The sequence below is a fragment of the Mirounga leonina genome, unplaced genomic scaffold (genome assembly GCF_011800145.1).
Source record: "Mirounga leonina isolate KUSES-001 unplaced genomic scaffold, KU_Mleo_1.0 Mir_366, whole genome shotgun sequence".
NCBI lineage: Eukaryota > Metazoa > Chordata > Mammalia > Carnivora > Phocidae > Mirounga > Mirounga leonina.
Genome location: NW_023270709.1, coordinates 507791 through 579879, shown reverse-complemented (window position 1 = coordinate 579879; position 72089 = coordinate 507791). Strand labels below are relative to the sequence as shown.

The 72089-nt window shown below is 43.2% G+C and overlaps 1 protein-coding gene and 1 pseudogene across 1 annotated transcript; both read left to right on the top strand.

The window, feature by feature from the left end:
- Positions 1 to 1539: 1539 nt before the first annotated feature.
- Positions 1540 to 1961, top strand: LOC118027193 (annotated as a pseudogene).
- A 41662-nt stretch (positions 1962 to 43623) lies between these two features.
- Positions 43624 to 67324, top strand: LOC118027192 (butyrophilin subfamily 1 member A1-like). Its single transcript, XM_035030416.1, has 5 exons — positions 43624 to 43987; positions 61461 to 61742; positions 63305 to 63331; positions 66212 to 66238; positions 66646 to 67324. The coding sequence occupies exons 1-5, from the start codon at positions 43624 to 43626 to the stop codon at positions 67314 to 67316; spliced, it is 1371 nt and encodes a 456-aa protein (XP_034886307.1). The 3' UTR covers positions 67317 to 67324.
- Positions 67325 to 72089: the final 4765 nt, after the last annotated feature.

Below are 72089 nucleotides of genomic sequence, written 5' to 3'. Positions count from 1 at the left end.
TTAGTCAAAAAGACTTCATTTACAATTCAAATCTTGGGGAAATTTTTTAAAACACTCAGTTTTAAAGCACATGCCTAAAGAGGATTACATATCATTATAACACTTAAAATGTGATTATTTATCTCCCCAAGGTGATAATAAGCTATTACAAAGACAAACAGGTAAGGTTATAGAGTTGTTCTCAAAATTTAGCTCTTTTAATATTGAGAATTTTTAACTTTCTTAAGTAACCAAAGACCTGATAAAGACAAAACATAGAAACTTTGGTTTTCTGGGCAAGGAAAAGACCACAACTTTGTTTATAATTTCTTATCAAGTGGAAACCAACAATCCAAGAAAACTTCGTTTTTTTATCAGAGAAAAAAGCAGAATTTTAATCGTGTACCAGTGTATCTTTAAAATCTATTTATTTCAGCCTTAGTCCTGACCACACATAAAATTTTTCCTAAAGTATTCCCTTCACAAATCTTCTACAACTTTTTTTTTATTCAGATTTTGTCCTAAGCCTTTTCTCTCCAAACAACCAGTCTTATTTTTGGACAAAATTACTTGTTTCCCCCCTCAACAAAATGTATTCCCATTCCTCATATCTTTCTCATCAAAAACACATATTTTCTTGCAAACAGAGTTGCTTTCTTATCTCCAACAGTCTTAATTACATTTAGCGGAATTTTAATTCTTACAAACCTTAGTCTCCAGGGAAAACTAAGTAGTAACTGATTGTGAACTGTGTGTTACACTGGAATTCTTTAGATCTGAAATTTATGAATACATTTTATACTTTGTACAAACATGTTTTTCCATAGTACCATCTTGATAAAGCATCAAGTATGTTTACCAATAGACTATCCTCAGCTTCTCCGCCATAGGAAGCCAAAAGCAAATAAACATTATGTTTAGTAATTAATGTTTCACTATTTTATCTTATTTGGAAAGACTTAGATATCCAACGAATTCAATCTGACTTGTTATCCAAGTAAAACTTTGAAGTTTCAGGTTACCAAAGATTGTGAAAGCTGTTTTAACAGTTACCCATGAAAACTTTGAGACAGACAAAATTAATTAACCATTTGAAGCCATCATTTGTTGACAAATTGCAAGAGATTACATGAGCCTTTTTGACCTTCAGCAAACCTTGGTAGAATAAAAGTGTTATAGTTAATGTCGACAACTAATTAAGATAGACATGTCTATCTCAATTAAACCAGCAAACTCAAAGTAGCTTTAACACGAGTATGTTGCACCTATGTCCATTTAAAAGTCAGTCAGTTTGTTCCCCATTGTCAATTTTTTCAACCTGGGGCACCTGTACGGTGGGTTAAGTCCAAGGGGATGCTCCTTGCTCCTTGAGAGTGAGGGTAGGAGAAGCCGAAGGCGATGGTGGCCGGGGTACCCACGATGGTATGGGTACAAGCTGCATCCATGGTGGTGCAGAAACGGGCGGGGGGGGGGGCGGGGGGAGGTGAGATGCAGCTGGCAAGGCTGGAGGTGGATACAGGCTCAGGCAGAAGAGACCTTCCTTTCTGCCTCTGTTGCGCCATGGTGCCCGTGGAAAAGCTTGTGATTTTGGGCGGGGTGGGGGAGAAGCAAGTTCCGAAGTTTACCCTTAACTGCTCCCACCCAGTAGAAGGTGGAATCCTGGATGCTGCCGGTTTGAAGCGGTTTCTTCAAGAGAGAATCAAAGCGAATGGAAAAGCTGGGAGTCCCCCCCGGTGGAGGGGTTGTAACCATTGAAAGGTGCAAGAGCAAGATCACCGTAACTTCTGAGGTGCCTTTTTCCGTAAAGGTATTTGAAATATCTCATAAAAAAATATTTGAAGAACAATAATCTACGTGACTGTTTGCACGTAGTTGCTAAGAGCAAAGAGAGTTACTAATTGCATTACTTCCAGGTTAATCAGGACGAGGAAGGAGAGGAAGAAGGAGGATTAAAACTCATTTATCTGGAAGATTTTGTATGAGTTCTTGAATAAAGCATGGGAACTAAAATGGTGGTTTTCCTTGTATGGAAAGGAATGGATTGCGGTATGGGTTGGCCAGAAAATTGGAAATCATAGTAAACGAACTTCACTCAGGCTGTCATTCTCTTATTTATAATTAGACTTTTTTTTCCTGTTTGAAAATTTTAGTTATTGTGGTAATAATACCAAAACAGAAGTGAGCTCCTTTCAGAGAATTGCTGGTGATTTGACCTTGAGCATGTGGATAAGGGTGTGGAGCTGCGTGCACTTTAGTCATTATTTTACTTTAAAAAGTGAGAGTTTCATCTGGTGCTCTTCTTAGAGGTTCATTTATACAAACATGGGGGCTCCTAATTCACTGAAAGCAAAACCAGTGACTTCTTTGAGGTTCTCTTCTTCCAGGAAAATGTCAGTGCTGACAAAAATGCAGGGTTCTGCGGCATTTACTTCAATTTTTTATGACAATTTACTCGATGCAATTATTATGTATGCTAATCCTTTTTCTTCCTGTAGAAATAAAATGTCCTTTTGTGCTGCTGCATATTCTACTACCTTCCAGAAAAGAGTTTGGAGAGCCTAGGGCAGGACACAGGAGACAGAAGTTTACTGAATACCCTGCAAGGGAGTAACAGGCAGGGCAGCAAAGGAGAGCCTGCCTGCCAGGAGGCCGTGGTGGGGGCTACAGTTAATGGGGGAGTGAGGAGGTGTGGAAACGTATGGAATTTTCCTTTTTTGGTACCTGTGCCCATGTGTAAGTAGCCCATTGGTCAGCTAGGACTTCTGGCTGTTTTGAGGTGGTTTGCACTCAGTCTGGTGGTCACCATGGGCCCTTCTTCCTTACTCAGGGTTCCAGGGCTCAAGTCTGCTGCCTGAAAGCACCCTCTACACCAGGTTTTAAATTATGCAAAAGTGCACAAAAATGAATTTGTAAATAATCACTGTTTCTGCAACTCTTTGCAACAAACTGTTGCTTTGGCCCCCAGCATGGGGAGCTGGAGATGAGCAATAGTAGAGCTTCCAGAATTGACATGTGTGCATCTCCTAGGGATTGGAGTCTTTTGTGGGGATAGGGCGTGAAGGAGAAGTGATTGAGAGACAGTTCATGCTGAGGAGATGGGGAAAAAGTGTGGATATGCCCAGGAAATAGTAGCTTCTGTGTCATTTAGGCCATGGATGGATTTAATGTCAAGTCATTCTACAAACTGACATTAAGCTGGACCAGATGGGAAGTGGTATTTTGTTGCCTTGTGTGCAGAGGCTAGAGATCTGTGAGAGATATTAAGTTATAAAGATGTCATTGTTGCCAACCAAAAATCAAGAGTATTTGAGAGTGACTTTGAAAAGACACCCTGATGCCTTATTATGCCCCTCTAAAATCTAAACAGTTTTGCAGAAATGTCTGCATTGTATTAAAATTGCAGAGTATATTAAGGAGTGCACATGTTGTGATGAGCACTGGGTGTTATATATAACTATTGAATTGTTGAACACTACATCAAAAACTTATAATGTACTATATGCTGACTAACTGAGCATAATAAAAAAATAAATAAATAAAATAAAACGACAGAGTATAAACTCATGTTTTTATAGAGTTTGCCTATAGCTAATTTCCACACCTGAAATTCCTGGGCTCTGCTAGTTGCATAGCTGGAAATTAAATGTTTGAGTCCTACCTTTGCTTCAATTTATATTTGGTGCTCCTTGGATTTAATTTAATGTGTTGAATGTTTGCAATTTCATCTGTGGTAAAGGCTCTAGCATTTTCTATTTCTGTGCAAATTTCTTGAAGCAGAATTGTTTGCATGTTTTTCTGCCTTCACAGAAGGCGAGGTTTCTTTCTGATTTAATTGAGGCATTAGCTGGTCTTTGGCACTGTCCCTTACCATGATTAGTAAGTTTGTTAGTGAGTTTATGACCTGGATTTGCAAATTGTATTTTTTTGTTGCATTGAGGTTCACCTGTAGTGATTCTTTGTTTGTAAAATATTAACCGTGGGCTGAAATTAGGATATAAGTTTTTTTCAAACTACTCCCAGATTTTAAAACTTGTAATAAAATTGAAACTCATTGGTTTTTCTATTTCTTTTTGAACTCTCATAATTGAGTTTTGATCATATTTTATAGTAAAGTGGCTAACACATGGTTACCAAAAAAAAAAAAAAAAAAATGCCCAGACAAAAGAAAGAGGACTCCCATTCCGAAAGCTCATCAGCTCAGACAGATGAGCAGATGCATTTTTTCCCCCCACCAACACAAAGTGAAATTAAGGAGTCTATCGGGCCAGAGAAGACAGGAAACGTCCTTGAAACAAAAGGAGTTTTGGGATCTGCTTGGGAATATTCCTTAAAGGCCCTGTCCCTCGGTAGACTAACCAGACAATTGCCTCCAATTATCATAACCATTAATCCAGGAAATGAATGAGGGAAAAGGCCCCACATACAACAAGAATAACCTGGATCTATTAGGAAGAGGCACAGTGAGAGAGTCAGTGTCCCCTTCATTATGGATGGCCTGTGATTTTTCTGGCAAGCTGCATTTATTAGGAGGCCTATTTAGATAATCATCATCCAATTCATCGGGAGGGGGGTTATTAGCCTTGTTAGTGGCCAAACATATTCTGCAGAGGTCAGGATCTGGATTTAGGGCCATGAAGGCCTGGACATAGGGTACCCCCATCCATTTGCCCTGTTGCCTACAGAAGAGATCTAAATGGTAGATCGTATTGAAGCTTAGTGTCTCAATTGACCATTTTTCCTTATCTCCTAAGGAGTACTGAGGACCTGAAGTGTTACAGAGAAAATCAGTCTTGTCTTTCTTAAATCTTGCGATCTGAATTGATTCCAGTGTGTTAAAAGGCATCCCAAGGGAGAGTCCTCAGGGACTGAAGAAAAAGATCCCATGTTCCTAGAAAAGCAGAGAAGGTCCATTAACAAGAAAATCCCCCATACTCCCAGGCGATATCCCACACAGGATATGTCAGAGGTTCCCTGTGTCAAAGTGACTGGAGGCGTCCCTTGAACAAAATCGCTGTGAACACTGCCAGCCTTGTAGGAGGGATGCTGACGTCCCCCCACCTCCCCATTGCATTCTGGACTACAAATTGGTGCTGGTGAACGGACAAATACAGTGACATGCTGTGAAGAACCTGCCATTTTTAACCCATGGAAAACACCAGAAAAGTTTTACAAGGGGAAATTACCCAATGTTGTGATTTAAGTAGTGATTAGAGAACACTGATGAAAAATTGTAAAGATAGAAATCCATCATGGTCTAAGTGACATTCCAGCACATGTAGCCTTTATAGCCAACTTCCCTAGGAAGCAGCCCTCTGTTGTGTTTTAATTCAGTTTTGACTGGCTCTCAGTGGAGGGCTTGTGGCCAGAAGTGGCTAGATCAGGGATGGGAAGAGACCACATTGGACCAATGAGGAGGAAAACTCACTGGAGAGTCTTAAGGTTGGCAGCCATGCTAGTGACTTAGGTAGCTGTCCTGTGCCCAACAGAGACAGCTTCGTATAAGGATAGGAATAAAGAGAAGGCATCAAGTTTCTGGGTCTTATTACCATTTCAGCCAGGGGACTAGCTTCCAGTCAAAATGCAGGCTTTTATTCCTCCCCTTAGAGCAGCCATGGGCTAGAGGATTGCAGCCTGAGCAATCGGCATGAAAGGGTCCCGATAAGACCTTACTCCTTGAATAGCCCCTGAAATGGAAGAACAGGAAGAGAAGTTTGCACTGAGGCTTGAAGTTCAGATAAGAAGAAAGTTGGGCACCAAAATGACGTGGGGCTGGTGAGCAACTGGTCAGGATATAATTTTTGAGAGTTTTCCATTGAAAAGGTGGTTTTATTATAGTACAGGGACAGGACCCGTGGGCAGAGAGAGCTGCACAGGGATTGTGAGCTTCGACTAATCCTATACTTAATTGTTAGTGGGGGTAAGGGATAGTGTAAGTCTCAAAGGAATTTGGAAGCAAGGCTTCCAGGACCTTGAGGGGCTAGCTGCTGTTAAGGTTATTTACTACTCTCTAGTAAAACATTAGTCCTGAGACCCTTCAGATGTGTATCAGTGGACCAACGTTTGTAAGGTAATTGCTATTATATATTTTGGGTGGGGCTGTTTCTGGTTATCACAGGGAAGTAACGCTAACAAGAACAAAGCTATAGTGGTCAAACATGAAAGGAAGTCCTTGAGGGAGCTGTGGGAGTGTTACCATCTGTAAACCTGGAGACTACAGGTTGCAGCAAAGCCCAGGCTTTGTTGTTTTCTCTCATTAGGTAGGTATTTACCCAAAGGTAATGAAAATACAAATTTGATAAGGCATAAATACCCCCATGTTTATTGTAGCATTATTTATAATAGCTAAGATATGAAAACAACCTAAAAGTCCATTGACAGATGAATGGACAAGGGGGATGTGGTATATATACACAATGGAATATTATGCAGGCAGAAAAAAGGATAAGATCATGCTATTTGTGACAACATGGATGGACCTAGAAGGTATTATGCTAAGTGAAAGAAGTCAGACTGGGAAAGACAAATACCACATGATTTTACTAAGCAAACAAACAAAAGGCAGAATCAGACCTGTTCACACAGAGCACAAACCCATGGTTGCCAGAGGGGATATGGAGTGGGGAGTGGGCCAAAATGGGTGAAGAGAGTGGGAGATAGATGATAGGTACACGTGTTGGGAGCATAGAATAATGTTTAACTTGTTGAATCAGTATGTTGTCACCTGAAAATAATGTAACATTGTCTGTCAATTATACTCAGATAAAAACGATTCATAAAAAAATAAAATAAATTAAACTTTACTTTATTACAGGTTTTTAAAAAGTGGGTTTAATACTTTGCACCAATGGGCACATTACAAATTCACAATTCTTTTTACATTAGCCATTGTTTTATAGCTTGGGTGTTTGTCTGGAAATGTTTCAGAAGCACTTGAAGCAACTAAAGATAAGAGGTATTATATGGCTGTTAAAGTAGAAAGTACAATTTTTTTTTTAAAGATTTTATTTATTTGACAGAGAGAGACACAGAAAGAGAGGGAACACAAGCAGGGGGAATGGGAGAGGGAGAAGCAGGCTTCTCGAGGAGCAGGGAGCCTGAAGTGGGGCTCGATCCCAGGACCCTGGGATCATGACCTGAGCTGAAGGCAGACGCTTAAGGACTGGGCCGCCCAGGTGCCCCTAGAAAGTACAATCTTAACACCCCACTATATAATTTATATATTGAGCAAGAAAAATCATTCATGGCAGTGAACAGTGTTTGTCGAAAAATGGCTGGACCGGGAGCCTGATGAGCTGGAAGGGGACAGTGAAGTTTGCTGTTTGGTGTCCTTCCCGCAATGTCTCCAGGTGTCCTTCCAGTGTCCTTCAGGAAAATCTTCCCGTCTTGGTCATTCCTTCCCCTCCCCTCCCATCATGGGATCCAAAGGCCGGCATTCAGGCAAGATAAGCTTCCTGGCCATATCACCCTGGGCCATTTCTGAGTCCAAGGTCCCCTTCCTGCTCCTCTTTCACCCTGAGCTGTGTGGAGCTGGGGGCTGGGCTGGGCTTGAGGACTGGGGTGTGCAGGGGCATGGGGGGCAGTGTCCTTACAGCTCCAGCCCTCCCTCCTCTGATAGGTTCCTTGATGAAAGGTTACTAGATGGCAAGACTCATGTCTTCCTTCATCTCTGTTACATGCGTGAGAATGAAGTGTCATAAGTACAACTTGTGTAGCCCAGGTCCTGGCATTTAGTAGGTACTCAAAAAATTTGGTTTTCTTCCATCTGTCCTTGCATGAAATAACCCTAATGTCTCTCAGGTCTTGAGGAGTCTCCTCATTTGGCAGGGAAAGGTGGTGGCAGTGGGGGGTGGACCTGGAAGCTAATATTCTTCTTGTTCATTAATTATTTTTCAATTAAGATGGATTTTCCTGGGAGACAAGATGGCAGAGGAGTAGGAGACCCTATTCCAACCGGTCCCCAGAATTGAGCTGGATATCTACCAGACCACTCTGAGCACCCACGAAATCAGCTTGAGATGTAAGAAGATCTGGATCTCTACAAACAGAATATCGCAGACAGTTGGTTTCAAGGTACAAAGCAGGGAGCCGTGATTCCGTGGGCAGATATCGGAGGATAAATGGCAGTGGGAGGGTGCCTGGCCATGGGGATCCTACACCGCCAGTGAGCGACAGCCTGGTGTGCTGGGGACCGGGCACAGACTCGCAGACCAGTAGCGGTGGGGAAAGGACTTTAGGGCAGCCCCCAGAGTGGAAACCTGGAGCGGCAGGGTTGCGCCTGCGAACTGGGAGCAGCTGGAGGTTTTAGAAGCACAAAGGGCAGAGACGTGCCCCAACCTGGAGGCAGGACTGGGGGCGCTGCGGAGGGGCCGCTGCAGTTTATAGCAGCACGGACAGAAATGGAGATGGTGTGGCCTGGAGAGCTCACTGAAGAACAGGCTGTGGTCTCTCTGCTCTGAGGCAGGGGGTTGAAAACGGTCTCTTCTGCTCTGACTCTCAGAAGAGACACGGAAAGCCGCAAGGGAAAGTTGCCAGAGAACAAAAGCCCCCCAAACTGATTTCCACTGAGCCCATCCCCTGCCACAGGGGGGCAGGGCAACTCTGCCCAAATAGGGTTGCCTGAGTAACAGCGCGGCAGGCCCCTCCCCCAGAAGACAGGCTGGGAGAACAGGAGGCAAGCAACCCTAAGGTCCCTAGAAAACAGGTGCATCTTGCTTGGGTTCTGGTCAATAATTTGGATTCTATACATTCTCTCAACCGCCCATCAACAGAATGATTAGGAGGAGGAACCCCCCAAAATAGACTCAGAGGTTATGACTTATGCTGCAGATTTACAAATGGATGCAGATATAACCAAGATGTTGGAGATGGAATTCAGGCTAGCAATTGTGAAGAAAATAGCTAGAATGGAGAAATCAATTAATGGCAACATAGAGTCTCTAAGGGAAGAAATGAAAGCTGAATTGGCAGAACTTAAAAATGCTATCAGTGAGATCCAATCTAATCTAGATAATCTAACAGCTAGGGTAAGTGAGGCAGAAGAACGAATCAGTGACCTGGAAGACAATTTAATAGATAAAAGAGAAAAGAGGAGGCCAGGGAAAAACAACTCAGAATCCATGAAAATAGAATCAGAGAAATAAGGGACAGCATGAAGCGTTCCAATGTCAGAATTATTGGAATCCCGGAGGGAGTGGAGAGAGAGAGAGGACTAGAAGATACATTTGAGCAAATCGTAGCTGAGAACTTCCCTATTCTGGGGAATGAAACAAACATTCACGTCCAAGAGGCAGAGAGGACCCCTCCCAAGATCAAGGAAAACAGGCCAACACTCTGACATGTAATAAAAACTCGCAAATCTTAGAACCAAGGAAACCATCTTAAGGGCAGTTAGGGGGAAGAGATTCCTTACATACAGAGGGAGGAACATCAGAATAACGTCAGACCTATCCACAGAGACCTGGCAAGCCAGAAAGGCCTGGCAAGACATATTCAGGGTACTAAATGAGAAGAACATGTAGCCAAGCATACTTTATCTGGCAAGGCTTTCATTTAGAATGGATGGAGAGATGCAGAGCTTCCAAGACCGGCAAAAACTGAAAGAATATATGACCACTAAGCCGGCCCTGCAAGAAATATTAAGGGGGTTCTATAAAAGGAGAAAGACGCCAAGAGGGATATACAACAGAAATTTACAGGGACAATCTATAAAAACAATGTCTTCACAGGCAACATGATGACAATTAATTCATATGTTTCAATAATCACTCTCAATATGAATGGCCTAAATGCTCCCATAAAATGGCACAGGGTTGCAGATTGGATAAAAAGACAGGACTCATCCATATACTGCCTACAAGAGACTCATTTTGAACCTAAAGATACATCCAGACTGAAAGTGAAGGGATGGAGATCCATCTTCCATGCCAGCGGACCTCAAAAGAAAGCTGGAGTAGCAATTCTGATAACAGACAAATTAGATTTTAAACTAAAGTCTGTAATTGGAGACACAGAAGGACACTATATCATTCTCAAAGGGTCTATACAACAAGAAGATCTAACAACTGTAAATATCTATGCCCCCAACATGGGAGCCGCCATCTACATAAGCCTACTGTTAACCAAAATAAAGAGTCCTATTGATAACAACACGTTAATTGTAGACCTCAATACTCCACTCTCAGCAATAGACAGATCATCTAAGCAGAAAATCAATAAAGAAACAAGAGCTTTGAATGACACATTGGACCAGATGGACCTCATAGATATTTACAGAACATTGCACCCTAAAACAACAGAATACTCATTCTTCTTGAGCGCACATGAAACTTTCTCCAGAATAGACCACATATTGGGTCACAATCAGGTCTCAACCGATAACAAAAGATTGAGATTATTCCCTGCATATTCTCAGACCACAATGCTCTAAAACTGGAACTCAATCACAAGAAAAAATTTGGCAGAAATTCAAACACTTGGAAGCTAAAGACCACCCTGCTCAAGAATGTTTGGGTCAACCAGCAAATCAAAGAAGAACTTAAGCAATTCATGGAAATCAATGAGAACGAAAACACATCGGTCCAAAACCTATGGGATACTGCAAAGGCGGTCCTAAGGGGGAAATACATAGGCATCCAAGCCTCACTCAAAAAAATAGAAAAATCCCGAATTCACCAACTAACTCTACACCTTAAAGAACTAGAGAAAACGCAACAAATGATGCCTAAGCCATGCATTAGAAGAGAAATAATTAAAATTAGAGCAGAAATCAATGAATTAGAAACCAGAAACACAGTATGTCAGATCAACGAAACTAGAAGTTGGTTCTTTGAAAGAATTAATAAGATCTATAAACCACTGGCTAGACTTATCCAAAAGAAAAGAGAAAGCACCCAAATTAATAAAATTATGAATGAAAGGGGAGAGATCACAACTAACACCAAGGAAATAGAAACAATTATTAGAAATTATTATCAACAACTATATGCCAATAAACTGAGCAATCTGGATGAAATGGAGGCCTTCCTGGAAACCTATAAGCTGCCAAAACTGAAACAGGAAGAAATTAACAACATGAATAGGCCAATAACCAGTAGTGAGATTGAAGCAGTGATCAAAAACCTCCCCCAAAACAAGAGTCCAGGGCCTGATGGATTCCCTGGGGAATTCTACCAAACATTCAAAGAAGAAACAATACCTATTCTACTGAAGCTGTTTCAAAAAATAGAAACAGAAGGTAAACTTCCAAACCCATTCTATGAGTCCAGCATTACCTTAATCCCCAAACCAGGCAAAGACCCCATCAAAAAGGAGAATTTCAGACCAATATCCCTGATGAATATGGATTCCAAAATCCTCAACAAAATCCTAGCTAATAGGATCCAACAATACATTAAAAGGATCATCCACCATGACCAAATGGGATTTATCCCCGGGATGCAAGTGTACTTCAGCATTCGCAAATCAATCAATGTGATAGAACACATTAATAAGAGGAGAGAGAAGAACCATATGGTCCTCTCAATTGATGCAGAAAAAGCATTTGACAAAATACAACATCCTTTCCTGATTAAAACGCTCCAGAGTGTAGAGATAGAGGGAACATTCCTCAAGTTCATAAAATCCATCTATGAAAAACCCACAGCAAATATCATCCTCAATGGGGAAAAGCTGAGAGCCTTTCCCTTAAGATCAGGAACACGTCAAGGGTGCCCACTCTCACCACTATTGTTCAACATACTACTAGAAGTCCTAGCAACAGCAATCAGACAACAAAAAGAAATAAAAGGTATTCAAATTGGCAAAGAAGAAGTCAAACTCTCTCTTTTCGCAGATGACATGATACTTTATGTGGAAAACCCAAAAGACTCCACCCCCAAATTACTAGAACTCATCCAGCAATTCAGTAGTGTGGCAGGATACAAAATCAATGCACAGAAATCAGTTGCTTTCTTATACACTAACAACGCAACTGTAGAAAGAGAAATTAGAGAAACGATTCCATTTACAATAGCACCAATAACCATAAGATACCTCAGAATAAACCTAACCAAAGAGGTAAAGGATCTATACTCTAGGAACTACAGAACACTCATGAAAGAAATCGAAGACACAAAAAGATGGAAAAATATTCTATGCTCATGGATCAGAAGAATAAACATTGTTAAAATGTCTATGCTACCCAGAACAATCTATACCTTCAATGCCATCCCGATCAAATTTCCAATGACGTTTTTCAAAGTGGTGGAGCAAACAATCCTAAAATTTGCATGGAATTGGAAAAGACCCCGAATCGCCAAGGAAATGTTGAAAAAGAAAAACAAAGCTGGGGCATCACGTTGCCCGATTTCAAGCTATATTACAAAGCTGTGATCACCAAGACAGCATGGTACTGGCACAAAAACAGACATATAGACCAATGGAACAGAATAGAGAACCCAGATATGCACCCTCAACTCTACGGTCAAATAATCTTCGACAAAGCAGGAAAAAACATGCAATGGAAAAAAGACAGTCTCTTCAAAAAATGGTGCTGGGAAAATTGGACAGCCACATGCAGAAGAGTGAAACTCGACCATTCTTTAACACCATACACAAAGATAAACTCAAAATGGATGAAAGACCTAAATGTGAGACAGGAATCTATCAAAATCCTAGAGGAGAAGATAGGCAGTAACCTCTTTGACATCGGCCACAGCAACTTCTTTCAAGATACATCTCCAAAAGCTAGTGAAACAAAAGCAAAAATGAACTTTTGGGACTTCGTCAAGATAAGTCCCTTCTGCACAGCAAAGGAAACAGTCAACAAAACAAAGAGGCAACCCACAGAAGGGGAGAAGAGATTTGCAAATGACACTACAGATAAAGGGCTGGTATCCAAGATCTATAAAGAACTTCTCAAACTCAACACCCAAAAAACAAATAATCAAGTCAAAAAATGGGCAGAAGACATGAACAGACACTTCTCTGAAGAAGACATACAAATGGCTAACAGATACATGAAAACATGTTCAACATCATTAGCCATCAGGGAAATTCAAATTAAAACCACATTGAGATACCACCTTACACCAGTTAGAATGGCAAAAATGGATAGGGAAAGAAACAAATGTTGGAGAGGTTGTGGAGAAAGGGGAACCCTCTTACACTGTTGGTGGGAATGCAAGTTGGTACAACCACTTTGGAAAACAGTGTGGAGGTTCCTCAAAAAATTAAAAATAGAGCTACCCTATGACCCAGCAATTGCACTCCTGGGTATTTACCCCAAAGACACAGATATAGTGAATAGAAGGGCCATATGCACCCCAGTGTTCATAACAGCAATGTCCACAATAGCCAGACTGTGGAAAGAGATGAGATGCTCTTCAACAGATGAATGGATAAAGATGTGGCCCATATATACAATGGAATATTACTCAGCCATCAGAGAGGACGAATACCCAACTTTTGCATCAACATGGATAGGACTGGAGGAGATTATGCTAAGTGAAATAAGTCAAGCAGAGAAAGTCAATTATCATATGGTTTCACTTACTTGTGGAACATAAGGAATAGCATGGAGGTCATTAGGAGAAGGAAGGGAAGAATGAAGGGGGGGATCAGAGGGAGAGATGAACCATGAGAGACTATGGACTCTGAGAAACAAACAGGGTTTTAGAGGGGATGAGGGAGGGAGGATTGGTTAGCCCGGTGATGGGTATTAAGGAGGGCACGTACTGCATGGAGCACTGGGTGTTATACGATAACAATGGATTGTGGATCACCACATCAAAAACTAATGATGTATTGTATGGTGACTAACATAACATAATAAAATTTAAAAAATTAAAAAAAAAAGATGGATTCTCCCAATATTCCTGACTCTAAGTGGATATTGGCAGAAATGTACATTTGGGGATGACAGCATGGGGTATGTTCAGGTATATCCAATGTCCTGGGTTTGCCCAGAGTTTTAATATGTCTGACCAGACATCTGGGCAGAAACCAATCACTCCCATGCACCAATGGGTCAGTCCTTGTTTCATTAAAACAAACGTAGCAGATGATTCAGAACAATCAAAAGTGAACACAGGCTGAGAGAGGCTCTGCTGGGAGCGAGGCCAGGTCCTTAGTCCTGAGCAGGAAAGTGCTGCGGGGAGGCAGGGGTGAAATTAGGTGAACTCACCCAGCAAAGGACCGGAGGACAGGGTGCGTGTGGTGGGAGCCACAGTGTCCTCGAGGAGGACACAGTCTGACTCTCATGCTTCTCAGTGATTCCCTGGTCATAATTAGGGGGCAGCAGAAGAACAGCACGCAGGAGCTGGTGTGTCCTTCATGGGGAGGGACCTGAGTCTGGGCCCTGTGTCCCTGTGGTGGCCTGTGAACGATGCAGACATGGAGGAGTCCCCTGTGCTGAGGCGGGAAGTTCTGGTCCTGTGGGCAGAGCAGGCTGGGAAAGTTTCCAAAGGGCTGGGAGGGATTTCTTGGTGTTAAGGTTGTGGGGGCCCCCACCAGCATGATGAGCAGTAGGAAAGGCTGTGCTCCTGCTGGGGACCGTTGCCAGCCCTGAGCCTTGCTGTCTGCTCTGAGGCCCAGAGCTGTGGGCTGGCCCTGCCTCCTCTCTGGAGGTGTTCACCTGCCTCCTGCCCTGTGTCTCCCCAGCTCTGAGGAAATGGAGCTGCAGGGGCTCTTTGCTCTCCCATCTCCCCTCCCTGCTTTTCTTCTTCCAGCTGCTTGCTGGGGGGTCTGCAGGTGAGTGTGTCCCCTCCCCCTTCCTGTGTCTCCTTGGGGTGGGTGAGAGCCCCTAGGAGTTCTGCTGGTGTCTCCTCCAGGACAGATGGCTATTGGTGGAGGCCCTGGCTCTAGAAAGATCTTCGTGATCCTCCAACTGCTAGTTGTATCTAAACTTTTAAGAAGATTCCCCAAACTGTAAACAAGGACATGGGACCATGTGTCTAATGAGGAGTCTATGTCTTATAAAATAAAAAATGTGAATTTAATAATGAAAAGTGTGAAAATAAATTTGCCCCCATTTCTTGTTTCCTGGCTTTATTGGTATCTAAGCAGTTATTCTCTAACTAATTCAATGCATCCACAGCTATTTACAGGATATGGAGTATGTGTTAGTGCTGCTCTATGTACAAAGCAGACAGAATCCCTATCTTCACAGAGCTTACATTCTGGCAGGAGACAGCAAACCATAATGCCATATAATCTGTCTGTTAGAGGAGCGGAGAGCATGGGACAAGGAAGTAGAGCAGGCGGGGCAGTCAGGGGTGCAGGAGGGCTGTGGGCAGGCAGCAGTGCTCCATAAGGTGGCCAAATAGGCAGTGAGATGGGAATGAAGGAGGTGGGGTACTAGCCTGTGAGGATCCCCATGGAAAGAGCATCTCCACAGCAGTGAACAGCCAGAGCAAAGCTGACAGTGTGCTTGGATGGTCAAGGAGCAGAGGAGGCAAGTGTTTGCTGGAGCAGAGTGAGCAAGAGGGAGAGAAGCAGGAGTTGAGGGTCAGAGAGCTCTGGGAGGTCTTCCTCTTGGGATTGCGGGCCACGTGGGGAACTGCGGAGCCATTGCAAGGCTTTGAGCTGAGTAAGGACATGGTTTTGCTTACAGGTTAAAAGGGTGACACAGATAGATTTGGGAGAGAATAGTCACAAGGAGACTAGTCCCTGTCATCCCCCAGGTGAGACAGATAGTGACTCAGCCAAATTTGAGTAGCACAGGAGGTGAGAAGTTGCTCTTCAAAGGTCCAGCAGGGCCAGTCCTGCAGAAGAATTGTTTCGTGGCTTGTCCACCAGTCCTCAGAAGGCCAAGGGCTGTTGGGGGTGGTGGTGGGGTGAACCTTCTTTTGTAACTAGTACTGATTTGATGCCTGTGACCTATAGAATAGGGGCAGATTTTATTTTATTTTATTTTATTTTATTTTTAAGATTTTATTTATTTATTTGAGACAGAGAGAATGAGAGACAGAGAGCATGAGAGGGAGGAGGGTCAGAGGGAGAAGCAGACTCCCTGCCGAGCAGAGAGCCCGATGCGGAACTCGATCCCGGGACTCCAGGATCATGACCTGAGCCGAAGGCAGTCGCCCAACCAACGGAGCCACCCAGGCGCCCGAGGGGCAGATTTTAATGGAAGTAGCTGTGGGCTCTAGTTTTTTGTGCACATGGAATTCAGCAGAGCATTAAGATATAATAAACTTAGGGGCAGAAAAAATAAACTTAGGACTGGGTGTAGGGAAGTTCCTGGGTGTGGCCCAATGAACAGAGAGGTCCCACCTAGGCCACAGGTGTGCTGTTTGGTCAGTTTTCAGTCCTGTCCTAAGAGGAGGCAGGTTAGAGCTATGGATGTCAGAGTGTGGTCCCTGGAACATCAGTATCAGCATAATGCTACCTCCTTAGAAATGCACATTCTTGGACCCACCCCAGACCTACTGAACCAGATACTCTGGGGGTGGAGCCCAGTGGTCTGTGTTTCACAAGCCTTCCTGGTGATTGTGATGCCTGTGGAAGGTTAGAGAGTCCTTCGTGGAAGACCTGGAGCCAGGGCGTCTCTTTGACACCATTTCTGGGCCTCAAAGTTGTGGTAAGATGATCTTGCCCTGATTCAGAGTGGTCACAGCTGAGTCCCTCAGGTCAGAGTCTCCCAACTGACATTTACCTCTTCTTGCCTGGGCCTTCCACCTGACAGTGTGTGTTCTCCGCCCTGGCCTGCATTTCTCCAGCTTTCTCACTCTTTTGTCTGTGTCCACAGAGGAATTTGTGGCCTCACTGGTAAAGACCTTCCTCACCTGAAGGGAGGCCATCCTGCACATCCTCAATGTCCAGGCTTTTGACAACGGGCTGTATACCTGCTTCTTCAGAAAAGGAAGCTTCTGTGAATCTGCCTGGTTGGAGGTGAAGGTGAGGTGGGTGGTTGACCTATATTAGATCCTGCAGTATTAGAGTTGGGAGCTACCTCAGAGCCAAGTAAATCAGCCCCTTATTTTTCAGCTGAGGGAAAGGAGACCTTTCACTTATTCAGTTATTCAGTACGAATATATAGAACCCCTCCTAAGTACCAGGTCCTCTTTTGGACACTTGGACACATCAGTGAACTAAAGAAGGATTCCTGCACTGCAGCGTTTATATTCTAGAGGCAATAAACAGACAGATGGATGGGGGATAGAGGATGTTAGATGTTGGTGAGTAGCCATTTAGAACAGTGGATATCTGAGGGCGAGAGTTCCAAGCAGAGGAACACCCATGCGAAACACTTAAGGAAGGAGTGTGGTTGGTGAGTCTGGGCACACAGGGAGTCCACATAGTTGGTGAGAGAGGTGAGTGGGAGGGTGATGAGAAGTGACAATCCTGGAATAAAGAGGTGTTCCTGGCCCAGGTGCACAGAAAAGGGATTGATCATGAAAAGCTCATGGGAGCAACACTTGAACAGGTACTTGAGTGAAGCACATAGTGTTCCAAATAGTCCTGCTGGTTGATGGACTGGACCATCAGGGGCACAGACAGCATGGTTACTGTGGTTATGACAGTTAACCAAATAGTCCAGAGGCTGGAATGTGTGTGCCCTGTGGGGCACAGGTATGGAATTTAGGGAGGAAGTGGACAGGGATTTTGTGGGGGGTGGAGGCAGATGTCAGTGTAGAGAAGTCTTTGTATGCTGTGTAATGGAGTTTGGATGCAGACCTAGGGAAATTTTAAACAGAACCATGCGGGGGTTTTGGATTTGCTTTAACAGCATGAGGGATGTGGTTGGAAGAAGAGGAGGCTGGAGGCACGGACGTAGTTACACAGAGGAAGGTTGGCTGTCTGACTTCATGTGGGGCAGTTGGGTGGAAGAAGAGGCATCTGGCTTCGGAGAGGAAAGTAGACTCAGCTGAGTGTGTAGATTTGGGGGACAGAGTTTAGAGGTGGAAGAGGGGACTACAGAGAATCCCAGGGTTTCTCTTTGGCCATTTGTTTAATAGTAGTAGAAATACTGATAATTATGTGTTATTTGCCAATTGTTGTCAGATTGCTGCGTAACACACAGCCACAGAAATCTTAGTGGCATATAGCCATTTATTTAATTTGGTTATTTAGGGAGTTTGGTTCATGTCGGCTGTGTTTCTCTAAACTTAACTGGGCTTACTCATACATCTTTGGTCATTTTGGGGAAATATCATTAAACATAAAATCTCCCAAACCAGAAATCTTCTCCACAAAGACAGTAGGGAAAGAAATAATTTTTATTATTTATTAGCGTTAACTGCAATGTGATGTGCATCCCAGAGATTCTATCAAGAGATTCAAAGACAAATAAATCTCACTCTTTTCCATAGCCATGCAGACACAACTCATTACATACATGTTCTCAGGATAGACAGTTACTAGTTCTCAAGTAAGCAGACTTGACAGCACCATTTGTCACAAACAGTTCACCCTATGTTTACTTGGCAATCAGGGTGACCATTATGTTAGCTAACTGGCTTTATCTGGAATAAAACCAAGTTCTCCCATCTTTATGATGGGGGTGATTTTACACGTGGATCCTGGTGCCCACTGAGGTTAGGCTCCTACCCTGGCACAGGAAGGGGAAGAGAGAGGTGCTGTCCTCCTTGGTGTGAACAGTTTAAAGAGAGGGCTCCCAGGTCCTTGAGAAAAACATTCCTGGATCACAAAGCTGGCAAAAGACCTATCTAGTTTTTACATTTCAAAAAGGGCAGAAAGCACCCACCATCACAAGTTTCCTCAAGTAAATGCTGCAAGAAAAGGAGGGAGGGGGACTCTCATCCCTTACGTTCAATAGGGACAATGAGTTCTTACCTTTAATTTTTATTTGTTCTGACAGTGGACCTTGGCTGGGTTTGCTCACAGAGCTGTTGTTCATCTGGCTGTTGGCTGGTCTAGGACAGCTGCAGCTGGAAAGGCTGTGCTAGCCTGAGCATGTCCCTCCCGTGGCAGAGGGCAAGGCAATGGCACAAGCAGTTTCCAACCTCTGTTAGAGACACATTCCCTGAACTGTCAGAAGCAGAATGTATAGGCACTTAAAAATATCTGGCAGAGGATGAGCTGTATGTAAAGAACGCTGAAGGATTAGGATATTTCACATCATCAGCCTATCACAGATGGAGCCAAATATGAATCAGTTCTGGATTTGAGTTTGAAGCATCTGTGAGGAATCCTGGCAGAGCTAACCCCAGGAACATGGGTATTAGGGAGGGAGCGCGGGAAGTTGGTAGGGTTGTTGAAGGTGGAAGTGATGTACCAAGTGTCAGTGGGTGTGCAAGCAGATGCCCTGGAGAGTGTGTGAGGTGAGAGGAGCAGAGAAGGATGGATCCTGAGACCAAATTCCTCCTTCTGTCACTCTGGGCAATTGACTTCCCACGCTCATGTTTGGGGAGAAGAGTCCCACCCTCTGTGCCTGCTACAGGTCGCCATGCTCCTTCCTCCTGTGCCCTGAGGCAGGGCCACAGCTTTGCTCCCTGTAGAGGCCACTCCTCAAAGAGGCCCAGAATGCAATGCTGCTCCTGGAGTTGTGCACAGGAAGACTCTGCTGGGATCCCTGGATTCTCCAGCTTCTCTCTTCCAGGTGTGGGCTCTGCCCCTCAACTGTACATCCAAAGGCCCGAGGAGGATAGGGTCTGAGTGGTATGCATGGCCTTGGGGTGTTTCCCAAAGGCTCAGGTATAGTGGAGAGCTCTTTGAGGGGAGAAGTTCCTGGCATTCTGTGAGGACCATGCCCAAGACAGTGGGGGGGGGGCGCTGTTCAGTGTGGAGGCTGCTCTGGTGGTGAGGGACAGCTCTTCAGGGAATGTGATCTGCTCCATCCTCAACCCCATCCTGGGCCAGGGAAAGGCAATGGCTTTTTTCATCTCAAGTCAGTGCTCTTTCTGGGAGGAAGGGGCAGGTGTTCCTGCGTATGCTTGGCTGGTCTGTTCTAGTCTGTGCCCCTAACAGGGTCTCTGGCCGGGCACAGAGACCTTCTTTCCTAGGGCCTCTCCTTGGAAGCCAGCTTTCATGGTATCCTGACTTTGCTGATGCTCTTAGTCCTTGGGGCTGCCTACTACACTAAGAGAGAACATACTGCAAAGTGGCAGGAGATGCAGGAACAGGAGAAATTGCAGAGGGACAAGGAAAAGGACTAGCACACAAAAGAGAAGGTGCTGAATGCCAGAGGTAAGGCAGGACAGGGGCAAGGCCTATGAATGTGGAAGCTGGTGTGGAGGAAAAGTGGACAGGAGGGTCCTTGGCCTGGGAAGGTGGCCAAGTAGTTCCAGAGAGGACAGTTGGAGCTGTAGAGGCTTGAGGGATCTGGAGTTAGATCTTCTTCTAGGATAAAGAGAGGTCCTTTTGTGGGTTTATCAAGTGCAGTTTTTCTTTCTTAGTGATGGGAGTTCATGCTTATTTTTCACTCTCTTTCAGATGAATTCCAAGCAGATCTTGATAAGTTCTGTTCTGTCTCCAGAACTTTCTGCGTCCCCTTTGTTGGGGACGTTCCAGTTCTCAGCTCACCTGTTTCCTGTGTTGCCTTTCAGACTGGAGGAAATCTGCTTACCTGGCTGGTGAGTGACTTTCCTGATGTCCTGAGGGGCTCCTGTCCTAAATAAGCCAAGGTGTCCCCTCTCATTGTTTCAGGAAGAGACATGTGGACCCTTCCCTGGGGCAGAAGTGGAAGCTGGTGGGAGGCTGAACCCTGCTCCATGGCCTTTCCCCATCTGGGCTGTTGTTCCCACCCAGTGCTTGGGAACCTGGGGGTGATGGTGGTCCCTGGAGTCTGTTGTGTATCATGGCTTTATTCTAATGCTGACCCACCCACTATATTGCTTGCTTTTTAGCCTTTAATGTAACTAGTTCTGTTAGTGCCTGGAATCCAAAAGCCAGCTGCTCTGAGATTTTGTTAAAGAAGCTATAGAAATAAATGGGGTTCATTAAGCAAAGGAGTGATCCTGATCACATAACACCATTCAGGGAGAGTGTGTTCTCTCCAGTTCCAGGAAGTTGTGATCACAAAGTGATGGGTAGAGGACTGGACAGACCATGTGTGGGAATGTGGTGGGATGAACTGTCAGTGCCCCAAAATAGCGATGTGTTATCTGAGAAGGATTGGTCACCTTTACCCCAGAGCTCACTTCACATCCTGTCCTGAAATCATCCTCCATTTTGGGTTATTTCTCAAATGTCTCTGTCATTGAAATCACTGAATGTAGTAATGATTTTTTTTTTACAATTATGGAATAATGTATATTTTATTCCCTAAAATATTTTCATACATTGTATAATTTTCAATTAATAGGTGCAAAATCCAGTGCAAGTAGAATAAGAATTTTTGAGGTTTTGAGGCAAGACAGCTAAATGACTTGACAAAGGACACAAAACAGCTGTGGGCAGGAGTGGAACTCAGCCTGCAATGCCAACTTCCTGACGTGTGGTCCAGGGAATTTCCCACAACACCCTGCTGTCAGCAGGTGGCCCGAGGTCATCTCCTCTCCAGCCTCTCCCCACTCTGCAGCTAGTGTCACCTGTAGCCCAGAGGACATGCAAGGGTCAGTAGATCAATGCTGAGCAGGCTTGTTCCAACTGAGGTCTCACCAGGGTGTGTTGCCTTTCAGCACAGAGGATGGCACAGCTGTATGGAGGTAAGTGACTCAGTTTCCTTACCTCCCCTGGCTCAACTGCCCCCTTCTATGTCATGGACCCTACACCAGGATGAGGTTGTTGTCCATGCTCTCCTTGTCACTTCTGTCTTCTCCCTCCGGAAGACTGCAGGGTCTGTCTTTGGGAACACAGATCTGCCTCCATTCTGACCATCCTCTACTTCAGGTGGCTGTTAGGGTTAGCAACACCCTGTGAGCACACATATTCAACTGATTATTTTAGTTTGTTCAATGTCAATAGAGAGGTCATTTATAAGGAGAGTCCGGAAAAGGGTAGTGATTGTATAGATTAGAAATTTCTGTGTCTAGAAGATTTCAGAAATCATGTTTGACTGCTTAGTACTTAGATCTTCCTAAGTGGATTCTTGGTTATGAATCCATTTTACCCAGAACTTCCTACTTTTCACGGATCCAAGTTTGGTTTTCCTGTTTCTTGCTGGTCCTCTGGTATGTTGTTCTTCATTTCACTTCCTCGTGCTCTGACTCCCTGTCCAAGCTGAGTTTCTCCCTTTAAATGCTTTAGAGCAGGTGTTCTGAATCTGAAAGCCAGGATAGTTATGGATTCTTGGGGGTGGGGTCTGTGAGCCACCCTCATTATATACAAAATCTTGTATATATATTTGTGTAACAGGAGGAATAACATATATATTATATTACATGGTAATATATAGTATATGTTTAATATATAACATTATGATATATGATATGTATATATTTCAAAAAACAGCAACTAATAATTGTTCCCAAGCATTATCATTCCTTTTAGGAGAATTATGTATTTGTCTGATGGGCTCCACCCTGTTTGGGTTTATTCAGGGCAATGTGTGAAGTTTGCAAAAGGACAAATCTAGAGGAGTGAAAATTGTTTACCACAGAAAGGTGGGGAGCAAATCAGGGAAGGAAAAGCTGGTTGGAGAAGAGAGGAGGAGATGAGAAGGAAAGCAGAGAGCCTGTGATTCCTCTTGGAGAGATTTTGGGGGGCTCAGAGCGGTGGAAGAGAGACCAGAAATCACAGTCACAGTGGTTACAGTGGGAAGTACACAGGGGGTATGCAAAGTATTTGGATGTACGAAAAGTAATAAACTCCTGACGCCTGAGACATTTCTAAAAAGACTTATATTTATTTTAAGCTGTTTTGAAGTAATCATCTAATTGAGTTTGCCTCTGATAATGAAACCGTCTCAACCTTCCAGTAGAATTGGGACAAGAGTGTGATCCAGGGGATCCTAATGCAATGAAAGTTTATCCAGAGCATCCTTTAGCAATGGGGTGGGTTAAGATCTGAGCCCTTTGAACCTGTGTAACATGTGCTCTTTTGTGTTTGGCTGTTTGTGTTCATAATCAGGGATAATGATTGTGACAGCAGAGAAGGGGGAGCCATGGGTGAAGGAGGCCGGGGGGCCAGATGTATGAGGAAACCCCTTTAGAGAGCCTCACCGATTCTTGGGATTTATTTATTAAAAATGGGGATCAATATTCTTCTTTTAGCATCTCCCCTTTCTCTTTTGAACAGAAGTGCATGTGTTTTAAAGTATACCTTGTAATAGACTCTTAACTATAGAGAAGAAAGGGAGGATTACTGGAGGGGCATGGGTGGGGGATGGGCTAGATGGGTGACAGAGATTAAGGAGGGCACTTGTGATGAACACTGGATGTTGTATGTAAGTGATGAGTCACTAAATCCTACATATGAAACTAATATTATACTGTATGGTAACTAACTGGAATTTAAATGAAAACTTGGAAAGAAAAAGAAGCCTATGGGGGGAAAATAATGTGAACCTTGTATACCTGTTTATTTTGTCAGGACAGACACCCTTACAGTAGAATCAATATTTTCACATTGATGGGCTCATAGTGTGAGGTGATCTCATCTTATTCATGCGACCTGCTGTGGAAATGAAGTGAGGAATATAGTTGAACCACTGAAGTGCATAGCATAGCTCTGGATGCATTGTAGAGTCTCAGAATGGAATGCCAACTCCCTTTCTCCTCCTCCTCCTGTTTCCTCTTCTTTGCTGATCTGTCGGTATTTATATAGAAATGTGTCAACTAATGTCTTGGTGAAGAACAGGTAAAGTGAATTTTCCTTTTCTCAAAGGGTCACAGGGTTCAGCCTATTTTATGTGATCTGTTTCCATCAAGCAAATCAACACAGACAGAAAAGCCCATTTATTTGAATACATCTGTATAAGTGGGAATGGTGGTCACAAAATTACATCCCAAATGGTCAAGAAAATGTCATTTCCTTATTTTTGTGAATGTTCTAGTTTTGTTCCGGAGTCTCTGCCCTATTGGAGATAACAGCTCTCCCACTGCAGACATTTCACAGTCTTGTGACATATGTAAGCTTTACTTTGATCATTTAGCTTCCTTTCTTCTTCCCAAAAGGAAGTATGAAGGTTGAAGGAGTTTATGTGTCCTTGGGCCCCTGGGGGAGGGGGTCCCTGTGCTCTCCTCTTGCTCACTTCAGGGCCTCAGCCTACAGAGGGTAGCCTGATCTGGTCCTTAGGATACTTGCGTTTGGGGTTCCATCTAGATGTTTGGGGGCATTGTTGTCTCCCCCTATCCTGACCCCATCTCAAGTTGCTTAATCTTAATCACATCTGTAATGTTCTCTCTGCCATAACAATTTCATACTTTCTGGGGCATAGGACATGGTCATATTTGGGACCTACCACATAATGTGTCTCCTGGTGCTTTTGATCTCTGTGGGTTATTTATAAGGAGAAATAGATGAGTAGACCCAATATTTTTGGGTTTCCCCTTACATATAGTGATGATATTCCTCCCAATACCCCATGAAAAAGGGAAGCAAATTCATTAGTGTCTGTCCTCTCACTGGATGTATGTCTTTCCTGCTTTGAACTTTTCTCTCCCTTCCTTGAAACCTCTCCATTGCCTCTTGACTGGGCAAGATTTCTCTGGTGCCTTATCCTGAGCTCTCCTCACCCATAGCTGATAGTCATCATCCAAGTGCAGCTCTGACAAGTTGTATTGTCTCTGCCATGGCTTTGAGTCAACCTACAAGTTCAGTTCAACCATTTTTTTTTAATATAAATAAATGGAGGCCTCAGGAATTTAAAAAAAAAGATTTATTTATTTTAGAGAGAGAGAATGAGTGGGAGGAGGGGCAGAGAGAGACAGAGAGAGAGAATCCTTAAGCAGACTCCCCACAAAGTGCAGAGCCGACACAGGGCTCCATCCCATGACCCTGAGATCATGACCTGAGCTGAAATCAGAGTCAGATGCTTAACTGACTGAGCCACCCAAGTGCCCCAGAGGCCTCAGAAATTTTGATCTCCCCAATTCTTTCTCAAGAAAACCTAGCTTTCAGGATGAATGTGTGGCTAGGGATTAAGAAAGCATAACTTGATAGTGAAATCTGGGAGTAGAGTCTTATTTTCAGATTGTTATCCAGCCTCTCAGTGGTGTTAAGCTTTATGGCTTGGCTTTCATGGGAAGGCTGCAGCATGATGGCTCTGTGTGTGTGTGTGTGTGTGTGTGATTGTGTTTGTGTGTGTGTGTATATAAATTCATCAGGTGAATGTTTCCAATGTATATTTCCCTATAACTCTTTTATCAGTGTATTTCAGAAGACTAGATATTAACACTGATGTGTACAGTCTCCTCAAATCTCTAGTTTTTGTTCACATTTGGGAAATGTGGTTCCCTTGTAGTTCGGCAGAAGGAGAAGTTCCAGGCCTGTGAGTTATTTTGAGTTCTTTCTGGGTGCTTCTACTGCTGCCCTATGGCTGCTGACATCTCCTTCAGCTTGCTGTGATGATACAGATGCTGGCCCCATCAATGGTGGTGGGCTCGGATGGGGCAGTGAAAGTCACCGAGCTGGGATTGATGGGTCTGACTGATATTGGATGCTAAAGAGATATCCTTCAGTCCTTGGAGTCCAGTCTGATCCTCAAGTGTCCTGTGACATATCTAACTCCCAAATCACTCTTATAGTTCCTTCTCTTGTTTGGACGGCTATGGGCTTGAGCCACAAGACTCTTATCTCAAAAGGCTTAGCCCTCCCTGCATGCAGCTAGGTGTCTTGGGTGATGGTGGTGGTTGTGTGCTTTGTTATAGGGCAGGGGAAGGCCTTGCTTGATTGGCAACTCTCTCTGCAGTGTCTGTCACTCTGGATCCAGAGTCTTCACATCCCGACCTTGCTGTCTCTGATGAAAAGACTAGTATGATCTGGATGGACATGTTTGAAGATATAGGAGAAACTTACAGCATCCTGGGCTGTGAGCTCAAAACATCACTGTGATGTTACTGGTAGGTGGAGATCAGGAATGGAGACAGAAATAAGTGGGCTTTGGGGGTCTGTAAGGGAGATGCAAAGAGGAAGGACTGGTACAAGAGTCCCCAGAAAAGGGGTTCTGGGCTGTGGACAATTTGCCAATATATACAGGGCCTGTCCCATCCCTGTGACTCAATTAATCCTTGGGCAACTTCCCCACAAGGGTAGGGATTTTCCTGGACCTCAACGAAGGTGATATCTCCTTCTATAACATAACTGATGGCTCCTTCCCTTTAGCTTCCTCCCCGATGTCTGTTTCTATACATCATGTTTAGGTCAGGAGATGAGTCCCTGACCATCTGCTCTGTGGTGAATGGGTCTGGGGAGGACCTGTGCTTCCTCCTTCTTTGGAAGAGACTGTGAGCCTCTCAGGGCAGGGGTTCAGCCCAGCCTCTGGTGTTGATGGTGCTCCCCAGGAGCCAAATATCCATTACTCCCTTGTAGCCCTAAAGCTATATCCCCATAAGGGCCCCAACACAGTCCCAGACTCCTCATGGTGGCTCTTCTTGAAACTGCAGACTCCTTGAAGCACAAGCGTTGAGATTGGTCCTGGGTGAGCTGGTATCTTGCCCTCTTGCTCTGGATGCAAACTGCTGGTGTGGTTATGAGAATAGTTAGTTCATGCCTTATGCTCAGGTAGCAGAAGATAAAAGTTGACTCTTGGTTGAGCTGGTTTGGGGTAGGCTGAATTTTACTATAGGGAGTCATGTTTCTTTTGGGAATAAAAATTATTTTTTAAAATTTTTATCATTATTTATATTTCATTTATATTATCAATGTCCCTATGTAATTCAGTGAAAATTGAATTTATAAAGTGTCCTAGAGTTTCTTATTTATTTATTTATTTATAAATTTTTAAAATTATTTTCTAAATTCCAGTATAGTTTACATACAGGGTTAGATTAGTTTCAGGTATAAAATATAGTGATTCAACAATTCTATACATGTCTCAGTTCTCATCATGATAAGTGTACTCCATAATTCCCTTCACCTATTTCACCTATCCCTCACCCACCAACCACGAGTTTGTTCTCTATAGTTGAGTCTTTTTTGTTTGTCTCTTTTTTTCTTTGTTTGTTTTCTTAGTGTGTGTGTGTTTGTTTTTTCATGGAGTCTTTATACTGTTTGGATATAAAGGAGATGAGGGCTGAATGACTCTGCAAATTAAATGCAGCTTGAGGTGTGCAGAGGACCCAGAGGCTATGGGTGGGTCACCACCTCTATTTTGGGAAATGTGCACTCTGACCAGAGACATTGGTCATCCAAAAATTTCTGGAGAAATGATGGCTGATGGGTCTTTAAGAGGTGAGCAGTCTAATATTCTACTTTATATACTTACTATGCTGGGATGGGTGAAACACACTTATCTTTCTGAATCTTAGTAAATATTTGTTACTTGTGAAACTTGTGCTAGTTACTTCAGGGAATGAAGGAAGTGGGTCTGAGTTCCCTGGTGTGCCAACACCAGCTGGAGAGAACAGAACTGCTACAAGAATTAAGATGTGAATGAAGAAGAGAAGTTTTAGAACCCCAGTGAATTGCAGAAATCTTTGACCATGAGCACTGTTCCAGGATCTATGTACTGCCTCTCAGTACTTCCAGCTCCAATGGTAAAGGTGGATAGAAAACTACAGCAAGCAAAAGGAAGCCAGACTACTGAGGACTCAGACCTTCAGGAATGAAGGTGTGTTCACTTCCAAGGTAGAGAACCCTGACCTGCTGTGGTTCTGGGAGAAATGAGAAGACACAGAATTAGAAGTGGAAGGTGGAAGTCACAGATACCAGTTCCTGCGTGTAACCAATAACAGAAAAAGGACTGTAAGAGCTTTGCATATTTTCTCCTTCTTATCATGTAGGTGCATTATTTGTTTTTATTATCTACTTTCTTCCTGTCTCTTCTTCTTATGCATGTGATTTTATTCAGGTTGCTGGTGGTGATATTTAAAATAATTGTCTCTAAGTAACAGAATAGTCAAAGGGAATCTGACTGAACTTGAGGAATAAATAGTATAACAGTGTTGGATTCAATGACTGGGACTGCCTGTGTGTTTCATTTTGGGGAAAGAGTGAGAACTTCTTCACTTGTAAGTGTAGCTTTGTAGATGGGTGAAAATGTGGATTTGTTGTGTTGTTATATGAAACTTCCAATGTGGGTAAAATGGTGTATATGGAAGCTGAGTAACTAAAGGTGTGAACTGTGTCCATTATCAGTTTATTGCCTTCTAGATTCAAATCTATCCTGTATTTGCCCTACTTGTTGATACTGGTACTGGATCCCATTAAAATTTCTTTTTTGCCATGTGGGACACTGCTGGCCTTTGTCAGTACAGTGCACCAGAGGGGACACAGCAAGACATAGCAGAGGAAAAAGCTTTCTTCTTCTTCTGGTGCTTTTTTCCTTGATCCTATGATGCTACTGCCAGTGGCCTGGAGAAGGCCTAGCTTCTCTCACCTTTGGGTGAATGAGTATGGCATTGCGGAGGGTGTTTTCTAGAGGGCTGCTTCCCAGGGATCTTGCCAGTTCTCTAGTGGGAATTTTCCTGCCCAGCAGGCTTGGACTGTGGAATGTTGGTAAACTTCTTTCCCTTCCTGCAGACCCCGGTCCCACCTTCTCCAATAAGCAGGACGTCAATCTTGTCCTCTCCCAAATGTTTTCCTTCTTTGAGTGCTTTACCTCAGTCCTAGAGGTAGAGTCTGCTTCCTGTATCTCCTACTTCTGGTTTCCTTAGAGCTTTCTTTTACTTCTTTCCTAGTTAAACACCGTTTTCTTGTCAATAATTCTTTAGAACAAATTTTCCCTGTTAAAATGACTGATGTGATTTCTGCCTCCTGACTGGACAGTGTCTGATATGAACATCTAAACTGACTGTATCTTGGAATACGACACTGTGTTGCACACAGTATGTGGGAAAGAGTAGTGGAGGAATTTTCAAATTTCTTAAAATGGTTCACACCAACAATAAAGTCATAAATATACTCTTTGGGATCTTTGTATATATTTTAAGTACACTATATGCCAATATATTATCTGACATGCTCATCATCCTCTTCCATATAGCTCGTGGCATTATGACATTGGATTACTCTTGGATGGGTTATGGGCATATTTCCTTTGAAATAGATAGGAAAGGAAGGTATGGATGTGATATGAATTATCGACACAAATGAGAGGAATCTTTTGAATCAAGTGGACCAACTGCCCATGTAATTACAGAAAAAATGATTAAAATCATCACTCTTGGGAGGAGTGAGGTCAGCATCATGGCAGCATGAATCCTTCAATCTTCAGATGGAAGAGAGAATACATGACCTGAGATATGGAATCCAGAAAGAATTCAGGTGGAAGTGGAGAGAATTGAGACTTTTGGGACTGGAGGAGATTATGCTAAGTGAAATAAGTCAAGCAGAGAAAGTCAATTATCATATGGTTTCACTTATTTGTGGAACATAAGGAATAGCATGGAAGACATTAGGAGAAGGAAGGGAAAAATGAAGTGGGGGGGAAATCAGAAGGAGAGATGAACCATGAGAGACTATGGACTCTGAGAAACAAACAGCATTTTAGAGGGGAGGGGAGAGGGGGGATGGGTTAGCCCGGTGATGGGTATTAAGGAGGGCACGTACTGCATGGAACACTGGGTGTTATACGAAAACAATGGATTGTGGATCACCACATCAAAAACTAATGATGTATTGTATGGTGACTAACATAACATAATAAAATTAAAAAAAAAACAAAACCTCATGGTAACTACAAACCTAAAACCTGTAATGGATAGACAAAATTAAAGAAAGAGAAAGCCAAACATAACACTATAGAAACTCATCTATCATGAAGAAAGAGAAGAGGATACGGAGAAAGAACAGAGAAGAACTACAAAAACAACCTCAAAACAAATAACAAAATGGCAGTAAATACATACCTATCATCAATTACTTTAAATGTAAATGGCCTAAATATTGCAATCAAATGACATAATGTAGAGAATGGATAAATAAGCAGGATCAATCTATATGGGGTCTATAAGAGACTCATCTCAGTTGTAGAGACACATACAGACTAAAAGTTAAGGGATGGAAAACATATGCCATGCAATTGGAAGCAATCAAACAAACAACAAACAAACAAACAAACAAAACAACCTGGAGTAGGAATACTTAAATCAGACAAAATAGAGTTTAAAATGAAGACAGTAACAAGAGACAAAGAAAGACATTACATAATACAAAGGGGTCAATCCAACAAGAGGACATAACAATTCTAAATATCTACTCACCCAACAATGAAGCACCTAAATACATAAAGCAAATATTAACAGACATAAGGAGGCAAAGTGATGTAACACAACAATAGTAGGGGACTTTAATCCCCCACATACATCAATGGATAGATCATCAAGGCAGAAAATCAATAAGGAAATAGTGTCTTTGAATGACAAATTAGACCAGGTGGACATAACAGATGTATAGAGAATTGTCCAGTCCACAACAACAGGATACACAGTATTTTGAAGCACATATGCAACACTGTCTAGAACATATCACTTGTTAGGGCACAAAATAAGCCTTAATTAATTTAAAAAGATTGAAAGTGGGGCACCTGAGTGCCTCAGTCTGTTGTTTCCAACTCATGATTTCGGCCCAAGTCATGATCTCAGGGTCGTTATATTGAATCCCGTTTCAGCTCTGCACTGGGCAAGGAGTCTGCTTGGGATTCTCTGTCTCCCTCTCTATCTGTTTTGCCCCCCACCCCTCCCTGCTCATGCACTTCTCTCTAAAAATAACAAAATAAAATAAAATAAAATAAAATAAAATAAAATAAAATAAAATAAAATGATTGAAAGTATTCCATGCAAGTTTTTTTTTTGACTCTAAATGTATGAAACTAGAATTTAGTCACAAGAAAAAAACTGGAAAACAAAGAAACTTGTGGAGGCAAAACAACATGATACACAACAACTAGTGGGTCAAGAAAGAAATCAAAGAAGAAAAAATACATGGAAACAAATGAAAATAAAAACACAATAATAAAAATCTTTGAAACAGGGAAAGCTGTTCAGTGAGAAAATTGACGGATACAAGTCTACCTCAAGAAACAAGAAGAAGGGCGCCTGAGTGGCTCAGTCAGTTAAACGGCTGCCTTTGGCCCGGGTCATGATCCCAGGGTCCTGGGATGGAGGCCCGCATGGGGCTTCCTGCTCGATGGGGAGCCTGCTTCTCCCTTTCCTGCTCCCCCTGCTTGTGCTCGCGCTCACTCTCTCTCTCTCTGTCAAATAAATAAATAAAATCTCAAAAAAAAAAAAAAGAAACAAGAAAAAGCTCTAATAATCCAACCATTCACATAAAGGAACTAGATAAAGAAGTACACATGAAGCTCAAGGTGACTAGAAGGAAGGAATTAATAAAGATCAAAGCAGAAATAAATGGCATAGACTAAAAATCCATGAAACCAAGAGCTGGTTCTCTGAGGAGATACACAAAAATGGAAAAATCTGTTAGCCAGACTCCTCAAGAAAAAAAGAGAAAGGACCCAAATAAGTAATGTCAGAAATGAGAGAGGAGAAGAAACACCTGACAGCACAGAATGCAGAGGACTATGAGAGAACTATGACAAGCTGTATGCCAACAAGTTGGACAACCTAGAAGAGATGGATAAATTCCTAGAAACATGCAATCTTCCAAAACAGAACCAGGAAGAAATAGAAAATTTGAACAGACCTATTACAATTGAAATTGAAATAGTAATAAAAAAATACTACCAAAAAAACAAGAGTCCAGGACAGGTAGCTTAATGGGTGAATTTTACCAAACATTTACAGAAGAGTTATCAACTATTCTCCTCAAATTATTCCAAATAACAGAAGAGGAAGGAAGCTCCAAATAAATTCTATGAGGGCAAAATTAATCTGATATTGAAACCAGGGAAAACCATCATAAAAAAGAACACTACAGGCCAATATCCCACATGAACATAGATGCAAAATCCTCAACAAAATATTAGCAAACCACATTTAACAATACATTAAAAGAACCATTCACCATTATGAAGTGGAATTTATTTTGGGGATGCAAGGATAGTTCAATATTTGCAAGTCAATCAATGTGATAAATTTCATCCACAAAATGAAGGAAAACATTGTATGATCATGTCAATAGATGTAGAAAAAAACTCATTTGACAAAATTCAACATCCATTTATTATCTTATTTTTAAAATGATTTTATTTATTTATTTGACAGAGAGAGAGAGAAAGTACAAATAGGGAGAGTGGGAGAGGGAAAAGCAGACTCCCCACTGAGCAGGGAGCCCGATTTGGGGCTCCAATCCAGGTGTCTGGGATCACGACCTGAGCCGAAGGCAGATGCTTAACTGACTGAGCCACCCAGGTGCCCCTCGAAATCCATTTTGATAAAAACCCTCAACGAAGTGGGTTTAGAGGGATTGTACCTCAACATAACAATGACCATCTATAAGGAACCCACAAATAACATCTTAATGGAGAAAAATTGAGAGGTTTTCCTCTCAGATCAGGAATAAGAAAAGAATGATCACTCTCTCCACTTTTATTCAACAGAATACTGAAAGTCCTGGTTACCGCAATCAGACAAGAAAAAGAAATTAGAGTCATCCATATAGTTAAAAAATAAGTTAAACTGTCACTATTTGCAGATAACATGATAGTATATGTAGAAAACTCTAACAACTCCACCAAAAAACTACTAGAAATAAGAAATGAATTCAGTAAAGTTGCAGGATACAAAATTAATACCCACAATTCAGTAGTGTTCCTGTTACACTAATAACAAGTAGTAGAAAGAGAAATTAAGAAAACAATTCCATTTACAATTGCACCAAAAAGACTAAAATACCTAGGAATAAACTTAACCAAAGAGGTGAAAGACCTGTACTCTGAAAGCTACAATATACTGATGAAAGAAATCTAAGATGACAGAAACTGATGGAAAGATATGCCATGCAAGGGGATTGGAAGCATTAATATTGTTAAAATGTCTATGCCTACTGCCCAAAGCAGTCTACAGATTCAAGGCAATCCCTATAAAAATACCCATAGCATTTTTCTAAAACTAGAACAAACAATACTAAAATTTTTTTTTAGTATTTCTTTCTTTTTTTTTATTCTTATGTTAATCCCCATACATTACATCATTAGTTTTAGATGAAGTGTTCCATGATTCATTGTTTGTGCATAACACCCAGTGCTCCATGCAGAATGTGCCCTCCTCAATACCCACCACCAGGCTAACCCATCCTCCCACCCCCCTCCCCTCTAGAACCCTCAGTTTATTTTTCAGAGTCCATCGTCTCTCATGGTTCGTCTACCCCTCCGATTTCCCCCCTTCATTCTTCCCCTCCTGCTACCTTCTTCTTTTTTTTTTCTTAACATATATTGCATTATTTGTTTCAGAGGTAGAGATCTGAGATTCAACAGTCTTGCACAATTCACAGTGCTTACCAGAGCACATACCCTCCCCAGTGTCTATCACCCAGTCACCCCATCCCTCCCACCCCACCCCCCACTCCAGCAACCCTCAGTTTGTTTCCTGCAATTAAGAATTCCTCATATCAGTGAGATCATATGATACATGTCTTTCTCTGTTTGACTTATTTCGCTCAACATAATACCCTCCAGGTCCATCCATGTTGTTGCAAATGGCAAGATCTCATTCCTTTTGATGGCTGCATAATATTCCATTGTATATATATACCACATCTTCTTTATCCATTCATCTGTCGATGGACATCTTGGCTCTTTCCATAGTTTGGCTATTGTGGACATTGCTGCTATAAACATCGGGGTGCACGTACCCTTTCGGATCCCTACTTTTGTATCTTTGGGGTAAATACCCAGTAGTGCAATTGCTGGATCATAGGGTAGCTCTATTTTCAACTTTTTGAGGAAACTCCATACTGTTTTCCAGAACAATACTAAAATTTTTATGGCACCACAAAAGAACCTGAATAGCCAAAGAATTCTTGAAAAAGAAGAACAAAGCTGGAGGTATCACAATTTTAGATCTCAAGATATACTACAACATTGTAGTAATGAAAACAGTACAATACTTTCAAAAACATGGACACATAGGTTAATGGAAGAGAATAGAAAGCACAGAAATAAACTCACAAATCTGTGGTAAGTGAATCTAAGACAAAGGAGGCAAGAACATACAATGGGGAAAAGACAGTCTCTTCCAAAAAAGATGCTGGGAAAAGTGGGCAGCTGCATATAAATGAATGTGCATGTGGATCACTTTGTAGCACTGTACACAAGAATAAAGTCAAAGTGGATTAAAGACCTAAATATGAGACCTGAAAGCATAAAACTCTTAGAAGAAAATATAGCAGGGTACCTGGGTGGCTCAGTCAGTTAAGTCTGCCTTTGGCTCAGGTCATGATCTCAGGGTCCTGGGATCGAGTCCTGCATAGGACTCTCTGCTTTGTGGGAAGTCTGCTTCTCCCTCTCCCTCAGCCCCTCCTCCTTCACTTGTGCTCTGTCTCTGCTTTCTCTGTCTCTCAAGTAAATAAATTAAAAAAAAAAAAACCATAGAGAATAATTTCTCTAACATCAGCCATAGGAACATATTTCTAGATATGTCTCCTCAGACAAGGGATAGGGTAAGAAATACAAACTTTTGGGAATACATGAAAATAAAATGCTTTTGAAGAGTGAAGGAAACCATCAACAAAACAAAAGGTAACCTAGTGATTGGGAGAAGATAAATCCCATAAGGTGTTAATATCCATGATATAAAAAGAACCTATACAAGTCAAACCCCCAAAACCCTCAGTCAATCCGATTAACCAATGAGCAGAGGACCTAAACAGATATTTACCAAAGAAGACATATAGATCACCAGTAGTCACATGAAAAGATGCTCAACATCACTCATCATCAGGGAAATACAAATCAAAACCACAATGAGATATCACCTCACACCTGTTAGAATGGCAAAAACCAACACGATAAGAAATAAGAAGTGTTGGTGAGGATAAGGAGAAAAAGGAACCATTGTACACTGGTGATGGGATTGTAAATTGGTACAGTGTGGAAAACACTATGGAGGTTTCTCAAAAAATTAACAATAGAAAGAGCATGTGATCCAATAATATTGATGTGGGGCCAGTGAGCAAACAGGCAAGAAATAATTCTCGAAATGTTTGTGGTGCAAAAAGATGCTTTTATTTTAGCACAGGAAAGGGACCCGTGGGCAGAAAGAGCTGAGTGGGTATTGTGAGGTGCAACTGATTATATATTACTTATTTAGTGGTGGTTATGAATAGTGTTAAGTCTCTAAGGAATTTGGAAGCAAGTCTTCCAGGACATTGAGGGGCTAGCTGCTGTTAAGATAAGGTTATTTACTACTGTCTAGTAAAACATTAGTCCTGAGACCCTTCAGATGTATATCAGTGGGCCATATGTTTGAAGGATGATTGCTAGTATATATCTTGGGGGAGTGTTTTCGGTTATCACAGGGAAGCAACACTAACAAGAACAAAGCTATAGTGGTAAAACATGAAAGGAAGACCTTGAGGGAGCTATAGGAGTGTTAACCATCTGTAAGCCTGAAGACTACAAGCTTCAGCAAAGTCCAGCCTTTGTTCTGTTTTCTCTCATCAGGTATTCACCCAAAGGAAATGATAACACTAATTTGAAAAGACATGCACCCCTATGTGTACTGCAGCATTATTTACAATAGCCAAGATGTGGAAGCAACCTAAGAGTCCACTGATAGATGAATGGATAAGGAGGAGGAGGTATATACCCAATGGAATATTATGTATGCAACCAGGAAAAAGGATGGGATCCTGCTGTTTGTGACAACATGGATGGACCTAGAAGGTATTATGCTAAGTGAAAGAAGTCAGACTGGGGAAGACAAATATCATATGATTTTACTCATCTGTGGAATCTAAAACACCAAACAAATGAATAAACAACAAACAAAAAGCAGAATCAGATCTATAAACACAGAAAACAAACCCGTGGTTGCCAGAAGGGAGGTGGGGTGGGGGGTGGGGCAAAATGGATGAAGAGTGTGGGAGACAGGCTCCCAGTTAGATGGTAGGTGCATGTGTGGTGGGCATAGCATAATGTTTAACTTGTGGAAGCACTATGTTGTACACCTGAAACAAATGTATCATTGTCAAGTATACTCAAATAAAAAAAAATTCATAAAAAATTTAAAATAAATTAAGCTTTATTTAATGTTTTTAATAAGTGGGTTTAATCCTTTCCACCAACTGGCACATTATAAAATCACAATTCATTTTATCTTAGCCCTAGTTTTATGGCTTTCATATTTCTCTGGAACTGCTTCAAAAGCACTGGAAGCAACTAAATATGAGAGAGGGGGACAAACCATAAGAGACTCTTAACTAAGGGAAACAAACTGAGGGTTGCTGGAGGGGAGAGGAGTGGGGGGAAGAGGTAATAGAGTGATGGGCATTAAGGGTAGCACTTGAAGTAATGAGCACTGGGTGTTATATACAATTGATGAATCACTAAACTACCTCTGAAATTAATAATACACCATATGTCAATAATTGAATTAAAATAAAGAGGTATTATATGGCTGTTAAAGTAGAAAGTATAATATTAACTCGATTAGCATCAGAATAATTTATATTTCAAGCAAGAAAAGTCATTCATGGTCAGTGAATAGTGTTTGTAGATATAGCATCCGGAACGTGAGCCTGATGAGCTGGGGGATGCAGTGAAGTTTGCTGTTTGGTGTCCTTCCTGCAGTGTCTTCAGATGTCCTTCCAGTGTCCTTCAGGAAAATCTTCCCTGTGCTTTGTCATTCCTTCCTCTCCCCTCTCAACATGGGATCCAAGGCCCGGTGTTCAGGGGAAACAAGCTTTCGGGCCATATCATCTGCATCATTGCTGGGTCCAAGGTCCCCTTCCTGGTCCTCTTTCACCCTGAGTTGTGCGGAGTTGGGGGCTGGGCTCGGCTTGAGGACTGGGTGTGCGGGATGTGGGGGGCTGTGTCCCTGCAGCTCCAGGTGTCCCTCTTCTAGGAAGTTCCTGGATGAAAGGTTACTAGACGGCAGGGCTCACATCTTCATTTCTGTTTGCATGTGTGAGAATGATGCTTCATGAATACAACTTGTGTAGCTTAGTTCCTGGTACTTAGGAGATACTCAATAAAATTTGACTTTCTTCCCTGTCTTTTTTTTTTCATAGGAGAATTTTTTTAAAAAAGATTTTATTTATTTAATTGACAGAGAGAGAAAGAGCTCAAGTAGGCAGAGAGGCAGGCAGAGGGAGAGGGAGAAGCAGGCTTCCTGCTGAGCAGGGAGCCTGATGTGGGACTGGATCCCAGGACCCTGGGATCATGACCTGAGCCGAAGGCAGACACTTAACCGACTCAGCCACCCAGATGCCCATGCCCTGTGTCTTTTAAAATATACCCCTAATGTCTCTCAGGCCTTGAGTTTCCGTGTGGGGCAGGGTGTGGTGGGGCAGTGGGGGATGGATCTGGATTCCCCCAATATTCCTGAGTCTAAGTGGATATTGGCAGAATGGATGTTTGGGGATGACAACATGGGATGTGTTCAGATATATCCAGAAGTCCTGGTTCTGCCCAGAGTTTTAATATCTCAGTCCAGATGTCCTAGCAGAAACCAATCACTCCCATGCATCAATGGATCTGTCAGTCCTTGCTTCATGAAAATAAATATAGTGGATCATTCAGAACAATTGAGAGTGAACACAGGCTGGGAGAGGTTTTGCTGAGAGTGTGGTTGTGAAACTGAGAGATTTGGTTTCCTCACCTGTAGAATGAAGACAGTAATGACAGGAAGCTGGCAGAAGTGTGCCATGAAGCGCTGGCCCAGACTAGTGTCTTAACACCAGTCACACAGGAACACCTGAGCACTGGGCAGGCTTGAGGGAGCAAACATAGGTAAGGTGGTTAAATCTGAATTTCTATTCTGGTGATGCTTCAGTGTTGCATATATGTTTGGGGTAGGAAGAAAAAAAGAGCAGAGAAGATGGTGGAGGTGTTGTATCCACCCAGGGGCTGACTTGTTTAGGTCAGAGTTAACAGTCTTCCTGTTTCTCAGTGGACTGAAGTGTTTTCTGAATTTGGACAGGGCTGAGTAGCCAATGTGCTGCTGAAGTGAGTCCTCTGCACATGAGCTCAAGCAAAGTTTCCTGAGTGTTTACAGTGTGCTGGACACGTGAACAGGGCACACAGTGCCTCCCTTTGTGGATGCCACAGACATTCCATAGAAGATCGCGTGTCAGGGCTGTGCAGGAGAACAGGGTGCCACTAAAAACCCAGTAAGCACGTGTATGGGGCACATATGGGGATGAGCAGGTTGGTGAAGGCCCCTCTGAGGAAGATAACGTTAGGCAAGATTAGAATGGTAACCAGTTTGAGGGATGAGAGAGAGAGAGAGAGAGAGAGAGAGAGAGAGAGAGAAGCATTCAGTGGCTTGTGAGATGGCCCAAAGCTGGGAAGCTCTGTGTACTGGAGAAACTCTCCCAGGCCAGTGAGCGACCAACTGGGTAAGTGTTGGATGATGTTAGAGACAAAGACAGGGCCTGAGACTATAGACAAGAGGTTTAATGGGGGGGGGGGGTGTGCCTGGGTGGCTCAGTCATTAAGCGTCTGCCTTCAGCTCAGGTCATGATCCCAGGGTCCTGGGATCGAGCCCCACATCGGGCTCTCTGCTCAGCGGCAAGCCTGCTTCTCCCTCTCCCACTCCCCCTGCTTGTGTTCCCTCTCTCACTGTGTCTCTCTCTGTCAAATAAATAAATAAAATCTTTAAAAAAAAAAGAGGTTTAACAGGGGTATCCCTTGAAGGGATGAGGAGAGCTGACATAAGATGACTTGAGATGACCTTGGAGGGAAAATGAACTTGAGGGTGCCTGGGTGGCTCAGTTGGTTAAGCGACTGCCTTCGGCTCAGGTCATGATCCTGGAGTCCCGGGATCGAGTCCCGCATCAGGCTCCCTGCTCGGCAGGGAGTCTGCTTCTCCCTCTGACCCTCCTCCCTCTCATGCTCTCTGTCTCTCATTCTCTCTCTCTCAAATAAATAAATAAAATCTTAAAAAAAAAAAAAAGAAAATGAACTTGAGGAGGTGAGGCTGGAGGTGGCAGGGGACACTCATGGGAAAGTAGGGACACCCTGCTTGGATCAGGGAGGAAATAAGGATGTATTGTAGGTAGAAGCTGACAGTGAATATGGATTTGAGAAACTCTTGAACTTTCTACTACGTTGGAAGTAGACTAAGAATGTGGAGTGTGAGGAATGTGCTTCAAGTTTCTGGCAGACGTAACTGGGTGAATGCAGGTGTCCTTTACTGAGATGGGGAACTGCAGGAAAGGAAGGGCTGGGGAAGAAGCCCTAGTGCTCCATGGTTTTCCTTCAGAGACCATAGAGTCCACATTTCCTGGTGCACACTGTGGCCTGGCAGGGAGGGGCTGAATGGTGTACCCAGGCCATGTGTGATAGTAAAGTACTAAGAAGCCACACAGCACTGTGCATTTGCTTCTGCAGGGACAGGTTCCTGGAGCTGGTCCTGAAAGATCCTGATGCCCAGTATTAAACTGTCCGTTGCCAGGTTGTGGGATGATGTGGTTGGTCTCCTGCTGAAGAAAAGCAAATCAGCTATGCTGGTGGCTCCACAAAGGCTCTTGCACCTGTGATAGACCCACAGACATGGTATCATCTTAGTAGCGAACAGTCAGGCAACCTGAAGAGTAGTAGTTGTTCAATAAATTGTTGCTGAGTCTGTGTCTTGTGTGTCCTCCTGCAGAGTGGGTCAGTGTACCTGTCCCTGCCCTGTTTCATGGCTCTGATCATGCTGTTTCCTTCCTGATAACTAGGGTGCACCGTCCAGAGAGCAGAGCAGAGTCTGCTGCGAGTTCTTGTTGTAAGCTTTCACTTTCAAATGGTGGGAGGAGTCAGCACAAGGTGGATTCTTCTGTCTGGGAGTGCTGAGTGCCCCAGGTCCCTGTTTCGGGACAGGCCCCTGCAACCTGTCTCAGGCTCTGCTTCTCTGCTCTCCTGGGAACCACTTGCCTCTCAGACAAGAGGAGCCTGTAGCACCAGGGTTGGATCTGGAAGCAGGGTGTGGGACTTGAGCAGCGAACTGCAGATGCAATTTCTGAAAACAGATTTGGGGGCGGCTGAGATCTTGCACTGCTAAGTTAGAGACACTTATGAAGTGCCACGTTTTCAAGCAGGTGAGTGGGTTCTGAAGACACTTGTTGGACAAGAGAAGGAAAGCTGGGAGCAGCTGGCTGGGAGGAGGAGGCTGAGATCGTGGTGGGACTGGGGGTGGTGGTGCTGGATAATAATGAGGCTCTGAGAAGACCCAGGACAACTACAGTGAGGGCTGCACTTTATTCACTTATTTAATGACATTTCTGTAGCATTCCTAGGACCAGGCACTGTTCTCATGACATGTACTGACTCTCCATACATAAATTCATAAGATTCTCCTTTACCTTGGGGTATAACTTATACTTACTATCCCCATTTTGCGGATGAGGGACTGAGGCAGAGCAGGTCAAGAAACTTGCCTAAGAAAGTCACACAGAAAGTGGCTGAGAGTGGAGGAGACATCAGCAGTCAACCTCAGTTTCTTTCCTTCCCAGGACCATTGGCTGCCCCCCATGTATAAGTAGTTTGAAGCCCTTTTTCTGACCAGGACTCATTTTATCCTCTGCCACTCTGTCTCTCTGGGATCCTTTATCCTGAGGCAGCAATTCCTCAAGGATAGAGAGGATGAGGATTATTAACCCATCATGGATAATTGACTGGGCATTGGCTGTGTGGAAGGCCAGGTCCTTTGTCCCAAGCAGCAAAGGGCTGGGGGGAGGGGCATGAAATTCAGGTGAACTCAATAAGCAAAAGACCCGAGGACAGGGTGCATGTGGTGGAGCCATGGTCCTTGAGGTGGACCAAGTCTGACTCTCATGCTTCTCAGTGACTCCCTGGTCATAATTCGGGGGCAGCAGAGGAACAGCATGCAGGAGCTGGTGTGTCCTTCACCTTGTGACCCCTGGAGGGGTCTGAGTGTCCGGTGACTCATGCAGACATGGAAGAGGCCCCGGTGCTGAAGCAGGAAGGTTCTGGTCCTGTGGGCAGAGCAGGCTGGGAAAGTTTCCAAAGGGCTGGGAAGGATTTCTTGGTATCAGGGTTGTTGAGGCCCCTACCCCACCAGCATAATGGGCAGTAGGAAAGGCTCTGCTCCTGCTGGGGACCGTTGCCAGCCCTGAGCCTTGCTGTCTGCTCCTGAAGTGTCCTGTCGTGACATGTCCATCAGTTCTCAGAAGACCAAGGCCTGTGAGGGGTGTGCCACTGAAGTGAACCTTCCTTTGTAACAAGTAGTGATTTGGGTCCTGTGATTGATGGAGTGGGGGCAGGTTTTAACAGAAATAGCTGTGGGCTCTAGGTTTAGTGCACATGTAATTCAGCAGAGTACTAAGATAGGGGGACAAATATTTAACTTAGGAGCAGCTCTGGGTAAGTTCCTGAGTGTGGCTGAAGAAGCAGAGAGTCCCCACCTAGGCCACAGGTTCTTTTTGGTCAGTTTTCAGTCCTGTCCTAAGAGGAGGCAGGTTAGAGCTGTGGATGTCAGACAGACTCTGAGGCCCAGAGCTGTGGGCTGGTCCTGCCTCCTTTCCGTTGATGTTCACCTGCCTCCTGCCCTGTGTCTCCCCAGCTCTGAGGAAATGAAGGATTGCTGCAGGGGCTCTTTGCTCTTTCATCTCCCCTCCCTGCTTCTCCTCTTCCAGCTGCCTGCTGGGGGGTCTGCAGGTGAGTGTGTCCCCTCCCCCTTCCCGGGGTGGGTGAGAGCCCCTGGGAGCTCTGCTGGTGTCTCCATCAGGACGGATGGCTTTTTTTTTTTAAAAGATTTTATTCATTTATTTATTAGAGAGCGAGCAAGAAACAGCATGAGAGGGGAGAGGGTCAGAGGGAGAAGCAGGGTCCCCGCCGAGCCGGGAGCTCGATGTGGGACTCGATCCCAGGACTCTGGGATCATGACTGAGCCTAAGGCAGTTGCTTAACCAACTGAGCCACCCAGGCGCCCAGGACGGATGGCTTTTGGTGGAGGCCCTGGCTCTAGAGAGATTCTGGTGATCTTCCAACTGCTAATTATAATTAAACTTTTAAGAAGAGTTCCTAAGCCATAAAATAAAGACACGGGATCATGACAGTTGTCTAACAATGAGTTTATGTCTTATAAAGTAAAAACTATGGAAAGTGTGAAAACGAATTTCCCCTCATTTCTTGTTTCCTGGCTCTATTGGTATCTAACCACTTATTCTGTGATTAATTCATTACACGCACAGACACTGACAAGGTGTCCAATGTGTGTTAGGTGCTACTCTATGTACAAAATGAGAGAGTATCTGTCTTCACACAGCTCATTCTGGCAGGAGACAGGGAGCAGTAAATACCACAACCCCATATGATCTACGTCTGTTATAGGAGTGGAGAGCATGGGACAAGGAAGTAGAGCAGGGTGTGGAAGTGAGGGGTGCAGGAGGGCTGTGGGCAGGCTCCACAAGGTGCTCCATAAGGTGGTCAGTGTAGGCAGTGAGATGGGAATGAAATTTGGTGGAGGTTGTGTGTCATCCTGTGAGGATCCTCCTGGATTGAGGCTTTCTATCATGCGGAGCAGCCAGAGCAAAGCCGGCAGTGTGCCTGGGTGTTCAAGGAGCCAAGGAGGTAAGTGTTGGCTGGAGCAGAGTGAGTGAGAGGGAGAGAAGCAAGCCTTAGGGGTCAGAGAGCAGTGTGTGTGTGGGGTGTCATCCCTACAGGGCCCGTAGGCCACGTGGGAGAACCGTGGAGCCATTGTAGGGCTTTGAGCAGAGGAAGGACATGGTTTTGCTTACAGGTTGAGAGAGAATAGTTGGGGAGAGAATAGTCACAGGGAGCCTAGTCACTGTCATCCCGCAGGTGAGACACATAGTGACTCAGCTGAAGTTGAGTAGCACAGGAGGTGAGATGTCACTCTTCTGAGGTCCAGCTGGGGTCTTTCTGCAGAAGTGTCCTGTCGTGACATGTCCATCAGTTCTCAGAAGACCAAGGCCTGTGAAGGGTGTGCCACTGAAGTGAACCTTCCTTTGTAACAAGTAGTGATTTGGGTCCTGTGATTGATGGAGTGGGGGCAGGTTTTAACAGAAATAGCTGTGGGCTCTAGGTTTAGTGCACATGTAATTCAGCAGAGTACTAAGATAGGGGGACAAATATTTAACTTAGGAGCAGCTCTGGGTAAGTTCCTGAGTGTGGCTGAGGAAGCAGAAAGTCCCCACCTAGGCCACAGGTTCTTTTTGGTCAGTTTTCAGTCCTGTCCTAAGAGGAGGCAGGTTAGAGCTGTGGATGTCAGACTGTGGTCCCTGGAATATTTGTAACAGAATCCCTACCACCCCTAGAAATACACATTCTTAGACCCACCCCAAAACTGCTGAACCAGATGCTCTGGGGCTGGAGCCCAGCAGCCTGTGTTTCTCAAGGCTTCCTGGTGATTGTGATGCCTGTGGAAGGTTAGAGAGTCCTTCATGGAAGACCTGGAGCCAGGAGCACAGGCTGCTGAGGGAGTCTCTTTGACACTATTTCTGGGTCTCTAAGTTGTTAAAGCACAAACTTGCCCTGATTCAGAGTGGTCACAGCCGAGTCCCTCAGATCAGGGCCTCCCACCTGACAGTGTGTTCCCTGCCCCTGTCCTTCATCTCTCCAGCTTTCTCACTCCTATGTCTGTGTCCACAGAGGAGTTCGTGGTGATTGGCTCCTCGGACCCCACTGTGGCAGTGCTGGGTGGGAGCATCACGCTGCCATGTCGTGTGTTCCCGGCCATGAATGTGGAGAATATGGAGCTGCGGTGGTTCCGCTCAAATTTCACAGAAGCTGTGTTCATCTATCAAAACCAGCAGGAGCAGAGAGAGGAGCAGTTGCCCCAGTACACAGGGCGGACCTCACTGGTGAAGGAATTCCTCACGTGGGGGGAGGCCATCCTGCACATCCACAATGTCCAGGCTTTTGACGATGGCCTATATACCTGCTTCTTCAGAAAGGGAAGCTTCTATGAATCTGCCAATTTGGAACTGAAGGTGGCAGGTAGGTGGGTTGTTGATCTATATTTAGGGTGCTGTAGTATTGGAGTTGGGAACAAACTCAGGGCCAAGTAAATCAGCCCCTCATTTTACAGATTAGGGAAAAGAGGGTCTTCGCTTATTCATTAATTCAGAGTGAATATATAGAATCGCTACTAAGTGCCAGATCCCCTTCTGGGCACCTGGAGACATCACTGAACCAAAACACGAGCCCTGCCCTGCAGAGTTTTTTTTTTTCCTTTTGGTGGTTAATCTTTTTAAAAATTTATTATGTTATGTTAATCACCATACATTACATCATTAGTTTTAGATGTAGTGTTCCATGATTCATTGTTTGCGTATAACACCCAGTGCTCCATGCAGTACGTGCCCTCTTTAATACCCAACACCAGGCGAACCCACTCCCCACCAGCCTCCCCTCTAGAGCCCTCAGTTTGTTTCTCAGAGTCCATTGTCTCTCATGGTTCCTCTCCCCCTCTGATTTCCCCCCTTCATTTTTCCCTTCCTACTATCTTCTTCTTCTTCTTCTTTTTTTTTAATCATATAATGTATTTGTTTCAGAGGTACAGATCTGTGATTCAACAGACTTACACAATTCACACTGCTCACCATAGCACATACCCTCCCCAATGTCTATCACCCAGCCACCTCATCCCCCCCCCCACTCCAGTAACCCTCAGTTTGTTTCCTGAGATTAAGAATTCCTCATATCAGTGAGGTCATATGATACATGTCTTTCTCTGATTGACTTATTTCGCTCAGCATAATACCCTCCAGTCCATCCATGTCATTGCAAATGGCAAGATTTCATTCCTTTTGATGGCTGCATAATATTCCATTGTATATATATACATATATATACCACATCTTCTTTATCCATTCATCTGTCGATGGACATCTCGGCTCTTTCCACAGTTTGGCTATTGTGGACATTGCTGCTCTAAACATCGGGGTGCATGTCCCCCTCAGATCCCTCCATTTGTATCTTTGGGGTAAATACCCAGTAAGGCAATTGCTGGGTCATATGGTAGCTCTATTTTCAACTTTTTGAGGAACTTCCATACTGTTTTCCAGAGTGGCTGCACCAGCTTGCATTCCCACCAACAGTGGAGGAGGGTTCCCCTTTCTCTGCATCCCCCCCAACATCTGTCATTTCCTGACTTGTTAGTTTTCACCATTCTGACTGGTGTGAGGTGGTATCTCATTGAGGTTTTGATTTGGATTTCCCTGATGCCGAGCAATGTTGAGCACTTTTTCATGTGTCTGTTGGCCATTTGGATGTCTTCTTTGCAGAAATGTCTGTTCATGTCTTCTGCCCATTTCTTGATTGGATCATTTGTTCTTTGGGTGTTGAGTTTGATAAGTTCTTTATAGATTTTGGATACTAGCCCTTTATCTGATATGTCATTTGCAAATATCTTCTCCCATTCTGTCAGTTGTCTTTTGGTTTTGTTGACTGTTTCTTTTGCTGTGCAAAACATTTTTATCTGGATGAAGTCCCAATAGTTCATTTTTGCCCTTGCTTCCCTTACCTTTGATGATGTTTCTAGGAAGAAGTTGCTGCGGCTGAGGTTGAAGAGGTTGCTGCCTGTGTTCTCCTTTAGGATTTTGATGGACTCCTGTCTCACATTGAGGTCTTTCATCCGTTTTGAATCTATTTTTGTGTGTGGTGTAAGGAATGGTCCAGTTTCATTCTTCTGCATGTGGCTGTCCAATTTTCCCCACACAATTTGTTGAAGAGACTTTTTTCCATTGGATATTCTTTTCTGCTTTGTTGAAGATTAGTTGACTGTAGAGTTGAGGGTCCATTTCTGGGCTCTCTATTCTGTTCCATTGACCTATGTGTCTGTTTTTGTGCCAGTACCATACTGTCTTGAGGATTACAGCTTTGTAATAGAGTTTGAAGTCTGAAATTGTGATGCCACCAGCTTTGATTTCCTTTTTCAACATTCTTCTGGCTATGCAGGGTCTTTTCTGGTTCCGTACAAATTTTAGGATGATTTGTTCCATTTCTTTGAAAAAAGTGGATGGTATTTTGATAGGTATCACATTAAATGTGTAGATTGTTCTAGGCAGCACTGAAATCTTCACAATATTTGTTCTTCCAGTTCATGAGCATGGAACGTTTTTCCATTTCTTTGTGTCTTCCTCAATTTCTTTCATGAGTATTTTATAGTTTCTGAGTACAGTTTCTTTGCCTCTTTGGTTAGATTTATTCCTAGGTATCTTATGGTTTTGGGTACAATTGTAAATGGGATTGACTCCTTAATTTCTCTTTCTTCTGTCTTGTTGTTGGTGTATAGGAATGCCACTGATTTCTGTGCATTGATTTTATCCTGCCACGTTACTGAATCCCTGTATGAGTTCTAGCAGTTTTGGGATGGAGTCTTTTGGGTTTTCCACATAAAGTATCATATCATCTGCAAAGAGTGAGAGTTTGACTTTTTCTTTGCTGATTTGGATGCCCTTATCTCTTTTCGTTGTCTGTGGCTAGGACTTCTAATACTATGTTGAATAGCAGTGGTGATAGTGGACATCCCTGCGTGACCTTGAAGCCCAGGGATAAATCCCACTTGGTTGTGGTGAATAATACTTTTAATGTACAGTTGGATCCTATTGGCTAGTATTTTGGTGAGAATTTTTGCATCCATGTTCATCAAGGATATTGGTCTGTCATTCTCCTTTTTGATGGGGTCTTTGTCTGGTTTGGGATCAAGGTACTGGTGTTCTCATAAAACGAGTTTGGAAGTTTTCCTTCCATTTCTATTTTTTGGAACAGTTTCAGAAGAATAGGTATTAATTCTTCTTGAAATGTTTGGTAGAATTCCCCTGGGAAGCCATCTGGCCCTGGGCTTTTGTTTGTTGGGAGATTTTTGGTGACTGCTTCAATTTCCTTAGTGGTTATAGGTCTGTTCAAGTTTTTTATTTCTCCCTGATTCAGTTTTGGTAGTCAATACACCTCTAGGAATGCATCCATTTCTTCCAGATTATCTAATTTGCTGGCATACAGTTGCTCATAATATGTTCTTATAATTGTATTTCTTTGGTGTTGGTTGTGATCTCTCCTCTTTCATTCATGATTTTATTTATTTGAGTCATTTCTCTTTTCTTTTTGATAAGTCTGGCCAGGGGTTTATCAATCTTGTTAATTCTTTCAAAGAACCAACTCCTAGTTTTGTTGATGTGATATTCTTTTGGTTTCTATTTCACTGATTTCTGCTCTGATCTTTACTATTTCTCTTCACCTGCTGGGTTTAGGCTTTATTTGCTGTTTTTTCTGCAGCTCCTTTAGGTGTAGGGTTAGGTTGTGTATTTGAGACCTTTCTTGTTTCTTGAGAAAGGCTTGTATTGCTATATACTTTGCTCTTAGGACTGCCTTTGCTGTATTCCAAAGATTTTGAACAGTTGTGTTTTCATTTTCATTGGTTTCCATGAATCTTTTAAATTCTTCTTTAATTTCCTGGTTGACCCATTCATTCTTTAGTAGGATGCTCTTTAGCCTCCATGTATTTGAGTTCTTTCTGACTTTCCTCTTGTGATTGAGTTCTAGTTTCAAAGCATTGTGGTCTGAAAATAGGCAGGGAATGATCCCAATCTTTTGGTACCAGTTGAGACCTGATTTGTGACCTAGGATGTGATCTCTCCTGGAGAATGTTCCATGGGCACTAGAGAAGAATGTGTATTCCGTTGCTTTGGGATGGAATGTTCTGAATATGTCTGTGAAGTCCATTTGGTCCAGTGTGTCATTTAAAGTCTTTATTTCCTTGTTGATCTTTTGCTTAGATGATCTGTCCATTTCAGTGAGGGGGTGTTAAAGTCCCCCACTATTATTGTATTGTTGTTGATGTGTTTCTTTGCTTTTGTTATTAATTGCCTTATATAATTGGCTGCTCCCATGTTAGGGGCATAGATATTTACAATTGTTAGATCTTTTTGTTGGATAGACCCTTTAAGTAGGCTATAGTGTCCTTCCTCATCTCTTATTATAGTCTTGGTTTAAAATCTAATTTGTTTGATATAAGGGTTGCCACCCCAGCTTTCTTTTGATGTCCATTAGCAAGATAAATTGTTTTCTACCCCCTCACTTTAAATCTGAAGGTGTCTTTGGGTCTAAAATGAGTCTCTTACAGAACGTATGTTGATGGTTCTTGCTTTTTGATCCAATCTGATAGCTTGTATCTTTTGATTGGGGCATTTAGCCCATTTACATTCAGGGTAACTATTGAAAGATATGAATTTGGTGCCATTGTATTGCCTGTAAGGTGACTGTTACTGTATATTGTCTGTGTTCCTTTCCGGGCTATGTTACTTTTAGGCTCTCTCTTTGCTTAGAGGACCCCTTTCAAGATTTCTTGTAGGGCTGGTTTCGTGTTTGCAAATTCCTTTAGTTTTTGTTTGCCTGGAAACTTTTTATTTCTCCTTCTATTTTCAATGACAGCCTAGCTGGATATAGTATTCTTGGCTGCATATTTTTCTCATTTAGTGCTCTGAATATATCATGCCAGTCCTTTCTGGCCTGCCAGGTCTCTGTGGATAGGTCTGTTGTCAGTCTAATGTTTCTACCATCGTAGGTTACGTATCTCTTCTCCCAAGCTGCTTTCAGGATTTTCTCTTTGTCTCTGAGACTGGTAAGTTTTATAGATATCAGCGTGTTGACCTATTTTTATTGATTTTGAGGGGGTTCTCTGTGCCTCCTGGATTTTGATGCCTGTTTCCTTCCCCAAATTAGGGAAGTTCTCTGCTATAATTTGCTCCATTGTATCTTCTGCCCCTCTCTCTCTTCTTCTTCTGGGATCCCAATTATTCTAATATTGTTTCGTCTTACAGTATCACTTATCTCTCGAATTCTGCCCTCGTGATCCAGTAGTTGTTTATCTCTCTTTTTCTCAGCTTCTTTATTTCCCATCATTTGGTCTTCTATATCACTGATTCTCTCTTCTGCCTCATTTATCCTAGCACTTAGAGCCCCCATTTTTGATTGCACCTCATTAATAGCCTTTTTGATTTCAACTTGGTTAGATTTTAGTTCTTTTATTTCTCCAGAAAGGGTTTCTCTAATAACTTCCACGCTTTTTTCAAGCCCAGCTAGTATATTTAATATCGTCATTCTGAACTCTAGTTCTGTATCAATACAGACATTAGTATCTGTAACCTGGCAGTCGGTACGGCCTCTTGGCCTTTTTTTTGAGGTGATGTTTCCGTCTTGTCATTTTGTCCAGAGGAGAACAGATGAATGTGAGAACACAATGCTAACAGGGTAACAATGTCCCCAGAAAAATGTACACTAAACAAATCAGAAGAGACCTGAAACTGGGGGAAAAGAAAGGGAAAGAAAGAAAAAAGAAAAACAAACAAACAAAAAAACAGAATGTGATCAAATATGATCAGGCTGGTGCATAGATCAGTGCCACACACTAGATTTTGGGTGTATTTTGGTCTGTTAGAAGAAAGTGCCTCCCAAAATTTTAAAGAACGAAAAACTTACATATTTACAAAAATAAGGGTAAATATGATGAAGGGATGGGATATGACTGTAAAGATGAAAATTATAAAAGATTTTATAAAAGGAATTGATAAGATAAGTAGTTTGTTGAAAAAAGAAAGAAGAGGATTTAAAAAAAAAAGGGGAGAGAATGTGATCAGGCAGGAGACTAGAACAAAGCCATACACTAGAGATTTAAGGTATATTTCGATCTGTTAGAAGAAACTGTATCCCAAAATTTTAAAGAGGGAACAACTTATATATATACCAAATTAAGGTTAGCTACTATGAAAGGATAGAACATGACTCTAAAAATGAAATATAAAAAATAATTTTTATTTTATTTTTATTTTTAAAAATTTTATTATGTTATGTTAGTCACCACACAATACATCATTGGTTTTTGATGTGGTGATCCACGATCCACTGTTTTCGTATAACACCCAGTGCTCCGGGTAGTACATGCCCTCCTTAATACCCATCACGGGGCTAACCAATCCCCCCTCGCCCCTCCCGTCTAAAACCCTGTTTGTTTCTCAGAGTCCATAGTCTCTCATGGTTCATCTCTTCCTCCAATTCCCCCTCCCCATTTTTCCCTTCCTTCTCTGAATGTCCTCCATGTTATTCCTTATGTTCCACAAATAAGTGAAACCATATGATAATTGACTTTCTCTGCTTGACTTATTTCACTTAGCATAATCTCCTCCAGTCCCATCCATGTTGATGTAAAAGTTGGGTATTCATCTTTTCTGATGGCTGAGGAATATTCCATTGTATATATGGACCACATCTTCTTTATCCATTCATCTGTTGAAGGGCATCTCTGCTCTTTCCACAGTTTGGCTATTGCGGACATCGCTGCTATGAACATCAGGGTGCATATGGCCCTTCTTTTCACTACATCTGTGTCTTTGGGGTAAATACCCAGGAGTGCAATTGCTGGGTCATAGGGTACCTCTATTTTTAAAATTTTTAAGGCACCTCCACACTGTTTTCCAAAGTAGCTGTACCAACTTGCATTCCCACCAACAGTGTAAGAGGGTTCCCCTTTCTCCACAACCTCTCCAACATTTGTTGTTTCTTTCCCTGTCCATTTTTGCCATTCTAACTGGTGTAAGGTGGTATCTCAATGTGGTTTTGATTTGGATTTCCCTGATGGCTAATGACGATGAACATTTTTTCATGTGTCTGTTAGCCATTTGTATATCTTCTTCAGAGAAGTGTCTTTTAATATCTTCTGCCCATTTTTTGACTTGATTATTTGTTTTTTGGGTGTTGAGTTTGAGAAGTTCTTTATAGATCTTGGATACCAGCCCTTTATCTGTAGTGTCATTTGCAAATCTCTTCTCCCATCCTGTGGGTTGCCTCTTTGTTTTGTTGACTGTTTCCTTTGCTGTGCAGAAGCTTTTTATCTTGATGAAGTCCCAAAAGTTCATTTTTGCTTTTGTTTCACTAGCTTTTGGAGATGTATCTTGAAAGAAGTTGCTGTGGCCGATGTCAAAGAGGTTACTGCCTATGTTCTTCTCTAGGATTTTGATGGATTCCTATCTCACATTGAGGTCTTTCATCCACTTTGAGTTGATCTTTGTGAATGGTGTTAGAGAATGGTCGAGGTTCATTCTTCTGTATGTGGCTGTCCAATTTTCCCAGCACCATTTATTGAAGAGACTGTCTTTTTCCCATTGCATGTTTTTTCCTGCTTTGTCAAAGATTATTTGATCATAGAGTTGAGGGTCCATACCTGGGGTCTCTATTCTGTTCCATTGGTCTCTATGTCTGTTTTTGTCCCAGTACCATGCTGTCTTGGTGATCATGGCTTTGTCTTATAGCTTGAAATTGGGCAACGTGATGCTCCCAGGTTTGTTTTTCTTTTTCAACATTTCCTTGGCAATTCAGGGTCTTTTCCAATTCCATACAAATTTTAGGATTGTTTGTTCCAGCACTTTGAAAAATGTCATTGGAATTTTGATCGGGATGGCATTGAAGGTATAGATTGCTCTGGGTAGCATAGACATTTTAACAATGTTTATTCTTCTGATCCATGAGCATAAAATATTTTTCCATATTTTTCTGTCTTCTTCAATTTCTTTCATGAGTGTTCTGTAGTTCCTAGAGTATAGATCCTTTACCTCTTTGGTTAGGTTTATTCCGAGGTATCTTATGGTTTTTTTTTTTTTTTTAAAGATTTTATTTATTTATTCATGAGAGACAGAGAGAGAGAGAGAGGCAGAGGGAGAAGCAGGCTCCCAAGGAGCAGGGAGCCCGATGCAGGACTCGATCCCAGGACGCTGGGATCATGACCTGAGCCGAAGGCAGACGCTTAACCATCTGAGCCACCCAGGCGCCCTATCTTATGGTTTTTGGTGCTATTGTAAATGGAATCGTTTCTTTAATTTCTCTTTCTACAGTTGCGTTGCTAGTGTATAAGAAAGCAACTGATTTCTGTGCCTTGATTTTGTATCCTGCCACATTACTGAATTGCTGGATGAGTTAGTAATTTGGGGGTGGAGTCTTTTGGGTTTTCCACATAAAGTATCATGTCATCTGCAAAAAGAGAGAGTTTAACTTCTTTTTTATTTATTTATTTATTTATTTATTTATTTATTTATTTATTTGAGAGAGAGAGAGACAGCGTGAGAGGGAAGAGGGTCAGAGGGAGAAGCAGACCCCCTGCTGAGCAGGGAGCCCGATGCGGGACTCGATCCAGGGACTCCAGGATCATGACCTGAGCCGAAGGCAGTCGCTTAACCAACTGAGCCACCCAGGCGCCCCGAGTTTGACTTCTTCTTTGCCAATTTGAATACCTTTTATTTCTTTTTGTTGTCTGATTGCTGTTGCTAGGACTTCTAGTACTATTTGAACAACAGTGATGAGACTGGGCACCCTTGACGTGTTCCTGATCTTAAGGGAAAGGCTCTCAGCTTTTCCCCATTGAGGATGATATTTGCCGTGGGTTTTTCATAGATGGATTTTATGAACTTGAAGAATGTTCCCTCTATCCCTATACTCTGGAGAGTTTTAATCAGGAAAGGATGTTGTATTTTGTCAAATGCTTTTTCTGCATCAATTGAGAGGACCATATGGTTCCTCTCTCTCCTCTTATTAATGTGTTCTATCACATTGATTGATTTGTGAATGCTGAAGTACACTTGCATCCCGGGGATAAATCCCACTTGGTTGTGGTGGATGATCCTTTTAATGTATTGTTGGATCCTATTAGCTAGGATTTTGTTGAGGATTTTGGAATCCATATTCATCAGGGATATCGGTCTGAAATTTTCCTTTTTGATAGGGTCTTTGCCTCCTTTGGGGATTAAGGTAATGCTGGCCTCATAGAATGAGTTTGGAAGTTTTCCTTCTGTTTCTATTTTTTGAAACAGCTTCAGTAGAATAGGTATTGTTTCTTCTTTGAATGTTTGGTAGAATTCCCCAGGGAATTCATCAGGCCCTGGACTCTTGTTTTTTGGGAGGTTTTTGATCACTGTTTCAATCTCACTACTGGTTATTGGCCTATTCATGTTGTTAATTTCTTCCTGTTTCAGTCTTGACAGCTTGTAGGTTTCCAGGAAGGCATCCATATCATCCAGATTGCTCAGTTTATTGGCGTATAGTTGTTGATAATAATTTCTAATCATTGTTTTTACTTCCTTGGTGTTAGTCGTGATCTCTCCCCTTTCATTCATAATTTTATTAATTTGGGTGCTTTCTCTTTTCTTTTGGATAAGTCTGGCCAGGGGTTTATCGATCTTATTAATTCTTTCAAAGAACCAACTTCTAGTTTCGTTGATCTGATCTACTGTGTTTCTGGTTTCTAATTCATTGATTTCTGCTCTAATTTTAATTATTTCTCTTCTAGTGCGTGGCTTAGGCGTCGTTTGTTGCTTTTTCTCTAGTTCTTTAAGGTGTAGAGTTAGTTGGTGAATTCGGGATTTTTCTATTTTTTTGAGTGAGGCTTGGATGGCTATGTATTTCCCCCTTAGGACCGCCTTTGCAGTATCCCATAGGTTTTGGACCGATGTGTTTTCGTTCTCATTGATTTGCATGAATTGTTTAAGTTCTTCTTTGATTTGTTGGTTGACCCAAACATTCTTGAGCAGAGTGGTCTTTAGCTTCCAAGTGTTTGAATTTCTGCCAAATTTTTTCTTGTGATTGAGTTCCAGTTTTAGAGCATTGTGGTCTGAGAATATGCAGGGAATAATCTCAATCTTTTGGTATTGGTTGAGACCTGATTGTGACCCAGTATGTGGTCTATTCTGGAGAAAGTTCCATGTGCGCTCGAGAAGAATGAGTATTCTGTTGTTTTAGGGTAGAATGTTCTGTAAATATCTATGAGGTCCACCTGGTCCAATGTATCATTCAAAGCTCTTGTTTCCTTGTTGATTTTCTGCTTAGATGATCTGTCCATTGCTGAGAGTGGAGTATTGAGGTCTCCTACAATTAACGTGTTGTTATCAATATGACTCTTTATTTTGGTTAACAGAACTCTTATAATAACTCTTATAATAATAATAATAACTCTTTATTTGGTTATGCCCCCATGTTGGGGGCATAGATATTTACAATTGTTAGATCTTCTTGTTGGATAGACCCTTTGAGAATGATATAGTGTCCATCTGTGTCTCCAATTACAGACTTTAGTTTAAAATCTAATTTGTCTAATATCAGAATTCTACCCCAGCTTTCTTTTGAGGTCCGTTGACATGGAAGATGGATCTCTACCCCTTCTCTGTTAGTCTGGATGTATCTTTAGGTTCAAAATGAGTCTCTTGTAGGCAGCATATGGATGGGTCCTGTCTTTTTATCCAATCTGCAACCCTGTGCCATTTTATGGGAGCATTTAGGCCATTCATGTTGAGAGTGATTATTGAAACATATGAATTAATTGTCATCATGTTGCCTGTGAAGACGTTGTTTTTATAGATTGTCCCTGTAAATTTCTGTTGTATATCCCTCTTGGCGTCTTTCTCCTTTTATAGAACCCCCTTAATATTTCTTGCAGGGCTGTCTTAGTGGTCACATATTCTTTTAGTTCCTGCTGGTCTTGGAAGCTCTGCATCTCTCCATCCATTCTAAATGAAAGTCTTGCCAGATAAAGTATGCTTGGCTGCATGTTCTTCTCATTTAGTACCCTGAATGTGTCTTGCCAGACCTTTCTGTCTTGCCAGGTCTCTGAGGATAGGTCTGACGTTATTCTGATGTTCTTCCCTCTACGTAAGGAATCTCTTCCCCCTAACTGCCCTTAAGATGGTTTCCTTGGGGGGGGGGGACTGGGTGGCTCAGTTGGTTGGGCGACTGCCTTCGGCTCGGGTCATGATCTTGGAGTCCCGGGATTGAGTCCCGCATCGGGCTCCCTGCTCAGCGGGGAGTCTGCTTCTCCCTGTGACCCTCCCCACTCTCATGCTCTCTCTATCTCATTCTTTCTCTCAAATAAATAAATAAAATCTTAAAAAAAAAAGATGGTTTCCTTGGTTCTAAGATTTGCAAGTTTTAGTATTACATGCTGGGGTGTTGGCCTGTTTTCCTTGATCTTGGGAGGGGTCCTCTCTGCCTCTAGGACACGAATGTTTGTTTCATTCCCCAGATTAAAGAAGTTCTCAGCTATGATTTGCTCAAATGTATCTTCTAGTCCTCTCTCTCTCTCCACTCCCTCTGGGATTCCAATTATTCTGACATTGGAATGCTTCATGATGTCACTTATTTCTCTGATTCTATTTTCATGGATTCTGAGTTGTTTTTCCTTGGCCTCCTCTTTCCCCTTTTTATCTATTATCATGTCTTCCAGGTCGCTTATTCTCTCTTCTGCCTCAGTTACCCTAGCTGTTAGAGTATCTAGATTGGATTGGATCTCATTGATAGCATTTTTAAGTTCTGCCAATTCACGTTTTATTTCTGCCCTTAGAGACTCTATGTTGCCATTAATTGACTTCTCCATTCTAGCCATTGTCTTCATAATTGTTAGCCTGAATTCCATCCGACATCTTGGTTATATCTGCATCCATTTGTAAATCTGTAGCATAAGTCATAATCTCTGAGTCTTTTCTATTTTGGGGGCTCCTCCTCGAAGTCATTCTGTTGATCGGTGTTTGAGGGAATGTATAGAGTCCAAATTATTGACCAGAACCCAAGCAAGATGCACCTGTTTTCTTGGGACCTTAGGGTTGCTGGCCTCTTGTTTTCCTAGCCTGTCTTCTGCAGGAGGGGCCTGCCCCACTGTTACTCAGGCAACCCTGTTTGGGTGGAGTTGCCCTGCGCCCCTGTGGTGGGGATGGGCTCACCCGGAATCAGTTTTTGGGGTTTTTGTTCTCTGGCGGCTTTCCCTGGTGGCTTTCCACGTCTCTTCCACAAGTCAGAGCAGAAGATACTGTTTCCAACCCTCTGTCTCAGACCAGAGAGATTGCAGTCTATTCTTCAGTGAGCTCTCCAGGCCACACTGTCTCCGTTTCTGTCCGTGCTGCTATAAACTGCAGCATCCTGGGTTGTGCGCCCCTCTGCAGTGCTCCCAGTCCTGCCTCCACGTCAGGGCCCATCTCTGCCCTTTGTGCTTCTAAAACTGCCAGCCACTCCCAGTTTGCGTGCAGGACCCTGCCGCTCTGGGTTTCTGCCCCGGGGGCTGCAGTTCGCAGGCGCGACCCCACCACTCCGGGTTTCTGTCCGGGGGCTGCAGTTTGCCCGGCACGACCTCACCGCTCAGGGTTTCCGCTCCGGGAGCTGTCTAGAGTCCTTTCCCCACCGCTACTGGTCTGAAAGTCTGTGCCCGTCCCCAGCGCGCAAGGCTGTCAGTCACTGGCAGTGTAGGATCCCCATGACCAGGCACCCTCCTGCTGCCATTTATCCTCCAATATCTGCCCGCGGAATCACGGCTCCCCTCTTTGTACCTCAAAACCAACTGCCTGCGATATTCTGTTTGTAGAGATCCAGATCTTCTTACATCTCAGGCTGGTTTCGTGGGTGCTCAGAGTGGTCTGGTAGATATCCAGCTCAATTCCGGGGACCGGTTGAAATAGAGTCCCCTACTCCTCCACCATCTTTCCCCCTTCTCCAAAAAATAGTTTTTAAAAAACCGTTTGATAAGATGTTGGTTGAAAAGGGAAAAAGAAAAATTAAAAAAAAAAGTAAAAGAAAGTTAAAAAAAATTAACTTTGAAAGACTAAAGAATCTTGGGGAAAAAGCCATGAATTCTATGTGGATTATTCCCCTAGCGCTGGAGTTCTGCCATTCTCATTGATCAGTAAACTTGGTCTTGGCCGGCTGTTCTTGCTGATCTTCTGGGGGAGGGGCCTGTTGCCGTGGTTCCCAAATGTCTTTGCAGGAGGTGGAATTGCCCTGCCCTTGCCAGGCGGGGCTAAGTAATCTGCTTGGGTTTGCTCTTGGGAGCTTTTGTTCCCTACAAGCTTTCCGTACAGCTTTGGAGGCCGAGAGTGAAAATGGTGGCCTCCCAATCTCTGCCCCGGAGGAGCCGAAAACTTGGAGCCCACTCCTCAGTGAGCCCCCAGAGAAAAGCAATCACTCCCGTCTCTCCGGTCTCCGGCCACACTCCATGCTCATCCAGCCTGTGACCGAGTATTTCTATCTCTGGCACCCGACCCCATGTGGAGTTTCCAAACCCAGCAGATCCCTGCGGTGCGCTCCTGTGCCGCTCCTCCTGGGGGAGGAAGGGGAGTCTCCCCGGATCTGCCACTTGTTGGGTCCCTGCTGGAGGAGCAGTGGCCCGACTGTGGCGCGAATCATGGTTTATGGCAACCCCAAGCTGAGAGCCCGCGCCTTGGCTCCGTCTCTGCAGCCAGCTTCTCTGCTCCGATATCTGGGAGCTCTGCCGCACTCAGGCACCCCCAGTCTTTGTGTGACCCCCAAGGGCCCTGAGACCACACTGTCCCACAAGGGTTCCACCCCCTGCTTAGCCACTGGAGCGACATCCCTCAGCAGAGCCGACTTTTAAAAGTTCCGATTTTGTGCTCCGCTCTTTATCACTTGTCGGTAACGGCTGATGGAGGCCCCCTCCCCCACCATCTATCTTCCCGAATATCATCTTGGATTCACTTCTCCTCACATCCTACCTTCCAGAAAGTGGTCGCTTTTCTGTTCAGAGAGTTGCTGCTATTCTTTTCTTTGATCTCCTGTTGAGTTCATAGGTGTTCAGAATGGTTTGATCCCTATCCAGCTGAATTCCTGGGACCAGACAAAATTTAGGTCTCCTGCTCCTCCGACATCTTGCTCCTCCCAGACCAGAGTTTATTTTCTAAAAGCAATAAAGATGTAAACAGATGGGTTATAGAGGATGTTAGATGGTGGTGAGTAGGCATTGAGAGAAGTGGCTATCTGGGGGTGAGAGTTCTAAGCAGAATACACATGTGAAGTAACTGAGGGAGGAGTGTGGCAGGTGTGTTTGGGCACACAGGGAGGCCACATGATTGGTGAGAGAGGTGAATGGTAGGGTGGTGAGAGGTGAGAATCCTGGAATACACAGGTTTTCCTGGACCAGGTCCACAGAGAAGAGATTGATCAGGAAAAGTTCATGAGTAGCACACACTTGAGCAGGTACTTGGGATCACCAGACTTCCAAAGGGCCTTTCTGGTTTGTGGTCTGGACCATGAGGGGCACAGAGAACATGGTGATTGTGATTATGAACAGTTAACCAAATAGTCCTGGGGCTAGAATGTGTGTACCCAGGGGGGTATAAGAGTGGAAATTGGGGAGAAATGGACAGCTGCTTTGTGGTGTAGAGGCAGATGGGAGAGTATAGAAGGCTTTTTGTGCTGTGTGACGGAGTTTGGATGTAGAGGTGAGGAAATTTTAAACAGAATGGTGTCGGGTGGGGGGTTTGCTTTGACAGTGTGAGGGAGGATGGCTGGAAGGAGAGGAGACTGAAGGCATGAATGTAGTTACACAGAGGAAGTTTGGCTGTCTGACTTCATGTGGGGGCTGTGAGATGGGAGACATTTGGCTTCAGAGAGGTTTGGAAACTAGACACAAATGAGTCAGTAGATTTGGGGACAGTGTGAAGGGGGAAGTGGGGACTACAGAGAGTCCTAGGGTTTCTCTTTTGCCATTTGTTTAATTGTAGTAGAAATATTGATAATTATATGTTATTTCCCAGTTGTCATGATGCTGTGTAACACACCATAAGAAATCTCAGTGGCATATAGCCGTTTATTTAATTTGGGCATTAAAGGAATTTAGCTAATCTAGGCTATATTTGGCTACTCTTCTTTTTTTCTTCATTTTTCCAGTTTTATTTTTTTACTTCAATTAGCTAACATATAGCACATCATTAATTGCAGATGTAGAGTTCAATAATTCATCAATTGCAAATAACACCCAGTGATCATGTAGTTGGCTACTCTTTTTTTTTTAAATTAAATTAAAATTTTTTGTTAGTCACCATACATCATTAGTTTTTGATGTAGTGATCCACAATTCATTGTTTTTGTATAACACCCAGTGCTCCATGCAGTACGTGCCCTCCTTAATACCCATCACTGGGCTAACCCATCCCCTCACTCCCCTCCCCTCTAAAACTCTCAGTTTGTTTCTCAGAGTCCATAGTCTCTCATGGTTCATCTCTCCTTCTGGTTCCCCCCCACCTTCATTTTTCCCTTCCTTCTCCTAATGTCCTCCATGCTATTTCTTATGTTATGTTGTTAGTCATGATATACAGTACATCATTAGTTTTGATGTAGTATTTGATGATTCATTATTTGCATATAAAAAAACACCCAGTGCTCATCACAACACATGCTCTCCTTAATACCCATCACTGGGCTACCCCATCTTCCCACCCCCTCCCCTCTGAAACCCTCAGATTGTTTCCTGGAGTCCATAGTCTCTCATGGTTTGTCTCCACCTCTGATTCCCCCCCTTCAGTTTTCTCTTCCTTCCCCTAATGTCTCCGTGCTATTCCTTATGTTCCAAATATGTGTGAAACTATATGATAATTGACTTTATCTGCTTGACTTATTTCACTTAGCAAAATCCCCTCCAGTTCCATCCATGTCAATGTAAATGGTGAGTATTCATCCTTTCTGATGGCTGAGTAATATTCCATTGTATATATGAACCACATCTTTATACATTCATCTGTTGAAGGGCATCTTGGCTCCTTCCACAGTTTGGCTATTGTGGACATTGCTGCTATGAACATTGGGATGCACGTGCCCCTTCTTTTCACAACATCTGTATCTTTGGGGTAAATACCCAGTAGTGCAATTGCTGGGGCATAGGGTGGCTCTATTTTTAATGTCTTGAGGAACCTCTATACTGTTTTCCAAAGTGGCTGTACCACCTTGCAATCCCACCAACAGTGTAAGAGGGTTACCCTTTCTGCACATCCTTGCCAACATTTGTTGTTTCTTGCCTTGCTAATTTTTGTTATTCTAACTGGTGTAAGGTGGTATCTCAATGGGTTTTGATTTGAATTTCCCTGATGGCTAAAGATGTTGAACATTTTTTTCATGTGTCTGTTAGCCATTGGTAGCAGTATTTGGCTACTCTTAACTGGGTTTGCTCATGCATCTTTGGTCATGTTGGGAAAATACAATTAAAAATAAATAGCTGAGAAATCGTCTTCACAAAAATAGCAGGAAAGAAAACTCTTTTATTATAGAATTAGATTTACCATAATGTGATGTGTATCATAGACAATCTTTGAAGAGATGCAAAGACAAAGAAGATCACCCTTTTTCATAGCCATGCAGACACAAATGAACACACGTGTTCTCAGGGTACCGTTACTAGCTCTCAAGTAAGTGGACATGACAGCACCAACTGTCACAAACAGATCACCCTAGATTTATTTGGTAATTGGGTGACAATACATGTTAGCTAATTGGCTTCATCCTGAAAAAAATGCATTTTCAGTCTTCATGACAGGAGGTGGTCTTACACGTGGATCCTGGTGCCCACTCAGGTTAGGCTCCTACCCTGGCACAGGAAGGGGGAGAGAGGTGTGCTGTCTTCCTTGGTGTGAGCAGTTCAAAGAGAGGGTTCCCAGGTCCTTGGGAAAGACACTCCTGGATCACAAAGCTGGCTAAGGGCCTATCTGTGTTTTTCAATGGACTTATATACATTTCAAAGAGGGAAGAAAGCACCCACAACCACAAGTTTCCTCAAGTAAATGCTATAAGAAAAGGATGGGAAGGGGCTCTCTTTCCTTATTTTCAACAGGGACAATAAGCCCCTTACTTTTAATATATTTTGTGCTAACAGTAGACCTTGGCTTGGTTTGCTCACAGAGCTGTTGTTCATCTGGCTGTTGGCTGGTCTAGGACAGCTGCAGCTGGAAAGGCTGCGCTAGCCTGAGCATGCCCCTCCCGTGGCAGAGGGTGAGGCAATGGTACAAGCAGTTTCCAACCTCCACTAGAGTCACATTTCCTGAACTAACAGTGGCTGAGTCAAGTCACGGGATGGAGCCCAGAAGCAGAGTGTGAAGTCACTAAGAATATGTGGCAGAGGGCGAGCTGGATGTAAAGAAGGCCGAAGGATTTGGGAATATTTTCATCATCAGCCTATCACAGATGGGGCCAAACATGAATTAGTTCAGGATTTGAGTTTGAAACATCTGTGAGCAATCCTGGCAGGGCTAACCCGGGGATGTGGATATTAGGGAAGGAGCTCAGGAGGTAGGTAGGGTTGTTGAAGGTGGAAGTGATGTACCAAGTGGCAGTGTGTGTGCAAGCAGATGCCCTGGAGAGCGTGTGAGGTGAGAAGAGCAGAGAAGGATGGATCCTGAGACCAAATTCCTCTTTCTGTCACTCTGGGGGATGGATTTCCCACCCTCATGGTTGGGGAGAAGGGTCCTGCCCTCTGTATGTGCTCAGGTCCCCATGCTCCTTCCTTCTATTTTCTGTGGCAGGACCCCTGTTTTGCTCCCTGCTGTGTTCACTCCTCAATGAGGCCTCCAGAAAGCAATGTTGCCCTTGGAGTTGTGCATGGGAAGGCTCTGCTTGCATCCCTGGGCTCTGGGTGGCCTCCCTGTGCTCTCTAGCTTCTCTCTTGCAGGTGTGGGCTCTGCCCCTCAAGTGCACATCACAGGGCCAGAGGAGGACGGGGTCCGAGTGGTGTGTAAGGCATCGGGGTGGTTCCCAAAGCCCCAGGTGCAGTGGAGAGCCCTCAGTGAAGAGAAGTTCCTGATGTTCTCTGAGACCCATGTCCAAAATGCTGAAGGGCTGTTCAGTGTGGAGGCTGCTCTGGTGGTGAAACACAGGTCTTCAAGGAATGTGACCTGCTCCCTCCTCAACCCAATCCTGAGCCAGGAGAAGGCGATGGCCATTTTCATCCCAGGTCAGTGCTGTTTCCCTCTCCCAGTAGGACCATAGGGAGGGGGTGGGAGTCCCTGGGTGTGCTGGGTGGGCTGTCCTGGGCTGTGACCCTGACTGTGTGTTTGACCGGACACAGAGGACTTCTTTCCCCGGACTTCTCCCTGGATGTCAGCTTTCGTGGCGATCCTGACCTTGCTGATGCTCTTACTCCTTGGGACTGCCTACTACACCAAGAGAGAACATACTGCAAAGTGCCAGGAGATGCAGGAATGGGAGAAACTCCACAGGGAAAAGGAGGAGGACCAGTGGGCAAAGGAGGAGGCACTGAAGGCCAGAGGTAAGGCAGGACAGTGGCCAAGGCCTGTGAGTGTGGCAGCTGGTGCAGAGGAAAAGTGGACAGAGGACCCTTGCCCTGGACTGGGTGGCTGACGAGGTCCAGAGAGGACAGCTGGAGCTGTGGAGGCTCAATGGATCTAGGGTATAACTTCTAGGGTACTGAGATGAGCATTTGTGGGTTTGTCAGGTGCAATCTTTGCTGTTCTTAGACATGGGAGTTCATGTTTACTTCTCACTCTCTTTCAGATGAACTCCAAGCGGATCTTGGTAAGTTCTGCTTTTCCTCTAGAACTTTCTGTGTCTTCTTTGTAGGAGAGGTTCTGGTTCTTAGCTCACCTGTTTCCTGTGTTGCCTTTCAGACTGGAGGAAATCTGTTTACCTGGCTGGTGAGTGACTGTCCAGATGTCCTTGGGTCTCTTGTTCCACCTAAGTCAAGGTGTCCCCTCTCCTTGTTTCAGGCAGGGACTGAGGACCCTTCCCTGGGGCAGAAGTGGAAGCTGGTGGGAAGCAGAACCCTGTTCCTTGAGCTTTCCTCAATCTGGGCCACTGTTTCCCACCCAGTGCTTGAGAACCTGAGGGTGATGGTGGTCCCTGGAGTCTGTCGTGCGTCTTGGGTTTATTCCAGTGCTGACCTACCTGCCATATTGCTAACTTTTTAGCCTTCAGTGCAACTAGTTCTGTCAGCACTTGGAATCCAAAAGCCAGCTGCTCTGAGATTTTAGTAAAGGAACTATATAAATTAATGTGGTCATTAAGGTTAGGAGTGTGACCTCAGCTATATAATACCAACTAGGGAGAGTGTGTTCTCTCCAGTTTCTGGAAGTTGTGATCACAAACTGATGGGTAGAGGTCTGGACAGACTATGTGTGAGAATGTGGTGGAATGAGCTGTCAATGCCGCCAAATAGCGATTGTGTTATCTCAGAAAGATTGGCCACTTTTACCCTAGAGTTCATCTCAAATCCCTGCCTGAAATCATCTCTCCTTTTGGGTTATTTCTCAAATATCTCTATGCTCAAAATCACTGGATGTAGTAATGATTTTTTTACAATTATGGAATTTTACATATTTAATCCCTATAAAATTTTCATACAATGTATATCAGCACATGGCAGAAGGTCTTCTCTCCAGCCTCTCCCCACTCTGCAGCTAGTGCCACCTATATTCCAGAGGGCAGGCAAAGGTCAGTAGATCAATGCTGAGCAGGCTTGTTCTGACTCAGGTCTCACCAGGGTGTGTTCCTTTTCAGCCTGGAGCAAGGCACAGCTGTATGCAGGTACGTTACTCAGTTTCCTGTTACCTTACCTCCCCTGGCTCAATTCAGCCCCCTTCTATGTCATGGACCCCACACCAGGATGGGGCTGGTGTTCATGCTCCCCTTGCCACTTTTGTCTTCTTCCTCTGAAGACTGCAAGGACTGTCCTTATGAACACAGATCAGCCTCCATTCTGACCCATCCTCTACTGCAGGTCATTGTTAGGGTTAGTAACACTGAACTCTGAACATACTTTGTTCAACTCATAATTTTAATTGGTGCTTTGACAACAGAGAAGTCATTTATAAGAAGAGTTTGGAACAGTGTAGTGACTGTATAATTCAGAAACTGTTGTTTGTAGAGGTTTCAGAAATCAAGCTTTCCTGCTTAGGACTCAGGTTTTCCTAAGTGGATCTCTGGTTCTGAATCCATTTTACCCTGAAATTCCTACTTTTTTGGCTGTGGTTTTGGTTTTCCTGTTTCTTGCAGACCTCTGGTGTGTTGGTCTTCATTTTGCTTCCTCATGCTCTGACTCCCTGTCCAAACTGAGTTTCTTCCTTTAAACATGCTTAGTTGCTGAGGAATTATATACTTTAGAGCAGGTGTTCTGAATCTGAGATCCAGAGCCACCAGGATATTTATGGATTCCTGGGGGTGGGGTCTGTGAGCCACCTGCAATTATATACAATATCTTTTGTATATTTTTGTGTAACAAGAGCAATAACATATATATTATAATCATATATTATTTAATATTTATTGTATATTAAACATTTAACATGATTTATGATATGTATGTATTTTTAAAAACAGCTACTAATAATTTTTCACAAGTATTATCCTTCCTTTTAGGAGAACATTGCACTTACCTGATGGGCTTGAACTTGTTCGGGTTTATTAGAGGCAATGCGTGAAGATTGCAAAAGGAGAAACCTAGAGGAATTAAAATTCTTTACCAGAAAAAGTGAGGTTCAAATCAGGAAAGAAAAAATGTGTTAGGAGAAGAGCAGGGGATGAGAAGGAAAGTAGAGAGCCTGAGATTCCTTTGGAGAGATTTTGGGCAGATAAGTGGTAGAAGAGAGACCACAAATCATAGCCATGGTGGTTTGAGTGGGACATACACAGAGGGTGTGCAAGTTATTTGCATGTATGAAAAGTAATAAACTCCTGACACCTGTTTGAGAGATTTCTGAAAGGAAATCTTTATATTTGTTTTAAGCAGTTTGGAAGTAATCATGTAACCAAGTTTACCTCTGATAATGAGATCATCTTGATCTTCTAGCAGCATTGGGATGGAAGTGTGGTGTGGGGGATCCTAAAGCAATGAAAAGTTATCCAGGGGATCCTTAGCACTGGGAGGAGTTAAGAGTCTGTACCCTTTGAACCTGTGTAATATGTGATTTTTCTTTTTGGCTGTTTCTTTTTATGATCAGGGATATAGACTGTGAGAGCAGAGAAGGGGAAGCCAGAGGTGAAGAAGGCCAAGGGTCCAGATGTGTGAGGCTCCTTAGAGAGCCTCAGTGATTATTGGGATTTATGTGAAAAATGGTGATGAAATAATCATCTTTAGCATCTCCCCCTTCTTTGCTGAATTGATGTGCATGATTTATTTTATTTATTATTTATTCATTATTTTAAAAAATATTTTTATTATGTTAGTCACCATACAGTGCATCATTAGTTTTGATGTAATGTTCAATGATTCATTATTTGCATATAAAACCCAGTGCTCATTACAACACGTGCTCTCCTTAATACCCATCACCACGCTACCCCATCCCCCCACCCCCTCCCCTCTGAAACCCTCAGATTTTTTCCTGGAGTCCATAGTCTCTCATGGTTCGTCTCCACTTCTGATTTCCCCCCCTTCAGTTTTCCCTTCCTTTCCCTGATGTCTTCTGTGCTATTCCTTATGTTCCAAATATGTGTGAAACTATATGATAATTGACTTTCTCTGCTTGACGTATTTCACTTAGCATAATCCCCTCCAGTTCCATTCATGTCGATATAAATGGTGGGTATTCATCCTTTCTGGTGGCTGAGTAATATTCCATTGTATATATGGACCACATCTTCTTTATCCATTCATCTGTTGAGCGTATCTTGGCTCCTTCCACAGTTTGGCTATTTTTTTTAATTAAAAAAAAAGATTTTAGGGGCACCTGGGTGGCTCAGTTGGTTAAGCAGCTGCCTTTGGGTCAGGTCATGATCCCAGGCTCCTGGGATCAAGCCCCACATCGGAGCCTGCTTCTCCTTCTTCTCCCTGTTCTTGCTCTCTCTCCCTATCTCTGTCTCTCTCTCAAATAAATAAAATCTTAAGAAAATATTTTATTTATTTATTTAAGAGCCATTGGAGTGGGTGGAGGGGCAGCAGGAGATAGAGAATCTGAAGCAGATTCCATGCTGAGTGTGGAGCCTGAAGGGGGGCTGGATCCAACCACCCTGAGATCATGACCTGAGCCAAAATCAAGAGCCAGATGCTTCACTGACTGAGCCATCCAGATGCCACTAGAGTGCATGTGTTTTAAAGTATGCCTTGTGTACTAGAATTTTGATCTCCCCCCATTCTTTTCAAGAAAACCTAGCTTTCATGATGGATATGTGGCTAGGGATTGAGAAAACATAATTTGAAATTGAAATCTGGGCATAGATTCTTCTTTTCAAGTTGTTATCCAGCCACTCAGTGGTGTGAAGCTTTATGGCTTGGCTTTCATGGGAAGGCTGTAGCATGATTGCTGTGTGTGTGTCTGTGTGTATGTAAGAAATAAATGCATCAGGGCATGTTTCCAAAAGATATTTCCCTGTAACTCTTGCATCACTGTATTTCAGAAGAATAGATATAGACACCAATGTGTTCAGATTTCTCAAAGCCTTAACATGAAACATGTGGTTCTTTTGTAGATTGGCGGAAGGAGAAGTTCCAGCCCTGTGAGTTACTTTGAGTTCTTTCTGGGTCCCCCCATGGCTGCTGACATCTCCTCAGCCTGCTGTGGTGACACAGATGCTGGTCCCACCAATGGTGGTGGGTTCAGATGGGGCGGTGAAAGTCATATAGCTTGGATTGGTGGGGGTGGATGATAGCAGATGTTAAAGAGATACCCTTCAGTGTTGGAGTTCAGTCTGCTCCTCAAATGCCTGTGACATATTAAATCCCCAGATCAGTCTTTTGGTTACTTCTCCTGATTGGAAAGGTCTACACTTGAGTCACAAGACTCTCATCTCAGGAGGCTTAGCCCTGCCCACATGCATCTAGATGTCTGGGAGAGGGGGTCGTTGATGTGTGCCTTGTTATGTATCAAGGGGAGACCTCAAATGATTGGCAACTCTCTCTGCAGTGTCTGTTACTCTGGATCCAGAGTCTGCACATCCAAACCTTGCTGTTTCTGATGAAAAGTCTACTGTGACCTGGAAGAATACAACTAAGGACCCTGGAAAACACTGTAGCATCTTAGGTCGGGAGGGCATCACATCAGGACGCTGTTATTGGGTGGTGGAGATCAGGAATGGAGACAGAAGTGAGTGGTCTCTGGGTGTCTGTAGAGGAGATGTGGAGAGGACATACTGGTACCAAGAGAGCCCAGAAAGGGGGTTCTGGGCTGTGGGACAATATTTGCAATATTATTGTGTATATTCCAACTTTGTGATTCCGCTATCCTGTAGGCAAGTTCCCCACAGGGTTGGGGTTTTCTTGGACCTCAAGGAAGGGGATGTCTCCTTCTACAACATGACTGATGGCTCCCACATGTTCTCCTTCCCTCTAGCTTCCTCCTCTGGGGCTCTGTTTCCATATTTCATGTTGAGGTCAGGAGATGTGTCCTTGACCATCTGCTCTGTAGTGGGTGGCCCTGCAGAGACCCCAGTGCCCCTTAACAATCTTCCTTCTTCTTTGGAGGAGCCTGTGAGCCTCTCAGGGGTGGGGTTCAACTCAGTCTCTGGTGTTGATGGTGCTCTCCCTGGGGCTGAATGTCCATTACTCCCCTGCAGCCCTGAGGCTATGTCCCCATAGAGCCCCAACACTGTCCCAGACTCCTCATGGTGGCTCTTCCTGGAGCTGCAGACTCCCTAGGGCAAAAGCCTCTGGGCTTAGCCCTGGATGACCTGGTGTCTTGCCTTCCTGCTCTGGATGCAGACTTCCTGGGGTGTGGTTATGAGAATAGTCAGTTCACGCCTTATGCTCAGGTGAGAAGTTAAAAGTTGACTGTTGTCTGTGCTGGTTTGGAGTAGGCTGAATTTTACTATTGGAAGTCATGTTTCTTTTGGTAATGAAAATTATTTCATGGAGTCTTTATATTGTTTGGATATGAAAGGAGATGAGGGCTGAATGACTCTGCAGGATTACATGGTGTTTGTTTTATCTAGCTTGAGTTGTGCAGATGAACCCAGAGGCTACAGGTGGGTCATCAGCTCTATTTTGGGAAATCTACACTCTGACCAGAGACAGTGGCCATCCAAAAATTTCTGGAGAAATGAATGGTGGATGGACTTTAAGAAGAGATGAGTCTAATATTCTATTGTATACAGTTCCTATTCTGCAATGGATGAAACACACTTATCATATCGTAGTAAATTTCTGTTATTTGAAAAACTAATGCTGTGTTAAATCAGGGAATTAAGGATGAGGATCTGGGTTCCCCTTTTGTGTCAACACCAGCTGGAAAGAACAGAATTGCTACCAGAACAAAGATGTGAATGGTGAAGAGAGTTTTCAGATGCCCAGTGAATTGAAGAAAGCATTGATCATGAGCACAGTTCCAGGATCTATGTACTGCCTCTCAGTACTTCCAAGTCCAATGAATAAGGTATCAATCACAGAAAATAAAAAGACACCAGACTATTTAGGACTCAGACCTTCAGGCATGAAGGTGTATTCACTCCACAGGTAGAGAATTCTGACCTGCTGTGCTTCTGGGAGAGATGAGAAGACACAGAATTGGAAATGGAAGAAGGAAGTCACAGATATCAGTTCCTGCCTGTGACCAGGCAGAGAAAAAGGACAATAGTAGCTTTGCATATTTTGTCATATAGATGTGTTTATTTGTATTTATGATCTATTTTCTTCCTCTCTCTTCTAACCCTTATGATTTTATTCAAGTTGTTGATGGTTATATTTAAAATAGAGCCTCTATAGGAAACCAGCAAAATTCTAGAGGAGAACACAGGCAGAATAGTCTTTGACCTTGGCCACAGCAACCTGGTACTAGACATGTCTCAGAAGCAAGGGGAACAAAAGCAAAAATGAACTATTGGGACTTCACCCAGATAAAAAGTTTTTGGCACAGCAAAGGAAACAATCAACAAGACTAAAAAGCAGGGTACAGAATGGGAGAAGCTATTTGGAAATGATATACTTGCTAAAGGGTCTTATCCAAAATCTATAAAGAACACATTAAACTCAACAACCACAAACCAAATAATCCAGTTAAGAAATGGGTAGAAGTTAGACACTTTTTTCAAAAAGACATCCAGATGGCTAACAGAAACATGAAAAGGTGCTCAACATCATTCACATCAGGGAAATACAAATCAAAACCACAATGAGATACCACCTCACATAGTTCAGAATGGCTAAAATTAATGACACCAGAGACAATAGGTGTTGGTGAGGATGTGCAGGAAGGTGAATCCTCTTGCATTGTTTGGTGGGAATGCAAACTGGTGCAGCCACTCTGGAGAAAAGTATGGTAGTTCCAAAAAAGCTAAAAATGGATCTACCGCATGATCCAGCAATTACACTACTAGGTATTTACCCAAAGCATACAGAAATACACATTTGAAGGAGTACACGCACACCGATGTTTATAGCAGCATTATCAACAGTGGCCAAACTATGAGAAGAGCCCAAATGCCCTTGGAATGTTGAATGAATTAAAAAAAAAAGTGGTATACACACACACACACACACACACACAATGGAATACTATTCAGCCATCCAAAAGAATGAAACCCTGCTTTTTGCAATGACATGGATGGAGGTAGAGTGTATTATGCTAATTAAAAGAAGGCAGTCAGAGAAAGACAAATTCCATATGATTTCACTCATATGTGGAATGTAAGAAACAAAACGGGTGAACATTCGGAAGGGGTAAAAGAGAGAGGGAAACAAATGATGACAGACTTTTTTTGTTAAAGATTTCATCTATTTGACAGAGAGAGAGACACACACAGAGAGAGAGACAGAGAACACGAGCGGAGTGGAGAGGGGCAGTGGGAGAGGGAGAAACAGACTCCCTGATGAGCAGGGAGAAGGAGGACATGGGGCTGGATCCCAGGACCCCGGGTTCATGACCTGAGCTGAAGGCTGAAACTTAACTGACTGAGCCACCCAGGGACCCCCCTCCCCCAACGAGAGACTCTTAACTATGGAAAAGAAGCTGAGGGTTGATGGAGGGAGGTGGGTGGGGAATGGGATAGATTGGTGATGGTTATTAAGGAGGGCACTTGTTGTAATGAGCACTGGGCATTATACGTAAATGATAAACCACTGAACACTACTCCTGAAACCAATTTTGAACTGTTTGTCAACTAAATAGAATTTAGGTTGGAGAAGAAATTCTTGAATAAGGTAAATAAATGTATCTTGTAATTTTGTTAACATGGATTTCAATGTTCCTGAAGCAATACTTGTTTTTACTTTAAAAACTTTAGGATTGCTTGAATGTATTGTGGGAGGGAATGGAGAAAATCTCTGGGCATTGCTAGGTCCTGTTCTTCTTTATTAAACTAATTATTGAATAAAGTGAACAGCTCAGCTGAAAGGAGAAAAAAAATATAGTCTCTAGGTAACAGAATAGTCAAGGGGATTGTGACTAAACTTGAGGATTAAATAATATAAAATTGTTGGATTCAGTGGCTGGGACTGCCTGTGTATTTCATTTTGGGGAAAGACTGAGAACTTCTTCATGTGTAAGTGTAGCTTTGTAGTTGGGTGAAAATATGGAGATGTGTTGTTAAATGGAACTTCCAATGTGGGTAAAGTGGTGTATATGGAAGCTGAGTAACTAAAGTTGTGGTCTGTGCCCATTATCAGTTTATTGCCTTTGGGTTCACATCTACCCTGTATTTGCCCAACTTACTGATCCTGAAGCAGGAACCCAGAATAGTTTCTTTCTTGCTATTCAGAAGAATGTTAGCCATTGTCAGTACAGTGCACCAGAAGGACACAGCAAGAAATAGCAGAGGAAAAAGCTCTTCTTGTTCTGGTGCTTTTTTTCTTGATGCTACAATACTACTGCTAGTGGCCTGGAGAAGACCTAGCTTCTCTCACCTTTTAGTGAATGAGTATGGCATTGGAACAGGCTGTATACCAGAGGAGGCTGCTTCCCGGGGAGTCTTGCCAGTTCACTAGTAGGATTTTTCCTGCCAAACAGGCTTGACCTGTGGCATGATGGCAAACTCCTTTCCCTTCCTGGGGACCCTGGTCCCACCTTCTCCAATAAACAGAATCTCTGTCTTACCTCTTCCAAATGTCTTCCTTCTTTGGGTGCTCTACCTCAGCCTTAGATGTAGTGTCTGCTTCCTGTATCTCCCATTTCTGATTTCTTTAGAGCTTTCTTTTACCTCTTTCATAGTTAAACACATTTTGCTAGTTAATAAATCTTTATGTCAAATTTTCCCTGTCAAAATGACTGATGTGATTTCTGCCTCCTGACTGGACGCTAACTGATATGAACATCTAAACTGAACTGTATCTTGGAGGAGGGCACTGGACTGCTTGCAGTATGTGGGGAGGGTAGTGGAGGAATTTTCAAATTTATTAAAATGGTTCACCTCAACAATAAAGTCATAGATGTACTCTTTGGGACCTTTGTATGTATTTTAAATACTTTATATGTTAATATATTCTGACATGTTTTCTTCCCCTTCCATATACCTTGTGGCTTTATGACACTGGATTACTTTTGGATGGTCTATGGGCACTTTCCTTTGAAATAGAGAGGGAAGGAAGGTATGGATGTGATATGAATTATCCACACACATAAGAGGAATCTTTTGAAACAAGTGGACAAATTGTCCATGTAATTCCAGAAAGAATAGTTAAAATCATCACTCTTGTGAGGAGTGGGGTCAGCATCATGGCAGCATGAGTCCTTCCATTTGTTTCTCCCCTTTGATTTACAATTAGTAGGACATCCAAACCCCAACAGAGGTTCCTCTGCATAGCACACCCAGACGCCAAAGAGATCCATCCATGTTTACATCTGAAGGGGTGTGGATTGGGCCTCATGGAGACCAGAGCCCAGGCAGCAGTGGTAAGGCCTATTACCTTGGCTTCTACACTGGTGGCAACATCTGTGACCCCTCTGGCAGAGAGGGTGGGGGTGGAAAGGGGTGAGTGAAGAGCTACCTGACCCTGTGGGCTCCATCTGGAGGACTCCAGAGCTGTTAACTTGCAGAGCAGGTCCTCTGAGGCAAAGCATCTGTGACTGGGTGGGGGTGAGGGGAAAGAAAATTCAATGGAAGGAGGCAGACAAGATGAAACAGTTTATGCCCCATCTGTCATGGGAATTCAGCAAGAGAACACCCAGCCCCACCAGGACTCCTGAACTTGAGGATCCCCCTCTTGGACTGTGGGGCACCCCCAAAGCCCAGGGGATTAGTACATCATGCCTGTACTTGGTTGCCAGCTTCCCACTTTCCTTTTGAGCCTGGTCTTAAATAGCCACCAAAGCAGCTCTGGCAAGAGAAATAAAAAACTTGTGCTATTCTGCTACCTGCTATAATACAAAAGAAGAGCCTCTAATTGCCAACCTGTGAACTGTTAAAATTGTCTTACGTACAT

What these genes read in the sequence shown, in the direction of transcription:
- LOC118027192 (XM_035030416.1), top strand. Translation starts at nt 43,624, where the DNA reads ATGTCTGTGTCCACAGAGGAGTTCGTGGTGATTGGCTCCTCGGACCCC. An exon ending in TTTGGAACTGAAGGTGGCAG is followed by an intron (nt 43,988 to 61,460) that starts GTAGGTGGGTTG and finishes TCTCTCTTGCAG; the next exon opens with GTGTGGGCTCTGCCCCTCAA. An exon ending in GATGGCCATTTTCATCCCAG is followed by an intron (nt 61,743 to 63,304) that starts GTCAGTGCTGTT and finishes GTTCCTTTTCAG; the next exon opens with CCTGGAGCAAGGCACAGCTG.